Below are 72,089 nucleotides of genomic sequence, written 5' to 3'. Positions count from 1 at the left end.
AAACTGATGAAGTGCCTCTACCGTCTAATCTCAAGCCACCGAAGCCTGGCCTAAAACCTTTGCTTTCTGATTTGAAATATGCATATTTAGATCAAGATGAGACATACCCAGTGGTGATTTCTGCCCACCTTGAGAAAGAACAAGAGAGTATGCTCATATATACTCTCATTGAGTATAGAGGAGCCCTTGGATGGACGATTGAGGATCTCAAGGGAATTGACCCTTCGATTTGCTCTCACTGCATTTATCTTGAGGATAATGCGAAGACCTCTCGTCAATCACAACGTAGAGTAAATCCAAATATTAAGGAAGTGGTTAAGGCCGAGGTTCTTAAACTATTAGATGTGGGTATCATATACCCGATATCCGATAGTCAATGGGTGAGTCTAACTCAGGTGGTTCCTAAGAAGTCCGGAATCACCATCGTAGCCAATGCCAACAATGAACTCATACCATCTAGAGTTACTATTGGTTGGAGAATGTGCATTAACTATAGGAAGTTGAATACCATTATGAGGAAGGACCACTTTCCTTTGCCCTTGATTGATAAAACTTTGGAAAGGCTAGCTGGTCATTTATATTACTGTTTCCTTGATGGATATTCGGGCTACAATCAGATCGAGATAGCCCTTGAAGATCAAGAAAAGATCACATTTAGATGTCCTTACGACACCTTTGCTTCATTCGGGCTATGAAATACCCCTGCCACTTTTCAACGATGCATGTTGAGTATTTTTTTGACATGGTGGGGTAATATTTAGAGGTCTTCATGGATAATTTCTCGGTCTTTGGTCCATCTTTCAGCGAGTGCTTAGAAAGTCTTAAATGTGTACTGAAAAGATGTGAAGAAAAGAACTTGGTACTTAATTGGGAGAAGTGTCATTTCATGGTTCATAAGGGAATTGTCCTTGGACATATTATCTCGTCCAAAGGAATCGAGGTGGATAAGGTAAAAATCGATCTTATCTCTAGCCTACCTCAACCTAAAAACATACGGGATGTGTGATCCTTCTTAGGACATGTTAGGTTTTACAAAAGATTCATAAAGGACTTTAGTCTCATCTCTCATCCTCTATGTAGTCTACTTCAAAAGGATAAACCATACGAGTGGACTGAGCCATGTCAGGAACCTTTCATTGAACTTAAGGGCATGTTGACCAGTGCACCCATCATACAGCCACCTGACTGGAGCATTCCTTTTGAACTTATGTATGATGCGTTTGATTATGCTCTTGGGGCAGTTCTAGGTCAGAGAAAAGATAAGAAACCCTACGTTATTCATTATGCGAGTAAGACTCTAAATCTTGCCCAAGTGAACTACTCAACTACGGAAAAGGAATTCTTAGCCGTAGTGTTCACTTTGGATAAATTTAGGTCTTACTTGATCGGATCCAAGATCATTATTTATACAGATCATATGGCACTAAAGTATCTTCTTGCTAAGAATGATGTTAAGCCCCGCCTGATAAGATGGATTCTTCTACTCCAAGAATTCGATTTAGAAATTAAGGATAAAAAGGGAGTAGAGAACGTAGTGGCTGATCACCTTTCTCGCATTAATCCTTCTGATTCCCTTGAGACGACACATATTAATGACATGTTCCCTGACGAACAATTGTTCAGAGTCTCTCATTCACCTTGGTTTGCTGATATCGCTAATTATCTTGCCATAGGTTCCATACCGACACATTACACTACGCAAGATAAGAAGAAAATTTTCACCGAGGTGCGCAACTTTTTCTAGGATGATCCATACTTGTTTAAATATTACCCAGACCAAATCTTAAGGAGACGTATGCCAGACGATGAGCATCAGAGTGTCATCTCCTCCTGTCACTCTCAGGCTTGTGGTAGTCACTTTTCTACTAAAAAGACTACGGCCAAGATTTTGCAGTGTAACTTTTACTGGCCCACTATGTTCAAGGACACTCATGAGTTTTGCAAAGCTTGTGAGCATTGTCAAAAATTGGGAGCATTGTCCCGTCAAAATATGATGCCCTTGAATCTCATTCTTATCATAGAGGAATTTGATTGCTGTGGCATCGATTTCATGGGACTATTCCCCCAATCCTTTAGAAATCTATATATTTTACTCGCCATAGACTATGTCACTAAATGGGTCAAAGCGATTCCATGCTGGAACAATGACCATCACACGGTCATTAAATTCTTGAAAGAGAACATCCTTTCCCGATTCAGAACGCCTCCAGCCATCATTAGTGAATGGGGCTCACATTTTTGTAATAGGCCATTCACGAATTTAATGAAGAAATATGGCACATCTCATAAAGTGAGCACTCCATACCACCCACAAACAAGTGGGCAAGCTGAGATTTTCAACTCCGTACTGTTCTGTCGACTCCCGCGATCCTTCCAATTGAATTCCGGCAACCTGCGACTTATGATCGACGTTTGTGCACGACCCTAAGTTGTATCCTTTAGATTTAAGTCCACTTAATCTGATACATGTACCATTGCGACCACACCGCCGTCGTGGTTCCAACGCCGCGACTCGCACACCGACCCGATACCCAAGTCAAAAGATATGGGCGTGCCTTTATTTCAAGAAAAACACCACGCGTTTGCAATCCCAAGAGAATCTCTACAACATGTCCCATCACTCAATCAATCAATTACCTCATGTCAAGTACACACCCATGCTTTTTTTCTCCACAAGTTAAGCAAGCCCAAAAGTCAACCAATCTCTCACCTCACCCATCACTCACCTCACATCCATCACTCACATCTCTCTTACAACCGCCACACCTCTCTCTCTCTCTCATTTCTCATCACATTTTCCAAGCACCCAAATGAGCTCACTTCCAACATTTTCAAGGAGAGAAAGTGCATGTGTGTGGCCCACTTTCCCATCCCAAATCCTTCATCCTAGCCATTCAAACCTCGTCCTCTCCATCAAAGTGAAACACAAGGAGACTGGCGTTCCAACGGACCGAGAAGATCGAACGATGGGTGCTCATTAAGCTAGGTTTTTCATATTTTGATGATAGGCCAAGTGAGGCCTACCGATTGATGGTATGGATCTCACTTTGGACCTTAGGTGTGGCCGATGGCCCACCTTGATGCTCATGATCATTCCATGATAGGGCCATTCTCCATGGACCCCATCATGATTTTATGTTCCTTGCATGAAAAGAGGTCATCTAGACCATCCATTTTGGGTGGAGAAGGAATCTCCACCATTAATCTTTGATTTGGTGGGCCCACAAGTTTGGGACCCACTTGATGTATGATTGAATGCAAGGGAGGGCTCATAGTGGCAAAGCCCTCCATCACACGTGTCCCACTCCCTTTCTCCCTCTCTCTCTCCCTCTCTTTTTCATTTCTTCTCGTATGATAATGTGGCCGTGTGGCCCACCTGGATGGACCCCACCATGAAGCATGTATTTGGTCCAAGCCATCTATGTGTGGGGCCCACTTTACATATGTGTTGTGTTTACACCATCCATCATTTGGTGGCCCACCTGAGCAGGGCCCACCTTGTAAAGCCGTTTGCCCAAAATCGTCCAGCGTCCAGGGACGTTGGACGTTAGCTGAACAAAAAAAAAGGGATTTTCCTTGGGTTTTGGGGTGGACCGCTCATGCAAGCCCCACCTTGATGTATGAGTTCAATCAATGCCGTCCATCCTATTTACCAACTCATTTTAGGCATTGAGCCGAAAGATGAAGCTGATCCAATCTTTTGGCGAGCCATACTTTTGAAGATAGTGATTTTCACCGTTTAAAGTCACTTTAATTTTTCTACATGCCGAAAGATGCCCAATATTGGGCTTGATAGATTTTTTATGGGCTGTAGAAACCAGTGGGCGAGGTGGATTCTTCCGATGTGGGCCCCATGTGCGAAAAACCTCGGAAAAATGAGATTTAAAAAAAAAAAAATATATATATATATATATATATAAACAAATTTAGGTGCAGCGCCTGCTGCTGCTGTGCAGCAGGACACTGCTAGCATCACCGTGAATGGGCAGTGACACACGGTCCCAGCCGTGGGACCCACCATGATGTTTGGTTGTCATCCAACCCGTTCATTAGGTGGGCCACTTCCAATAGTGGGCCCCCTCCAAAGATCAGCCTCATCCAAAGCTCAGGTGGCCCACGTCATCAGAAATAGTGGGGTGAACCGTCTGCCCTTGAAACCCATTTTGGGTTGATAGAAGTTTTAGATCATTGCGAAATTTGTTTTTCCTCCGCCTCTAGGTCTGCGTGACCTTAGCAGCAGACTGGATGGAAAATTTACATTATGGTGGGCCCCACGTGGGACCCACCTTGAAGTAGATTGGCTGGTGCATCTCACACCAGCCATATATGGCTGGTGAATTGACGTCACCAAGTCCTGTGGCCTCCATGAGGTATGTGTTTCATTCACCACCGTCCACAGCTTGGGACGGTGGAAACCACCATGATTTATGTGTTTTATCCACACCGTCCACACCTGGACGGTGGGACCCACCATGAAGCATGTGTCGCATCCAAAGTGTCCAACCATTTTGAAAGCTCATTTTATGACATGAGCTAAAGAATGAGTCTAATCCATAGTTCAGTAGGCCCACGCTTGATGTTTGTGTTATATCCAAACCGTCCATTTAATTGGTGAGCCAATTGGTGTGGCCCATCTAATATACAAAAGGCCCATGTGATTAGGCCCATCTTGGTGTATTTGTGGCCCATTGTTGAGGCCCATGGTGATGTATTTAGAGCCCATGGGATGAAGCCCATTGTGATGTATTATGGCCCATGGGTTAAAGCCCATTGTGATGTATTTGGAGCCCATGGGTTAAAGCCCTTTGTGATGTATAGGGCCCATGGGTTGAGGCCCATTGTGATGTATTCAAAGCCCGTTGTTAAGGCCCATTGTGATGTATTCAAGGCCCGTTGTTGAGGCCCACCTTGATGTGTATAAGGCTCGTTGTTGAGGCCCATTTAATGTATTTGAGGCCCATGGGTCGAGGGCCAATGGGATCTATACAAGGTCTATTGCATTGTGTGATTCCATCATGGGTTATGTAATGACATTTATGGCGGGTCATACCTTGGGAGCAATGTTGGTTGAATGTCCACATTGATGGGCAATGATGGTTAGATGTCTACATTGTGACCTTCCCTTAGGCCTTGTTAGGCCCATTCCGATCCTGATTGTCGATTTTGATTGTCGAGGCCGAGTCCGATTGACGAGGGCGATTCCATTAGTCAAGGCTGATTCTGATTGACGTGACCGATTTGCCATTCTGATTATTGATTGATTCTGGTTGCCGATTCCGATTGTCGTGACCGATTTGCCGATTCTGATTATCGATTGATTCCGATTGTCGTGACCGATTGCCGATTTCGATTGACGTGACCGATTTGCCGATTCTGATTATCGATTGATTCCGATTGTCGTGACCGATTGCCGATTTCGATTGACGTGACCGATTTGCCGATTCTGATTATCGATTGATTCTGATTGTCGTGACTGATTGCCGATTCCGATTGACGTGACTGATTTTACCGATTCTGATTATTGACTGATTCTGATTGTCATGACCGATTGTAAATTCTGATTGACGTGACCGATTTGCCAATTTTAATTTTCGAGGCCAAGTATCGAGGCCGATTCTGATTTGTCGAGGCCGATTGTCGAGACCTACATGATGTAAATGCGACTCGTAGTTGAGGCTCATTGTGATGTGTATTCGGCCTGTATGATGTATATGCGGTCGTGTTTGAGGCCCAATGTGATGTATATGCGGCCCGTATTTGAGGCCCATTGTGATTTGTATTCAACTCGTATTTTAAGGGCATAATGTGATGAATATGAGCCCTATGTGATGAGGCTCATGGTGATGCATTTGAGGGCTAAGCGATGGAGCCCATTGTAATGTATGTTAGGCCCATGTGAAAGGCCCATCGTCATGTGTATTGAGCTTTTGAGTGAGGCCCATGTTGTTGTATTTTTGGCCCTCTTGTAGGGTTATGGGTCCACTATACGTTTGGCTCTATATGGGCCACTCCTTGGGGGCAATGTTAGTTAAATGTTCACATTGTCGAGGTCGATTATTGATGCCAGTTATTGATACTGACTATGAGTATGTGACTGCATAACATCATGATACATGCCCATACGCATCATCTGCATGTTTGTTATGAGAAGTGGTTGACTATTACATATGTCATTGAGCCGATTGTTATGAGACTTCCTGATAGGCGGAGGTTATCTCACATGAGCGCATAGTATGTGCAGGATTGATGCATGACTGGATTGTATGACTCATGCATCTTGCATTATGTGCCCTAGCGACATCAGGGCCGTAGCCTCCACAGGCATATCGTGGATGGCCAGACAAGACACCGAAAATCTGTTCTACATGGGATGTTATAGATCTCCTTGGGTGAAAGTCCCAGAACCCTCTTGATTCTAGAGATTGCTCCAACGTCTAGACCGTGTGGATACATGAGCGCATGAGGGCCGTATATCGTTAGGTCGTGCCTCCTACTGTGTCGTGGTCGGTTAGAAGGAGGTACGGCCTTGCCTGCCCGAGAGGATGGGGCAATGTTAGGCTGAGTTGACCAACTCGAGGAATGAGTCCGCTATCGACAAGTCGAGCCCGATATTTGCGGGCGGATAGTGACGTCTCTTCCACTCACCTTGTTGCACGCATGGGGCGGCAATCTAGTTTAGAGTGTAATAGATCCCGGTGATTTCCCAGAAACCGTCTTGATATGTGGACTTATTGAGCAGAATTGCATATTCATTCATTCATTCATTCACTATCCACTCTGGTGGTGCGTAACTATTTATTACGTGTACCTTCGCATGGCCACGATTTCGGTTGGGCACACGACTAACCTGAGATCGGGAGTTTACTACATTAAGTCGGACTATCCAAATTTAGGTATGCAATGGTTTGGATAGAAGTCGCTTGTGGTGGACCCTATAGCTGCGATACTACGTACTATCATCCCGACTTCACATTCCAACATGGTCATTTCATTTGTACCGCATATTACATTGTATCCGCAGGTACTTTGCATTTTGGGTTACTATGTTTTTACACTTATATGGCCTAGACGAACTTAACAGATTTACATATTACATTGCATCATCGGCATCTTGATATTTGGCTTCTACATTTGCATAGCCAATTCGCATTGTGTATTCTATTATTGTATGATTCATGAACTTACCAATATATTTTCGCTTACTCGATATCGTATGATTCATGATTTTGTCAATATTTCTGCTTATTCCGATGATGTATGATTTATGGGCTTTATGGTATACTTGACACTTATCTTGTGCACACACTTTCACCACCCTCTAAGCTTTTGAAAGCTTATGTACGATAGATGCGTGCAGGTGGCGTTAGGTTGCAGCAACGTTGAGCTTGGAGTGTGCAGCGGTCATTTGGAGATTTGATTTTTGACATATGTATTTCTCTTTTAGCATTATATTCAAATGTTTATATTGGTAGATATGTGATGATGATGTTGCCTTTATGATTTGGGTATACTTGTGGTTATGCTTCTTATGAGACAAATGTACATTGGAAAGTCCTCCTTGTAGGGTCCCATGATCGAAACCTGGTGTATGGACACTGAGAGCCGAGAATGGGGTACTACGGAGGCTGTCGGCATCGGATTCGGCAATTGAAAATTTTGTGAGCCCGATTTCCTAGTTTGGGGCATGACACAAGTGGGCAAGCTGAGATTTCTAATAGGGAGATCAAACACATTTTGGATAAAACGGTTAACCCTGACCATAAGGACTGGTCAATTCAATTGACTGATGCCTTATGGGCTTACCATACTGCTTTCAAAACCCCTATTAGAATGTCTCCCTTTAGACTTGTCTATGGAAAAGCTTGTCACTTGCCTGTAGAGTTGGAACATAGAGCCTACTGGGCGATCAAAAATCTGAATTTCAATCTAGATAATGTGGGCTCCCTGTGCAAACTTCAGCTGAATGAACTTGAAGAAATATGGAACGATGCGTACGAGAACTCGAGGATTTACAAGGACAGGATGAAGGCGTTCCATGACCAACATATTCTGTGAAAATCACTCACTCCAGGTCAGAAAGTCCTTTTATATAATTCTCGGTTACATCTCTTTCCGGGCAAGCTTCGATCTTGTTGGACCGGCCCTTTCACTGTTATCACTGCTTATCCTCATGGGGCCATCGAGATAAGAGATCCTGACAATGGCAAGGATTTTAAAGTAAATAGATATCGATTAAAGTCATTTATCAAGAAATATGATTTAGAGGACATGTCCATGCCTCTGACTGATCCTGTTTACCAGGATTGATCTCCCAGTCTGATGAAGATATAAGTAGGTTTATTGCTTTCATAGGACTATGGTAGTTTGGTTTATGCAATTATAACGCCCTGAAAATCGGGGGTCGAGCATAAACGCAACCCACGAGTTCCAACGCATCACTTATGCAACATAGATAATGATGATTAAATGTTGTCTGTGTTAGTGCATTAATCATGAGTGAGATTATACCAAAACAGTAATTCATACTCCAGATCAATTCATATAACGCAAGCGGAAGACTGGAAAATGTATATAGACGTGTATGAACCAAAAAGATCACGATCGGTCTTCAGAGTATGAATACATCACTGAGTCACCATATACATGTAATAGTTCAAAATAGTTCAACTACAATAATAGACCCTGTAGCCCCATCGATCCGGATGGCCTAAGCGAAACCACCGGAGAATTGCCTATATGAGAACTCATCCTGATCGTCATAGTAATCGGGCTCCGCCTCCTGAGTCGCATCGTCATCTGCAACTAAGACAGAGTCTGGTGGGTGTTCAGAACACCGTCCCAGAACGTGGGAGTGAGTGATCAACTCAGTGGAATCATAGAGCAAAGGTTAACATGTTATCAATTCAGTCAAGCAGTAATGATAAAGCAGACATATCAGACATTCCTAGATACTCTTATTAATGCAAGGATGAAATGTAAGCATGATGCATGCCCTCGCCTACACTCCCTCGTGCGACACCATCTTACGGTCGCGGCATGCTTTCTTCCCTCTGTGCTCTTCAACCCGGGGCACATGCAGTGCGATGGAATGAGCGTGATTACCGAGTTATTATTAGTCCCTTTCATACAGCAGGATTGGGAATCTAAGGTACCTCCCTTGTATCATTCCCAAACAAGGATCCATTCTAGGGTCGTCAGTCCTAGTTAATCTCATACGATGTTGCGGTTCTAGGTCGCTGCAAAGGGCTCGTCACCAGATCAGTGCAGGCCTAGTTATACTCTGATTACTACGGAAAGGCTCGTCGCCTCACCGCTAGTTCAGAGTATGCTCGAGGTCACTACCACTCACATCCTACCAACTGACAGTCTATTTTTGAAAGCTCGTCACCAACCCGACTGGGGACCACAGTCAGGCTGCACAAGGGTAGGCCGACAGCTCGAATATAGTGTCTCATACTACCGTATTCGGCTCACGAGTTTGGGTTGCTCACTGGTCACTACGGGGAGGCTTGTCACCCCAGCATAGGCCGACAGCTCGACCACGGTGTCCCATACCACCATGCCCGGCTCATGAGTCTTAGCGGATCGAGGTACCAAGGTTTAAAAGGGTTTTCACTGGTGAGTTTGGTACCTTAGATTCAAGCAGTAGCGTCCATACATGGTGAACATACATCGGGTCAATCGGGTTACTTGACGAGCTCGACTAGTACGAGCACACGTTGAGTTAATCGACATGAAGTGCGTAAGCACTCCGTGTGGCCTAACCACTGCCAACATCCCAAGTACGGCTCGGATTCATCGATCACGTCCTATGTGGCGAAATCAACCTCAGCCACCTATTCAATGCCTGTTACCGATTGCCTGGACTATTCCGTAGTCCCAAACACATTCAATTATAACAGATAATCATACAAGCTAATCAGAACAGTAATGGATCAACAATTCCAATCATACAAGCATGTGAGCATTTGATGGATTTCAACTTAAACATGAATTCACACATAAGCAGTGTCTAAGTAAAACAGACAAAGAATGTAAGTTACATGGAGAAAATCATACACATGACGTATGTTGGTGATAGCACGTATTAGGGCAAATCCTTTCGCCAAGGAGTTGTTACACATACAATTAGCATAAACATATGACAATTAATCATGGCAAACACACGATCAAATTCCTTATGTATACGATACTTTCTACATATAAATGGAATACACTGAACTCAATATAGTTCATATATATCAGAAACGTGATACAAACACGCATTTGGCACGTGAAATTGCACCCACATCAGTAATAAACTATTAACCGATATTGAAAGCATTGAAAACCATAACTTATACGTTTATAGTCCACACCTTTCGCCAGTAGACTCGTAACGAACTCAGTCTACGGCAGATTGACAACCTATAGCATAAATTAGGTTAGCTATTTCATAACTTACACTATCTGAAACCCTAAAACAGATTAGGGTTAGGTTTTCTTACCTAAGAACGGAATCGGAATCGCCTGTATAGCGATACAGGAGTGGCGGTTGAGTGCGTGGAGTAGCGGGATCGAATCCCAGGAAGAATCTCCAACTCTCACTCTCACTTTCTCTCTTTTCCCTTCTCTTTTCTCTTCTCTCTCTCCTAGGGTTTTATCAAATTCGTATGGGGTGAGAGGGAGAGGGTTTAAGGTCCTTATATAGGCCTAGGTTTGATGGGAATGGCCCCAGGGCCAAGGTATACTTAGGTTATATCCAAATACGGACCGTTCCGGTCCAACGGAGCACTTTTGGTGGCCCCTTTTCCACGTGCGGTCGAATTTAACTCCCCGACCATGGATCTAGGTTAGGCTGAGTTTTCACTCCGATCGGGTTTACAGATCGACCGTGGTGGACCAGTTTCAAGTTTAACGATCACGGGCACTCGATCAGGCCACAAGTGCATTGCCATGTATGGGACATTTTTCCGATCCGAGGGTGTATTTGGGTCGAATTCTAGGTCCGAATCCTTATATTTGGCCCGCAAGCGACACGACTCAGATTACTTAAATTCAGATTTTATTTCTAAATATTTTCACGTTTCTTACACACTTTGCTCTAGGCACAAGTTGTGCATTTCTAGACACAATTAAGACTTGATTTCTAAGGGGTTGTCAAGTCCAATAATGCGGTCATAACTGTATAGTTTCACGATCATCGGACCTTCGACGTGCAGTGTAGGTCCGATACGGAGTTTCGGTGTGCTCCCAAGAGCAACCGGGTTTAGGGATAGATTCTAGATTTCAGGTAATGTAGCGTCAATGATTCTGCACATTTTTGGTCTTGCAGATCATATTTAAAGTGATTAGTACTAATTTCATAAGCACTCTAGTTTAGCACTTGCTAACATTAACCTAATTTCTAAAGGTTTTGGTCCTGGGTGATTTCTGCCTGAGGTGGTACTTGAGCCTTTATAGTTTGTATAGAAAGTGATCCAAGCTATTAATACTTAACTAAATTACACCCTAATTATAATAGAATAAGGTCCTAGGGCAGTTCTACGTCTAAGGACGTCCATTGCCAAGTTGGAAAAAATCTGGGATGTTACACGTACTTAGACAGTTTTATACCATTAGGCTAGTTTGCTTCCTACATTGTTTTAAGATAGTTGGATTTTGTTAGTTTCACTCTCGTGCTGACCAGCTCTTCTGCTGATATCTCTTTGGAAAATCCTCTTGAGTCCTTCATCCAGGTACTATCTTTCCATCACCTCTCTTTTATTTTTGTTGGCTCATGTGTATTGCTTGCTTATATCTTTTACATTGAGGATAATGTAGATTTTAGGTTGGGGTTGGGAGATTAGGTTACCTAATCAGTGTTGTTGTTGGTCTTAAGCAAAAATTGGGGAAAATTTTAAAATTTTTCTAGACTTTCTTGTGAATTCGAAGTAATTTTGAAGGATAGTTGTGATTTGAGAAGTATAAGATACGGAATGTTGGGAATTTATGACTCTTGGATTTAGTCATCTGTTAGATTTCACAGTTACGTTTGAATTATTAATCCATGATTACAATTTTTAAACATTGATTGAATCATGATTTCACATGTCACGTCTCGCTTACACATTAAGGTTTCAGTTCGATATTGAAGGATTAACTTGGTAATCATTATGCATAAAAGGAACCAACCTGAGAAAATTGAAAGGGTTGGGCGAATGGTCTTTACCATAGGTTTGCTCCCTATAGGTGAATGTTCGATTCCTCAAGAGTGGGCAAATGGTCTTCACCATAGGTTTGCTCCCTATAGGTGAGGATTTGATTCCCCTCCTTGGCGTTATTTTTAATGAAAAAATCAAAAGTTGGTAGAATGAAAGGATGATCTGTGAGGCAAGTCTTGGTTTTAGTTTTGGTTGTCATCAATCTCTTATTGGTTACCAATGATATCACGAAATAGAGAAGCAAGATTACACTATACACCTATGGAACTCAATGTTTAGAAATTTTCTAATTGATGGATTAATGTTTTGAACTTGATTATGAAGTTTAGCGTGCGCTTGAGTCCATGAGAAAGTAATGACCAACATTCATGAATCTTAGAATTTTAGATCTGGATTGTTTCTCAAAAGATCACTTGAGTTTATAAAAAATTTATCCTATGATTCTCAACTTATTTTTAGCATAATTTGCTCAAGACTAGCCAAATGATGGTTGGGGGTTGTGTTGAGGGTTGAATATTGTATATTAGACCCTAGTTATTACCTGGAATAATAAACATGGTATTGTTTAACGGCCTAATTTAATTGTGTTTGTGATGCAAGGTGAATTGACGAGCATGGACTGGAAAAGGGTACTAAAAGCATGGAATTAACGCTCTGAAGTCACCAAGGCAAGGGACGGACTCCAGGGGACCGAGATCGAAGAATTTACATGCCCAGGATTTGAGAAAATCCAGTATTTCACAATAAAGAGGCCTGAAATTCATCCAGAATGCAAGATCGCAGGGTTCCCACCATCTGTTCGGCTCGAAACTTCATATATGGCCTGAGGACCATAATTAACTGTACACATCGAATTTTAACCCTTGGATCTCGATAGAAGTGCGCCAACGGTCAGATCAACCCATGAATTATCAAACTGGGGCCCACCTGATATCTGGATATGCTTCACTTTTGGTCTCAACCCATTAAATGAGCTAGAAAAACGAATGGATGGATGGCGTAGATTTCTCATATACATTACAGTGGACCCCACATATAAGGTGGGAGTGCACTGTGCGGTGCACTCCTGCGCCACACCGGACAGCTTAAACCGGTCAAACTCAGTTTGACCAAGTCTCTTCTTCAAAACAGGGAACTCTTCCTCTGGCGTGAAACAGAGCCGCGGTTGGATTCTTGTGGGCCACCAATGTGCATCGAAGGTCCAATCTGGACCATCCATTGGAATCCCACCGATCCTCTTATCACCGCTTATGTGACACAATTCCAAGGAATAGCGAGGATGGGTTCCCAACCGTTCAAACACAGATCAGACGGACATAAGATCAAGTAAGTGAGCCATCTCAAAAGCACTCCAAAACCATTCATTCCCACCCGAAATCTCGCAACTAAGCTAATGGACGGTGTGGATTTGTCATCCGACACTTATCATGGGCCCCACCATCATCCCAACGCAGGTCTTGCGCAGGCCGTGCGTCCAAGCAGAGCCTGGATGTTTCCATCTTCCGTGGACTTCTATGTGATCTCAATCACGATCGTATCAATGATCCAGACCGTTCAAATGATGGAGAAGGGGATCTTGAACTACACCATAAGTCAGATCCCAAAGATAGGCCATGCATCCGCCATAAACACCATCCAAACGCAAGTCAGTTGCGTTTTTAACTGCTCACGCTGTGTAAGGAGTTTCTCTAGCCTCTTACGCATGTATCCACAGCTCCAGCACCGACTCTTCTATGCCTATAAAAGAAAGAGATGAAGAAAGGAAAGGGCATTCAATTTCCAGGGGACGTGGAGCATTTTTTAGTTGCTGGTTTGATTAGTTTTTTTAATTATTATTATTTATGAATTGTTTGAGAATTAGCCCAATCATGGTTGGCTAAACCTCTTAGCTAGGGCTAAGAGGTGAAGCTTGTAGCGTGATGGGGCGATTTTACGTCTTGGATTCATGTTTATGAACTGATGTTTGATTCTAGTTGATTAATAGGAATGCTTTCGGTTTTTAATGGTTTGTTGTGACTTAAATTATAAAGGATCTGTGATGGCTTTGAGTATTTTCTTTCCCTTAATTTTTGTTGTGAAATTAGGAAGCCATGTTGTTCACCATTGCCCCTTACACATGGTTAGATGACAGAATCCTTCCTAACATTCATACATCTTCTGATTGGTTGTGGATTGGTTTAGTTCTATTGTTTACTTTGTCTCATGGGCATGGTTTTGTGATAGAATCGACTCTAATTCTCATACCTTTCATCTCTTTGAAAACTAGATCAAAAGAAGTTCAGATTGTGTTTTAGTGGTATATCTTCCAACTAGATGAAGATGGGACTCGAAGTCCTGTTGAGTTCATGAATCAAGCATAGATCTCCCTAATCTCTGTAAGTGGATCCTCTGAATCCCTAGTTTCTTGCCTTTGATTTCTACAAAATTTAGTTTCCTATTTCACCATTATTTACTCATATTCATCTAATTTAAATTTCATCTTTGTCTAGTTCTAGTTCTGGTTATTTTCAGACTACGTATAAGGTTCAGTCCCTGTGGATTTGACCTCGGTCTTACCAAGTTTATTACTACATCACAACCCTATACTTGGGGTGTGAACAACAATGTCGGTTTTAGGTTGGGGGTGTGGATTAGGTAAACTAATAAGTGTTTTCTTAGTTTTGAGCAAAAATTGTGAAAATTTTCAATTTTTCAAGCTAAAAACATGTTGAGAAAATGATAATTTGTTGAATTAAGAATGCTTTGAGTATGATGATAAGATAAGATATTAAATTTAAAATTGTTGGAGTTTGATCAACTGAGTAAGACTGTCGCTTAAGTTCTTTCATTTAATCGATTAAGAGGAAGTTTGAATATCATGTTAATCTAACAAGACACATTCCAATTGCTTTCTGTGAATTGTACTAGAATTTCTCATTGTTAGTATGTGTGTCATTGATAGATATTGAGAACCAATTAAAAAAATAGTAAGATCGACAAAAGGTCATGTATAATGAAAAAATAATCTAAAAAGAATGAAAATGAATGAAAGTCTAAAAAGAATGAATAAATAAAAAGGACCATCGATATAAAATTAAAAACTGGAAAAAGAAGGAAAGGGTGATAAGTTTGGAATCAGTACTCGATTATTCAATAAAACTTGAGGTGATGAGCACGGCTAACATTATGAATAGTAGTATGTTATGGAAAGTAAATAGAATTCACTAAGCACATTGGAAATTTTTTATATATGAACTTATGCTCTTAAATGATTGATAAAGAAACTTTTTAATTGATTACTCATGTGATTTGGCTTTAGGTTTTTAAATTGCACTCTCGCTTCTTTAGATTATACTCATTCATACTTGATTGCACAAAAGATTATTTTTCGAAAGTGATTTGAACATTAAAGATTGAACATCACTTCACGCATGTTTTGCTCAGGACTAGCAAAATGCTGGTTGAGAGGTGTGTTGAGTATGAAAATTGCATATTTTTTCCTATTTATACCTTGGTTTTAAAAACATGATAGTGCTTAATCGATCTAATTATGCATGTTTTCATGTGCAAGGTGATTTCGAGAGCTTAAGGTGAAATTAATGCCAAAAGAAAGATTTATACTTAAAAGATTACTAAATGAAGATTTGGAGATTTGAAAGTCATTAATGACAAATTCATATGCCAAAGATCTAAGAAAACCAAGTGAGGAATGAAGAGAATCGAAGAATTGAAATGAAGAAAAAGAAAAGGAATCCTGAAAATTGTCCTAAAAAAATACATTCCTGAAAATTGTTCTGAAAAAACATATTCTGAAACTCTGAGTCTAAAAAATAAAAGTTCTGGAAGTCTATTTTGGAAAACTACGCAGAGTGCATAAATTTGAGGTAATTTCTAGATTTTTCCAACTCGGTGCAAAAGTTGGAGTTCCACAACTATAAATAGGACTCCCTAAGATGCTCCAAAGCATCTTATAGGGTTTGGAAAGGTCTCAAGGAGCATAGCACAAGGGTGGAGCAGCTGCCAAAGAGTTTTTCTTCTTCCTTAGTTTATTTTTTATGCTTTGTTTAAGAGATTTTGTTTCAATCATGTCTATAGTTGTCCAAACCTCTTAGCTAAAGCTAAGAGGTGAAGCTTGCAGCATGTTTGGATGATTATCTTGCTTTGATTCTTATTCTTATTAAACCTCATCGATTTATAGTTTGATATTAAAAGAATATTTTCAGTTTTCTATGATTTATTATTACTCAAATTACAATAGATGTTGTCATAGCTTTGGATATCTTCTTTTCTTATTTTGAGATTGTGAGATTGATAAATCTTGTTGTTCAACAACGTCTCTTGGGCATGGTAAGGTGATGGAATCCCTTCCAATCATCATAATTCTCCTCTATTGAGAATTAGGTCAATGAAAAGTTCAGATTTGATTTAAATTGCTTTATCTTCCAATTGGATAGGATAGGACTCCAATTCCAATTGTATTCCTTAAATCAAGTAAGGTAACATCTTGATAGTTACAAGAGGATCCTTGGCACCCTAGTTCCCACCTTTAAATTCATAAGTTTTAATCAACATTATTCACCATTACTCTCAGTTATTCAGATTTCAATTTAGATCTTTTTATAGTTATAGGTTTAGTTATTTTCAAAAAATGTACAAGTTTAGTCCCTGTGGATTCGACCTCAGTCTGACCAAGTTATTACTACATCACGACCCTACATTTGGGGTCGTGAACAATGGCAGATCCATTACCATATATGTAAGAAACACCAAAGGGCTATACAGAAGAACTCCACCTATGGAAGAAGGTACGCACATCATTAAACTTTAAACTTGACTTAGGCATCGGAGGGTCCCCGGCTACGACTAGGGCCCTCGTTGTCGTTTGGATTTTGTAGGTACACATGGTCCAGTAGGGGACGATCGGATTTCTTCATAAAAAATTTGGCACCATCTGTGGGAAGCGACAGTCAAGCCATTCCAAACTCACTTGTCGGATCTCCATTCAATCTACAATGGTGAAAGGAAGGAAGAGAGCCTTGGCTGCCATTGCCGCACAAACCCCCACACCGAAAGAGCACTCCGTAGATCCTCAGTCGTAGAGGTTAGCTCAACTTTAATACGAGATGTTGGAGGCAAGCAACTTCCTGTCTACTATGTTAACAAGGCACTGGTCCATGCTGAGACCAAATACCCTAATACTGAGAAGCTTGCATTGGCCTTGATTGTATCATCGTGATATCTCTGCCCCAACTTTTAAGCCCACACCATTGCGGTCCTGATCAATCAACCCCTTCATCAAGTGCTTCAAAAACTTGAGGTATCAGGAATATTGATGAAGTGGGTGATTGAGTTTGGCGAGTTCAATATTGAGTACCGACCTCGAACTACTATTAAGGGTCAGGCAGTCATCGACTCTATTGCTAAATTTACCAATACCGAGCCCCTGGAAGAAGCCAAAAATGAGGAGGAAGCTGACCTACAAGAGTGTACCCTTAGAGTTGATGGGGCCTCCAATTTGAAGGGCAGTTGAGTAGGAATAATCTTTGTCGCACCCGACCAGACCTGCACACAGTACGCCTTGAGATTTGGGTTCCCGACATCCAACAATATGGTAGAGTGCGAAGCACTCCTTAGTGGTTCAGGCTAGCGAAAGTTATGGGAGCCCGAGCCTTGAGAATCCACAACGATTTCCAACTCATCGTCAATCAAATTACTGATGAGTACCAAGCAAAAGGAGAAAAGATGATTGCCTACCCCTAGAAAGTGAAAGAACTCATCAGCAAATTCAGTAAATGTTAAGTCACTTTAATCCCCCGAGTAGAAAATTCTTGAGATGATGCTCTAACAAAATTGGCTGCGGCGGCCGATGATGACATCGCCAAACTAATCTTGATTGAATTCTTGCCCGAACCTAGCATCGATTGGACTGAACTGGAGGAATCATTTCCTATCATGGATGGACCAGATCATAAATTACCTCCAATAGAATAAGCTACCCGACGACAAGCTTGAAGCATGAAGGATTCGAAACAAAGCAGCTCGGTACACCATGATAGGGGACGTCCTCTACAAAAGAGGATTCTCCTCACCAAACTTGAGGTGCCTTTGACTTGACGAAGATGAATATATTCTAAGGGAGATCCATGAAGGGGTCTATGGTAATCACTCGGGCGAAAGAGCACTCGCTTATAAATCGACACGACAAGGGTATTACTAGCCAACCATCCATGAGGATGCCAACAGTATGCAAGGAAGTGCGACAGATGTCAACAATTCACCATGGTACCTCAACAACCATCCGAGCAACTGACCACCATGACTGGCCCTTAGTCATTCGCCCAATGGGGAATTGACATCATAGGACCTCTATCGATGGGCAAAGATTAGACCAAGTTCGTTGTCGTAGCCATCGACTACTTCACCAAGTGGGCTGGGGCCGAGTTGTTAGCCAAAATCAACGAGCAGAAGACTTTGTTTAGAAGAGCATCATCTACAGATATGAAATTTTGCACACTATTGTCTCAAACAACAGCAAGCAGTTCGACAACACATGATTTCGAGGACTATGTGAAAGATTTGGCATTCGTAACACGTACTCATCACCTCGGCATCCCCAAGCCAATGGATAGGTAAAGGTAGTCAACAAGATCATAAAAAATCACCTCAAAACCAAGCCTGGGAAGTTTAAAGGGGCATAGGCTGAGGAGTTACCACATGTCCTCTGGGCATATCGAACAACTACTCAGGCATCGACTGGGGAGACTCCTTTTTCTTTGGCCTTCGACGCAAAGGTCGTGGTACCAGTCGAGGTGGGGCTGTCGACTGCACACATCGAACCGTTCGACAAAAGTCAAAATGCTGAGCAGATGGCCCTGAGTCTGGACCTACTTGAGGAAGAAAGAGGACGAGCACAATTAAAGATCACGACCTATCAACAACGGGTTGCCCGATACTACAACTCTCGAGTCAAGGTGAGAAGGTTTCGATTGAGAGACTTGGTCGTTCACGAAACATTTCCGAACATCAAGGAGCCCAACTCGGGGACATTGGGATCGACATGGGAAGGACCCCCTACAAGATAATAGGCATGATACAACCGGGTGCATACCGACTCGAATATAGAGACGGTGAACCCTTGCCTCACTCATGAAATGCAGAACACCTGAAGATTTACTATTCTTGAGGATTCGAGGAGTCCTCCAGGCACGTCGACAGTGACTGATCTACTCGATAAGAGTTAGACGACCAAGAGAAACCTCTCTTCTCAAAGTGAAAAAGGTGCTCGAGATAATGCTATGGTTTTCTTTTTAATGTTTTTGTAAACTCTACAATAAAAGAACTTCTCCAAGTCAGGGGAAGAGAATTTCTTTTAAAATGTTATAATCAACTACCCGAGCTATGCGACCAACCATAAGGGACTTCCCACAGTTTAAGGGAAGAAAGACCTACTACTATATAATCGACTGATCAATCCTACAATGCATGGCCTACTCCCTCTACTTTGGCTAACCTACTAAATCTGCACAACATCCAAGACTAATCACTGTAATTTTTTTTAATCATTTCATTAATGGAAAGAGGTCATTAAAACAAGAAACTAAAAATTTTTACAAGTATAGAAGGGGGAGGCTCAATCTATTCTCGAGAAGGGGGCAGCTCGGCGTCGACGTCGGCTTCAGCAGGGGCGGGGTCTTCAAGAGACTCCTCGACCAAGTAGTCCAGGTCAAGCTCCCGGTCCTTTTACTTGACAAGCTCTTAGCACTGCCTATAGCCGAGGCTGTAGTAAATTTCTTACTCATCCCTCTCCTCAGAGGCCTTGTATGCCTCCATCGCAGCCGCCTAAATTGTCGAGATGGAGGCCTCGACCTTAACCTTCGCCAACTTGGCCGTGGCCTCTTCCAACTAAGCCGCCACCTCAGCCAACTCGACCTCCACCCTCGCAAACTTGGCCTCCGCCTCTGCCCACTCTACCTCAGAGGTCGATAGGCACAACTTCAGCCCTTTCGACTTAGCCCACAGTGCGGCCTCCTTCTGTTGGGCTTCATCAAGCTGAATCCCAAGAGTTGTTCACTCCTTCCTAGCAACCTGCAGCGCCTTTTCAAGGGCCACAAAGTGGGCCACAGTTGCGTCCCTGGCAGCTATGGTGGCCTATAACTCGGTAGTCTTAGCCTGGAGCTCCACCTTCATCCTATCGTACCCATGGCCGACCTCTTGGAAAAATTAACGAGCAGCCAAGAGCTTAGGAGTGGTCTGAAAGAAGAAACAGAAACGAAGATCGAGTAAGGAAATGAGATATCAAAAGGACAACATATTAAATGTAAAAAAGAAGACCTACCTTAAAGAAGGTGGCCTACAGGTCGCCTAGGGGAGTTATTGGATGGACAATTAGTAGGACGGCGATGTCCTCCTCTGGCACATGCCGAGCTACCCACTAGAAGAGGAGACCCATATGGTAGCCCTTAGGTAAGGGGCCCGACCTATTGACCTTAGAAGCTAGATGCCTCGAGGCGCCACCCTCCTCAACTTGTCGGACTTAGGAAGCAGGGAGCCCCTCGACAGGACGAGCCTCTTCCCAAGCCGAGGACGACTCTAAATCAAAAACCTCCAGAGCTGTGGGTTGAGGAGGGACCTCGCCAAGGGAAGCCTCCTGAGCTACCGCACTTACAACCACCATAGTTAGCTGCTCAACTACAAGCCCTCCAACAGCGGGCTCATGTCTCTCCTCTGTGACATTAGAGGGCCCCCCCTCGATGGGTCGAAGGAGGGACATGGACCCTTTTAATCGTCTTCTTTAGACAGTCCAGGTCAGTCCTAGGAGGAAGCTTCATCCACTTCACAGGGTGAGAAAGATCGACCATATCTACAAAAGAGAATAACTGTCAAATATGAAGAAAAAATCCGAGCACGGGAACTTAAAAAGAATTCTACTAACTACTACGTGCCTGCCGACTTAACTAAGGACATGCCAGATTGGTATAGAGATTGAGGAAAGATCAGACTCCTCCAATTCCTTTCGATAGCACTCCGCTCTTTCGCGCGACCAATTTGCAAAAGCCTCTACGGAAAGAGCCTGGGCGGTAGCCGAGGAAGAGCTGCAAAGAAACACAGCTAAGGTTAACAGGTTAAGCTACAAAACGACAAAGGAAAATCTACAAGTCTGCAGCTCGACAACTTCCGACCTAGGAATGCAAAATTGGTAAGGACTTGAGAGCACAGCCTGCCCATCTCGGTCGCTAGGGCCTCCCACTCCCCCGACGTAAAAAAAACATTTGTCCTTCCATCCCTTGTTGGAGGAAGGGTTATCGGTGATGAGAGTTGGCCCTTTGTTTTCCCAAGCAGAGAAGTAATACCAGCCCCGATGACTAGGGCTGGCCTTCGCTCTATACAAATAGAGGAACTCATCTGTGGATAGCTCGGGGTACCCAAGCTGGCGCCACAAGATAAAGGTCCCAAATAGGGCCCTCCAAGTGTTCAGAATCAACTGACCTAGAGCCAGCCTTAAGCTGTAGGCGACCTCCCGAACAATCTGATAAAGAGGAAGCCAAAGGCCACACTAAAGGGTCATAACATATATGGCCACCTCGCTCTCACGAGGATGACCTGGGGTTTCCCCTAGTTCGGGAGCTCGGAGCACCATGGACTCAAGGATATGGTACTTCGACCTGATCTGAACTAGGCCAACATCTCGTAAACTCAACAAGAAGATGTCGACCTCCTAAGACTGCCTCATGGTAGTTTGAACTATGGCCTTGTCGGGGGAGCTTCTGGGGGCTTATGTTGCCACGACCTCTTGCCTTCCAGCACTGGAGGTGATATGTCTGAAGGAGTGCCCAATAGGGGAGTCCACACTTTTTGGTATGGAGTCCCCATGGAATGCCCCAGAGATGGAAAGTCTATTGAAGTCGTTCAACATCTCAACAAGGGAAAAAAAAAACAAGAAGAAGAAGCAAAGAATGCTGGAGAAGAGAAAAAATGACCAGAGAAGCCAGAGCGGGGAGGGTTTCTGACTTACCAAAAATCACCTACACCAATAGTCAGAGAGACCAGTAGAGGTAAAGAAAAGCAAATGAGGTGATTTTGGGGTATCCCCCCTATTTATAAACCTCCTCGGCTGCGACATTGATTGCCCTCATTCAATGCTGTAGCCCGAAGAGGCACTACAACTCATGCCTCCCTCCACGTGGCATCTGTTAATTTGTGAACTGACCCGACTACCGAAATAGAGACATGCCCACACGTTAGTTGCCGAGAGAGGAAGAGGCGCTGCTTCAGTGCACGTCTCCTTATATGACTTGTCCTAATCATTATTGAATCCTCCTTGATTCTTGCATTTGCCGCCTCTACCATAATGATGAGTGGTCCCAACCTCTCGACCTACGTGTGAAGCTTCGCACTCAGGCATCAGTCCAAATCCATTTACTTATTGAGCTTCTGAAAAGCACTCCGAAGTAGGGGGCCACTGTTGTGGAGAAAAATGTACTGACCAGACGACTAGAATTGTATGAAAGCTACACAATGCCAATAGCCTAAAAGAAGAGATTGGATAAGAGCTCAATCCTGATTACCGCGCACGACCTCCACACACCAACCATCAACAATGGCCTCATCCATTTATCTACCACTTCATTGTTGCATTAAAGAACGACTATGGATGCTATCCTCGGGAACGACCACTGAAGACCCATACCTCAAGACCCGATTTCGATATGTATCACGATCAATAGTGCAGCTCGGTTTGCAAGGCCTCGGCTAAACCGACTTGGGGGTCGGCATCAACTATCAACTAGGACCTCCCGGAAGTCGACCACTGGGAGATCTCCTTCGTATACGAACATGATTAATTTCCCGAGATCTTCATCGAGAATCGTGATAAAGATAGCGCCTTATATCTCGATGACAATCCCTCGCATGATACGCGACTGTATGGCAGATCCATTACCATATACGTATCAAACACCAAAGGACTACAAAGAAGAACCCTACCTATGGAAGAAGGTATGTACATCTACCTTAACTCAACTGGACCCATCAAGCTCTAAACTTGACTTACGCATCGGAGGGTCCCGACTACGACTAGGGCCCCCATTATCGTTTGGCTTTTGCAAGTACACTGGTCCAGTTGAGGATGACTAGATTTCAGCATCAACACTTGGTATCAATATAGTCAATTCATCTTTCAGAAAGGCATCTTACAATTACTTCTTGTAATCGACCGTAAATATTTCCTCTTTTTTTAAATAATAATAATAATAATAATAATAACTGTTTTTGTTTATAAAAGTTATTTCATATGGAAGGCAAGGTGCAACCCATCTTCGAAGGAAGAACCCACCATTTGATAATATCATGATTATCCTATAACTATTTTGTGAGTGGTTAAATAAGTGACTGATCTTATTAGGTCTTATTAGGTCTTTGTCATATACAATTGTACTGGATGAACCTCTTTGTCTTGACACTTGGGGTTAAATTAGTTTGGCTTGAATTTAGTGGTACAGTTGATTCCAGCAGGCCTACAAACACCACACCTAACTTAATCAAACCGAGTGCCAACAGTATCAAGTTAATAATTATGTATTTTCAGTTCAACCCGATAAAGAGACCTTACGGACGGTCTTAGACGGCACGTAAACATCACGGTGAACCCACTGAGGTTTCAATGTAAGCATTTCCTTACCCAATTTTTTTCCTGTCGTGCGGCCCACAAGAGTGCTGATCCACATCATTTTGAGCTAATGCCCTCATATGAACTTATGGTTTATGGGCGGTGTGGTTTTCTGTAGACTCTTAACTTCAAAAGAATCCGCCTAAATAATTCCTTGTTGGCAGAATAATAGGGACACGGATTCCGTACAACGGGTCTGAAGGGCCACTGTGATATATGGGTTTTATCCATTGCCATTCATCTCATATTATAACATACACCCAAAATTTGAGTCAGACCCAACACTTAAGTGGAATCAATGGATAACAGCTGGTCTGACTTATCATACACCTATGACCTGAGTAGACAATTGGACCTGACCTATCCTAGATGAATACAGATCTTATGTTTGCGTCAATCTGGTTGCTGTAGTGTAATTGGACCGTGTGACGGTGGAATGCATTGATTTTGCATCGCTGACTGAGACGGCCCAATGACTATACAGCAACGGAGGAAACAAGCAGGAAAGTCGTGGTTTTGGCAAACAGAGGATCCGGACTCATCATAGATTAGGTAGGATTGATGAGTAGGTTGAATCTCCTACGTGGATTGAAGCAACTCCCTTGGTTGCATTAAAATTGGCAAAGCATTAAATGTCAGTTGCGTTAAATGCAAGAGTCATCCGTGGTGTGGTCTAATTGATCGTTGGATCTGCCTCATTTTTGTTTTGATGCCTTAAAATAATCCGAGAAAAGGGATGGAGGGTTTTGACGTACAGATACGTTACGGTGGGCCCACCCCACAGAAGTGCCCGTTCGGAGCTATGGACGGTCGGGGGTAGTACGCAATCCGCGTCCGACTCATTATCACGCTACTTCATGTGGTGGGGTCACTGGAGCCAAGCTCCACCTCAGTTTTTGGCTTATACCCTAGCGTGGAAAAATGGAAACCATACGTTACGGTGGGCCCCTCGTAGTGACAGCCTGTGCCGGAAGCGGATTGGCTGGTGTACCACACACCAGCTGGTGTAGGTACGTGTCGTGCGGAGCCGAGCTCTGAGGCTCCTCGAGCTCCCAGTTGTACGAACGGTTCAAAGGAGATCATAGTTACATTGCCCCCACAATCATGTATTCATTATATCTACACCGTTGATACATTTTTTTTAGATCATCTTAGAGCATTATGAAAAAATTGATTCATGTCCAAATATCAAATGGACCACACCAATATACCAGCAGGGATAATGATTTTCGACCTAAAAAAAATTCATAGGGCCCACCGTAACCTAGTTGGAAAGAGGAAAATTAAATTTCATACTGATCCAATCCGCTTCCGCCCGTTTCTTGCTCTGGACAGCGGGGGCAATACCCAATCCACTTCCGAGTTATAGAGGAAAGTCACGCTCAGTTTTTCACTTCTCACCAAACTCTCGTTCGTTCTCGACATCTCTCTCTCATGGCGAACACGGACAGCGTTAATCCGAATCGTCCGTCTATCGACCCCACCACTGGCTTCTGTGCTGCAACCAAGACCTTTCACAGCATCCGTCCAACAATCCCTCTCCCTCCTCTCTCCCGCCCTCTCTCCTCCGCGTCCTACTCTCTCTCTCTACTCTCTTCATCTCCCCTCCCTTCATCTCCCGCCTTCGTCAACTCCACCTCAGGACAGACCCTCTCCTACGACGATTTCATCCTCCGCACCCAATCCCTGTCCTCCGTCCTCAAACCCCTCCTCTCCCGAGGACAGACCGCTCTCATCCTCGCCCCTCCGTCACTCCACATCCCTGTCCTCTACTTCTCTCTCATCTCCATCGGTGTCGTCGTCTCCCCTTGCAATCCAGCCTCCACCCCTCCCGAGATTTCCTGCCAAATCCACCTCAGCCGCCCTGTTATCGCCTTCGCCACGTCAGCGTCCGCGCCCAAGCTCCCTCCTTCCCTCCCCACCATCCTCCTCGACTCCCCCCTCTTCCTCTTCCTGATCGCGCCACGTGGCGCCTCCGGTGCCGTCAACTCCACCTCGGATGGGCTCAGCCAGTCGGATGCTGCGGCTATCCTATACTCGTCGGGGACGACCGGGAAAATCAAGGGGGTGGTGCTGACCCACCGGAATATCATATCACTAGTGACCGGGATCTACGCCGGGCGGCAGGAACGGGCGGCACCGGCGGTGTTGCTAGTGACGGCGCCGCTGTTCCACGTGATCGGATTCTTCTACTGCTTTAAGGCGGTGGCGATGGGGGAGACGATGGTGATTAAGGAGAGGTTTGAGATGGGGAAGATGGTGAGGGCGGTGGAGGAGTTCAAGGTCACGCACATGTCAACAGCGCCGCCGGTGTTGGTGGCAATGACGAAGGTGGGTGCGGTGGATCCGTACAGATTGAGGTCGCTCGAGTGGCTGTTCTCCGGCGGGGCGCCGCTCAGTAAAGAGTTGATCCAGCGGTTCAAGGCCAGGTTCCCGGCCATCCAACTGGGCCAGGTTAGTAAATGAGCGAAGCGCAGGGCCATTTTACACAAGGGTGGCAAATAGCCGGACTGGGTTTTGGCAAGCATGACTGCGTGAGTCATTTTAGCCAGAAATGGCCTGGCTTATTATATACATGCCTAATATCCAGCTAATATGCCATTTCAATCCTCGGGCAACACATGCTTCGTGAATATAACACCACTGGTTTCATTCTCCCATGCCTATATTTCTTAGTGCATGTGGAGCCCACGATATCAACACTTGAGTAATTTCAAGGTGGAAAAGAGTGGTTTTCCAAAGTTTCGATTCCGCACCAGTCAAATCAGGGACCAATCAATATTCCATCCTCGGGCCATGGACCTTTTACGTGTATAGTCGGGTAAGCCAAACCCAGCCCGGCGTCTTGCCATCATTAATTTGAACTTTTTGTCTTCTTTTGGTTTTCTTAGCACAACTTACCTGTAAATCCATTTTAGGAGATCATTTAAGGACACGTGACCAAAAATTAGGTGGATCCAAAACTCAAGTGAGCCACAAGAGAGGAAACAATGGAATTCGGTGAGCACCGTTGAAACATTCTTATGGACATGAAAGTTTTGTATCAGGATATTTTTTTTTGGTTCTTTCACTTTATCCTATTGATAGTGACCTTATAAACGGTTTGGATGGCCCATAGACATCAAAATGGAGCCCAAGAAGGTTTCAACGGTATAAATTTCTTTCCCCAATTTTCCCTCTTGTGTGACTCAATTGAGTTGTGGATCCAACTCATTTTTGATCATACGTACTACAATGAGCTATAAAAACGTATGGACGGGGTGGATTGATCAAAAACATCACGGTAGGCCCCACCCAGCATCCTTGCGCAGGAACTTGCTGCGAAAGGCTTTCGCAGGAAATCCGCGTCCTGCCCAGCCCGGCGTCTTGCCATCATTAATTTGAACTTTTTGTCTTCTTTTGGTTTTCTTAGCACAACTTACCTGTAAATCTGATTATACCGGATGCGGATTGCCTACTGAAAGTGTCATTACTGAGAAGATTACTGAAAGTGATCTGGCCCACCGTGATGTATACATCGTATGCACGCCTTCCATCCATTTTTTTCGGACTATTTTATATGATGAGCCAAAAATGAGTCATATCCAAATCTTAATGGAAAGAGTGGTGACCGAACATTCACTGTTTAAAACTTTTTAACTGTGGCAAAAGTTTTGGATTAAGTTAATATTTATATTCTCTTTTATCTCTGTGTCCGTGACTTAATCAACGGGTTGGATGATAAATAAACGTCATCACTGTTTTCTTATGGTGTGGTGACTCACGATTTGGATCTCCCTAACTTTTGAGCTCTCGCTCTGTGATCATCTAAAAAAAGGGATAGAGGGCTGCGATCAAACACATATATATCATGCGGAGGCCACATGTCACTGTCAGTAGCCAGAAGATGACTTATATGGTTTAATTTTCAACTGAGTCCATCCATTTATTAGCTTATCTTTTAAAATAACTTTCCTTTTTTACCCTTAATAATATATGTTTTAAATCATGGCTTTAACAGAAATGAATTGAATACTGCCCCCACCTTGACCTGAGAGCATATTAGCTGTTATCTGTAACAGCTTAGTTGGCGTTACCCTTACCATCTCGGGCCCACCTTGATGAATGTGCTTCATACCTTTACCATCTCGGGCCCACATTGATATGAATGTGTTTCATATTCACGCTACCTTTTTTTTTTCCAGATAATTTACGGATGTTATCCCAAAACTTAAACAAATTCAAATCTCAAGTGAGCCGTACCACTGAAAAAGTAGTGAATAACCCTTGAAAGCCTTTTGTAGGCTATAAATGTTTTGGATCAACTTAATATTTATATTTTACCTTCATCCAGTTCTTATTAATCTTATTAATGAGTTGGATGACAAATAAACATTAATTATAGATCTGCTGACATTGGGCCTTGGGAAGTTTTTAATGGTTAATGTTCAACCGTCGCTCTTTCTTGTGGTGTGGTCCACCTAAGACTTGGATGTGCTTTTTATTTATTTATTTATTTTTACTTTATTCTAAAACATGCTGGAAAAACGAATGAATAGAGTGGATATATTACATACAATAAGGGTTGGGCCCTACGATGAGAGTAACACCCATCCGCTCTCCCCTTGACACAGGGGAGGCGGAAGGTACAGACAGGCCACCACGATATATTTATTTTACTCATGCCATTCATCCATTTTGAGAGATTATTTTAAGGCATGAGCTCAAAGACAAGGCATATTAAAGGCTCAAGTGGACCATGCCTTAGAAGCAGTGAGGATTGAATACCTATTGGTGAAAATTTCTTGGTACCACACTAGTTTTAGATAGCTAATATTTATAGTTTTCCTTCATCCAGTATATGTGACCTTCTAAACAGGTTAGATGGCAAATAAACATCATGGTGAGTCTTAGAAAGGTTTAAATGGCAGGCTTCTTTGTAACCACTGCTTCATGTGGTTTGTTCCACTAGAGACTTTGATTTGCCTCTTTTTAGGCTCATGTCTTAAAATGAATGGAACATGTGGATAAAATATATACATCACAGTGAGCCCCACAGAATCCCTATCAGAACCATCCATCTCGGCGACATCCTGGCAAGGGTAGTACCCAATCCGCGTCATGGCACTGACCAGATGGTGAGGAATGTGTGACAATCGTATTTTGTTCAGACATTTGCCATACATGTCAGGGGCCATTAAATGGATGGACTGATTGGTAGAACAACATGCCTCATGCACCAGCCAAACTAATGGCTTTCCAATGTTAGGATTGTTCATATCCATCCTCGGATTTTTATTTTTATTTTTCTCGAGTAGGTTGCAAACGTACTGGAATCGGGATCTTTGTGGGGCCTACGATGCTGTTTGCTTGACATCCATTCCGTCCATTCGGTTTGCCCGTCTGGGCCAAACGCTAGAAAAAACAATTTGTACACCATCCAAAAGCCTACAAATTCACATGTGGCCCACAGACATATTAGATTCTCATAACCCTATGGGAAAGTAAGAAATAGACAAATTGAAATCATTTGTTAAATAAAATGCTTAATAAACAATCAAAACTATCGATTCATGTGGCCCCACCTGGGACTATCTATGATACTCAAGCATGATCACTTTTGATTAGCCAATCTTAACCTTGAGCGTGTAGCTTGTAAAATACATGGGTTTCCGAAGAGAAGGCGAAAGCTATATCTTATTACCTGGTTAGCTTGTTTCTTTTTATTTATGAAGAGTGGGGCATGCAGAATATATGGTCCAGATTGAATGAAATGAATGTTTAAAATTCTGATGATGGTGATGGTTAAATTGATTTTTGATGAAGGGGTATGGAATGACGGAGTCGACTGGACCAGTTTTCCGGACAAATTCACCTGAAGAAACTCGGCGTTATGGTTCGGTAGGGCGGCTTTCAGCCTACACGGAAGCGAAGATAATGGATCCCGTAACGGGCATTGCTTTGCCTCCATGCAAGCAAGGAGAGCTTTGGGTTAGAAGTCCTACAGTCACCAGAGGTTAGTATAAACTTTCACTGATTTGACTTTGATCACTTAGGGCGCATGTTTTGAACTAGTTGGGATGCGTCTCATCCAAAAAAATTGGCCAGATTATACCGATCCAGTTGTGCGGTGAATAGGCATCTAAGCCCTGGCCCTGGCCGCTTCTTTAAGGGGTCATTTGAATAATGGTGACATTTTAGATTGTAAACAAGTTAAGCCTGGAACTTGTTTACAGAATAAGTGAAATCATTTCTTTTTCTAGGATTTTAAATGCAATGGAAAAGATGTCACTTACATACTACGAGGCATGCTCCCCTGCACATGTGTGCACTCGCACACACATGTCATGGGCCTAAAATCCGAATAGTCCATGTGATGCGGTGCCCCATAAAACCCCCAAGAACTAATTTTCACCCTATCTAAAAATCTGGTAGGCCATAGTAAAGGGAGATGCAAATCAAGAGAGTTTTCTTTTGCCATGACCCACCAAAGTTTTGGGTCTGGGTAAAAGTTAGGCCTGGGTTTTCATGGGGTGCTGCATTACCGACCTTTCAGATTTTGGGATCACACGTATAATGAGTTCTCAAAAAGTTCTCATGAGATCTCGTGAGAACTATTGGCTGTTCGAACCAAATTTATCGGCTTTACAAAGCCTTAAAACAACTTAGAAAAACTGATTTTGTTGGAAGGAAGAAAGATATCAAAACAAATTGAAATTTAGAAATTCAAATGGTGTAAATATTTCACTGCTGCGCTCTTGCTGCACATTTGTTGTAATCGGATACACAATGTGCCTTTTTATAGGCTTTTGCACCTATGTGAAATACCTAATATGCCCTCATTCCATTAACTACATTTAATCAAGTTCTAACGGATGGAATTCCGCCAACCACAACACGTGGAAATTGTGGAAATTCCAAAAGCCATAACGTGTGGCTTTTCAATCACGTGAAAATTCCAGAGGTCGCTAGAGTATCTGAACCGTCCATTTGGTTTGGACGTTCCAACACTCCCCTTCAAACCAAAACCGGTTTTATTCCAAGCATTGACATTAGTCGTCTGAATGTATCAGTCGGTAATGCCTTGGTGAATATGTCCATGACCTGTTCAATGGTGTGACAGTACTCCAATTTCACCACTTTCTACTTCACTTGATCTTTGAGAAAATGGTATCAAGTATCGATGTGCTTGCTCCTTCCATGCTGCACTAGATTTTTTGAGAGCTCGATTGCCAACTTATTATCCACATATATAACTGTGGATCCTTCCTGCGGATGCTTCAGCTCCTTTAGTAAGTTTCTCAACCAAATCGCCTCACAGACCGTGGATGATACTGCCACATACTCTGCTTCACATGTGGACAAAGCAACAACAGTTTGCTTCTTTGAGTTCCATGTGAAAGCAGTCGATCCAAGATAGAATACATAGCCAGTGGTGCTCTTTTTTTCATCTTAGTCACCTCCCCAATCACTGTCTGAGTATCCATACAGCATTGCTTCATCATCGTATGGATAAAAAAGACCGAATTCCATTGTTCCTTTGACGTACCTGAGGATTTTTTTTGCGGCTAGCCAGTGTGATTCTTTTGGTGCTTCCATATACCTACTTAGAATGTAAGACCCGTATCCTGTACCGTACTGTTCCGTCGATGTCCGCGATCCTTCTCGACGAATTCCAGCAACTGCGACGTATAATCAACGTTTGCGCATAACCCTAAGTCGTATTTTGTAGATTTAAGTCGAATTAATCCAAGACTTATACTATTGCGACCGCTCCGTCGCTGCGGTTCCAACGCCGCGTCTTGTGCGTCAAACCGACGCTTAGATCATAAGTTGGGGACCATGCATTATAATGACCGTGGACAGCGTATTGCGAGGCCCACCTATTCCATGTGGCACCAATCTCTAGGAAATTATGAGAACGATGACATCACCCTACCCTAGCTATAGCCACCCTACCTTAGCTATAGCCACCCTACCTACCCCTATCCCTTCTTACAAGTACTTATGGCTAGCCACCCTACCCTTAGCCCTTCTTACAAGCATTTAATGCTAGCCACCCTCTCTTACAAGTCATCATTACCTACCTAAGCTACTCTCCCTCTCTCTTATCTCTCCCTCTCTCCTTTATTTTTCATTCCTTCATTTTTTCAAAGCAACAAAGAAAAAAAAAATCCCACGTCCATGGTTTTTCAAGTGTGAGAAAGAGTGTTGTGTGACCCACTTTCCCTCTCCCAAGATCCTCCATCTTAGCCATTCATCTCCCATCATCTACATCAAAGTGAAGCACAAGGACATTGGCGTTCCAACGGACCGAAGAGATCAACCGGTGGGTGCTCCTATAGGCTAGTTTTCATATTTTTATGATGGGCCAAGTGAGGCCTACCGATCAATGGTGTGGATCTCACTTGGGACCCAAAGATGTGGCCGATGGCCCACTTTGATTATTTTTGTGTATGATTGGATGCAAGGGAGGGCCCATAATGTCGGGGTCCCTCCATCACACGTGTGTCCCGCCCTTTTTTTTCTCCCTCTCTCTCTCTCACTCTCTCTTTTTCATTTTCTTTCATATGATAATGATGTGGCCATGTGGTCCACTTGGATGGACCCCACCATGAAGTATGTGGTTTATCCAAGCCATCGGTAAGAGGGGCCCACGTCATATGCGTTGAACCCACACCATTCATCCTTGGTGGTCCACCAGAGCAGGGCCCACCTTGTATAGTCACTGCCCAAAACAGGGACGCTGGACGTTGGCTGAACCAAAAAAAAAAAAAAAAAAAGGGAAATTTCTTTGGGTTTTGGGGCGGACCGCTCATGCAGGTCCCACCTTGATGTTTGTGCTTAATCCACGCCGTCCATCCCATTCAGGGGATCATTTTAGGCGTTGAGCCTAAGGATGGGACTAATCCAATTTTTTTGGTGGGCCAGAGCATACGAAAACAACTTCTTTACCGTAAAAAATCACCCTACCGTCTCTGTACTCCGAAAAAAATACCCAATGTTGAGCTCGTTGGGTTTGTTTTGAGACCCAGCAATTGATAGTTGGGACGGATCCACCTGATGTGGGCCCCGCACTCGAAAAACCCCAAGATCATGGATTTCAAATATATATATATATATATATATATATATATATATATATATATATATATATAAGGGCGGATTGTTTCAGGCAGCGCCTGCGGCTGGCGGGCGGGCGGCCAAGAGGCAGGGACCCACGGCTCCATCCGTGGGCCCCACCATGATGTATATTTTGTATCCACACCGCCCATTTGGTGGGCCACTATCTGACGTGGACCCCCTCTAAAAATTAGGCCAATCCAACGCTCAAGCGGCCCACATCACAAGAAACAGTGTGAATTGAACTCTACCATTGAAACCCTTTCTGGGTCCACAGAAGTTTCAGATCAAGCTGAAATTTGTTGTTCCCCTTCACCCTGGCCCGTGTGACCTTATGAACGGATCGGTTGGAAGATAAACGCTATGGTGGGCCTCACATGGGACCCACAGTGATGTATGTGTTACATGCCCACCGTCCAGACGGACGGTGGGGCCTACTTGATGTATGTGTTCGTCCGCACCGTCCTCCTGGACGGTGGGACCCCCTCCCTGCTGCACGTGAGTGTGCACGTGTGTATGCATGTGGGTGTGTGTGCACTTGTGTGAGTGTGTGTGGATATACATACATACATACATACATATATATATATATATATAATATTATATTATTATTATATATATATATGATGGTGGGCCTTTATGGGCCCCACCATGATGCATGTGTTGCATCCAAGTTGTTCAACCATATGGCCGTTATTGAGGCCCACTTAATGTGTACTTGTGGCTGTTGTTGAGGCCCACCTGGATGTGTATTTGTGGCCATTGTTGAGGCCCACCTTGGTATATACATAAGGCCCATGTGATTCGACCCATTTGAAGTATTTAAAGGCCCATGGGTTATGGCCCATTGCAATGTACATAAGGCCCACTAATGCGGCCCACTTGATTTATATAAGGCCCATATGAGATGGCCCATTTGATGTATCTGAGAACTATGGGTCGAGGCCTAATGAGATGTATATTGGTCCATTGCAATGTGTGATTTCCTATGGTTTGTGTAATGGTACTTTATGGCGGGCTATGCCTTGGGAACAATGTTGGTTTGACGTCCACATTGTAAGGATAATGTTGGTTAAATGTCCGCATTGTCACACTCCTTAAGGCCCACTGATAGGTCCATACTTATACTCTGCAGGCCGTCTGGCCCATTTCCGTGATACGCAGAGCCCATCCCTATATGCATGTTTAGTATAGATCCATGATTTATTATCATACGCATCATATGTATTTGATGAGGAGTGATTGATCATAGCATATGCCTTGGGCAGACCATTCACATAGGCGGAGTTGCCCTGCATGAGCGCATGGTTTACGCAGGACTATTGATTGGTAGTGTGACTCATGCACTTGCATTGTGTGATTGTAATTCTTGTATGCCCTAGCGACACCAGGGCCATAGCCTCCACGACACATCGTGGGTGGCTGGATTGACACTGGAAATGTTTGGTTTAAGCATACGGGCACCATAGATGTCCCGGGTGAAAACCCCTAAACCCGATGGTACCGGAGGATGACTCCAAAGTCGAGCCGAGTGGATGTACGAGCGCATGAGGGCCGAATACCGGGAAGCCGCGTCTCCCCGTGGTGGTTGGAAAGGGGTGTGACCTTACCCCCTGAGTGAGGGGGCGTTTGACCAGCTCGAGGAATCGGTCCGCTATCGACGAGCCGGCCCGATATTGGCGGGGTGGATAGTGAGGTCTCGTTCGCTCTTCCGGGCGTCCGGATAGGGACCAAGGGCAAGAGTGTCTGACCCCTGATTATCCAGGGATAATCGTATTGACATGAGGATTGGCATGCTTGAGCTGCATCTTGCATCGCATGGTCTTGATATGGCCGATAGCATTCATGCCTTGCATCACATAGCTTTATTATAGCTAATAGCATTCATGGACTTACCGCATATTTTCGCATTACTATGATATTGTATACTTGGCACTTGCCTTACACACACTTTCACCACCCTCTAAGCTTTGTAAGCTTATGCACGATAGATGCGTGCAGGTGGCGTTAGGTTGCAGCAGCGTTGAGCTCGGAGAGTGCAGCGGTCTTCTGGAGCTTTTGGAGTTTTGTCACTTTCAGTATATTGTATTTCCCCTTTTATTCGCCTTGTACTTAAAGTTTTTGTTCATAGTGGATTTTGTGATGGTGTTCTTGTGGTTATTGTTCGTGGGTTATGCTTGTGGTTATGCTCATTACGAATCAAATTGATGTTGAAAATCCTCCTTGTAGCATCCCAGGATCGGAACCTGGCGTATGGGCGCTGGGAGCCGAGAATGGGATTCTACGGAGGCTGTCGGCGCCGGATTCGGCGATCGGGAATTTTGTGAGCCCGGTTTCCGAGTTTGGGGCGTGACAGAAGTTGGTATCAGAGCATAACTTGGGAATAACCGAGAACAACATCACATGTTTGTTATGAGCTTAGGACAATTAGGTTCCGAGTGCGTAACATATCGATTGAGTTCATTAGCGCGCGATTCTCAAGATTGATTGGTGCCTTATCTTTTTCATAGGACATGCCGCCTAGAAGAGCGACCCGTTTGACCCCCGCTCTACCACCCGAGACTCCAGCTTTACCACCTGCGCCTCCCGTTCCACCCCCAGAGATCCCTGCTCTCCTGTCTGAGGATGACATTCCTTCACCTAATATCGGTGCGGATCCGACCGTGCCTGTTAGCGCCTCTCAGTTACATCAGATGTTACAGGCTGTGACAGCTGCCCTTCAGGGGCAGGGCAGACGCCCAGTTGTTTCACCAGAGCAGGCAGAGCAGGAGCGTGCGAGTGCTCTTCTTCGCGAGTTCAGACGGCTTGATCCTCCACGTTTCCAGGGCGAGCCAGATCCGACTGCAGCAGAGAGATGGCGCTCCGATGTGGAGAAGATCTTCGATACTATATCATGCATGACCCAGTATCGAGTCCGGTTGGCAGTATTCCTTTTCCAGGGCGAGGCCGAGCATTGGTGGACCTCCATTACCCGTGTTGCAGGACCTGATTACGTCTGGACATGGGATGACTTTATCGACCGATTCGAGGAGCAGTACTTCCCTGACCACATTCGACGTCAGAGGGCACTGGAGTTCGAGACTCTGGTGCAGGGGGACATGACCGTGGCGCAGTACGCGGCCCGTTTTGTGGCGCTATCGAGGTTTGCGCCATATATGGTTGATGATGAGGGGCGAAAGGCCCGCCGTTTCGAGAACGGCCTATGTTACGGTCTTCGAAGCCGTGTTATTGGACATGAGCTCCCGACCTTCCAGGCGGTAGTGCGGAGGGCTCAGATCTATGAGGCCAAGTGGGCCGGCGGATAGAGCGACCGAGATCAGAGGAGGGGTCAGAAGAGGCAGGCCCCCTCCAGTAGCTCACAGCAGCATCGACGACCGCAGAGGTTTAGGAGTCACCCATCTGCCGGAGCACCAGTAGCACCGACGGCACCCCCAGCAGCACCACCTCAGAGACAGCTTTCTGATACCTGCTATGGTTGTGGTGGGATAGGACACCGTAGGTGGGAGTGTCCCCGACCTCAGCAGCAGCAGCCAAGAGCACCTCAGCAGCCTCCACAGCAGCCGAGAGCACCACAGCAGCCGAGAGCACCGCAACAGCCTCCGCAGCAGCAGCGACAGCAGATTCCACCACCGAGGCCCCCTCAGCAGCTGCACCAGCCTCTAGGACCTCTCCCGCAGCAGCAGAGGCCTCAGAGGGGACCTGCACCTCCCCAGCAGGCCCAGGGCAGATTTTATGCCGTTCAGCAGGACCCTCAGTCATCAGGAGCAGTCGTCGATGATTCGTGTGACTTAGCCCCTACACCATCTTGCTAGATTGCTTATGGATGATGCGTCTTGAGAGTTAGAGCTTGAGATTCATGGGCGTCATCCCCGTCTTTTGATGTTTGATGTATGTTGTACTGTGTTTTGATCATACATGATGTTATGTTCCCTATCCTTTTACGAGTCACGTTTAGTTGCGATGGTAGTGTAAATTTCGAGGACGAAATTTTTATTAGGTGGGGAGAGCTGTAAGACCCGTATCCTGTACCGTACTGTTCCGTCGATGTCCGCGATCCTTCTCGACGAATTCCAGCAACTGCGACGTATAATCAACGTTTGCGCATAACCCTAAGTCGTATTTTGTAGATTTAAGTCGAATTAATCCAAGACTTATACTATTGTGACCGCTCCGTCGCTGCGGTTCCAATGCCGCGTCTTGTGCGTCAAACCGACGCTTAGATCATAAGTTGGGGACCATGCATTATAATGACCGTGGACCGCGTATTGCGGGGGCCACCTATTCCATGTGGCACCAATCTCTAGGAAATTATGAGAACGATGACATCACCCTACCCTAGCTATAGCCACCCTACCTTAGCTATAGCCACCCTACCTACCCCTATCCCTTCTTACAAGTACTTATGGCTAGCCACCCTACCCTTAGCCCTTCTTACAAGCATTTAATGCTAGCCACCCTCTCTTACAAGTCATCATTACCTACCTAAGCTACTCTCCCTCTCTCTTATCTCTCCCTCTCTCCTTTATTTTTCATTCCTTCATTTTTTCAAAGCAACAAAGAAAAAAAAAATCCCATGTCCATGGTTTTTCAAGTGTGAGAAAGAGTGTTGTGTGACTCACTTTCCCTCTCCCAAGATCCTCCATCTTAGCCATTCATCTCCCATCCTCTACATCAAAGTGAAGCACAAGGACATTGGCGTTCCAACGGACCGAAGAGATCAACCGGTGGGTGCTCCTATAGGCTAGTTTTCATATTTTTATGATGGGCCAAGTGAGGCCTACCGATCAATGGTGTGGATCTCACTTGGGACCCAAAGATGTGGCCGATGGCCCACTTTGATTATTTTTGTGTATGATTGGATGCAAGGGAGGGCCCATAATGTCGGGGTCCCTCCATCACACGTGTGTCCCGCTCTTTTTTTTCTCCCTCTCTCTCTCTCTCTCACTCTCTCTTTTTCATTTTCTTTCATATGATAATGATGTGGCCATGTGGTCCACTTGGATGGACCCCACATTAAGTATGTGGTTTATCCAAGCCATCGGTAAGAGGGGCCCACGTCATATGCGTTGAACCCACACCATTCATCCTTGGTGGTCCACCAGAGCAGGGCCCACCTTGTATAGTCACTGCCCAAAACCGTCCAGCGTCCAGGGACGCTGGACGTTGGCTGAACCAAAAAAAAAAAAAAAAAAAAGGGAAATTTCTTTGGGTTTTGGGGCGGACCGCTCATGCAGGTCCCACCTTGATGTTTGTGCTTAATCCACGCCGTCCATCCCATTCAGGGGATCATTTTAGGCGTTGAGCCTAAGGATGGGACTAATCCAATTTTTTTGGTGGGCCAGAGCATACGAAAACAACTTCTTTACCGTAAAAAATCACCCTACCGTCTCTGTACTCCGAAAAAAATACCCAATGTTGAGCTCGTTGGGTTTGTTTTGAGACCCAGCAATTGATAGTTGGGACGGATCCACCTGATGTGGGCCCCGCACTCGAAAAACCCCAAGATCATGGATTTCAAAAAAAATAAAAAATAAATAAATAAATATATATATATATATATATATATATATATATATATATATATATATATATATATATATATAAAGACGGCTAGTACGCCCACTGCCTTCTCAGTAAAACAACGGGCGGCCAAGAGGCAGGGACCCACGGCTCCATCCGTGGGCCCCACCATGATGTATATTTTGTATCCACACCGCCCATTTGGTGGGCCACTATCTGACGTGGACCCCCTCTAAAAATCAGGCCAATCCAACGCTCGGGCGGCCCACATCACAAGAAACAGTGTGAATTGAACTCTACCATTGAAACCCTTTCTGGGTCCACAGAAGTTTCAGATCAAGCTGAAATTTGTTGTTCCCCTTCACCCTGGCCCGTGTGACCTTATGAACGGATCGGTTGGAAGATAAACGCTATGGTGGGCCTCACATGGGACCCACAGTGATGCATGTGTTACATGCCCACCGTCCAGACGGACGGTGGGGCCTACTTGATGTATGTGTTCGTCCGCACCGTCCTCCTGGACGGTGGGACCCCCTCCCTGCTGCACGTGAGTGTGCACGTGTGTGCACGTGTGTATGCATGTGGGTGTGTGTGCACTTGTGTGAGTGTGTGTGGATATACATACATACATACATATATATATATATATATATATAATATTATATTATTATTATATATAATATTGTATATATTTACATATATTAATATTATATAATATATATATATATGATGGTGGGCCTTTATGGGCCCCACCATGATGCATGTGTTGCATCCAAGTTGTTCAACCATATGGCCGTTATTGAGGCCCACTTGATGTGTACTTGTGGCCGTTGTTGAGGCCCACCTGGATGTGTATTTGTGGCCATTGTTGAGGCCCACCTTGGTATATACATAAGGCCCATGTGATTCGACCCATTTGAAGTATTTAAAGGCCCATGGGTTATGGCCCATTGCAATGTACATAAGGCCCACTAATGCGGCCCACTTGATTTATATAAGGCCCATATGAGATGGCCCATTTGATGTATCTGAGAACTATGGGTCGAGGCCTAATGAGATGTATATTGGTCCATTGCAATGTGTGATTTCCTATGGTTTGTGTAATGGTACTTTATGGCGGGCTATGCCTTGGGAACAATGTTGGTTTGACGTCCACATTGTAAGGATAATGTTGGTTAAATGTCCGCATTGTCACACTCCTTAAGGCCCACTGATAGGTCCATACTTATACTCTGCAGGCCGTCTAGGCCCATCTCTGTGATACGCAGAGCCCATCCCTATATGCATGTTTAGTATAGATCCATGATTTATTATCATACGCATCATATGTATGACTGGTATGAGGAGTGATTGATCATAGCATATGCCTTCGGGCAGACTGTTACGAGCTCCCTGATAGGCGGAGTTGCCCTGCATGAGCGCATGGTTTACGCAGGACTATTGCATGACTGGTAGTGTGACTCATGCACTTGCATTGTGTGATTGTAGTTACTGTATGCCCTAGCGACACCAGGGCCATAGCCTCCACAGACACATCGTGGGTGGCTGGATTGGATACCGGAAATGTTTGGTTCTAGCATACGGGCGCCATAGATGTCCCTGGGTGAAAATCCCTAAACCCGATGGTACCAGAGGATGACTCCAACGTCGAGACCGAGTGGATGTACGAGCGCATGAGGGCCGAATACCAGGAAGCCGCGTCTCCCACTGTGTCGTGGTCGGTTGGAAAGGGGTGTGACCTTACCCGCCTGAGTGAGGGGGCAATTTCTAGGTTGAGTTTGACCAGCTTGAGGAATCGGTCCGCTATCGACGAGCCGGGCCCGATATTGGCAGGCGGATAGTGAGGTCTCGTTCGCTCTTCCAGTTGTGCGTCCGGATAGGGACGGCAAGCTGGCATAGAGTGTACTAGACCCCGGTGATTATCCAGACTGATAACTGTATTGACATGAGGATTGGCATGCTTGAGCTGCATCTTGCATCGCATGGTCTTGATATGGCCGATAGCATTCATGCCTTGCATCACATAGCTTTATTATAGCTAATAGCATTCATGGACTTACCGCATATTTTCGCATTACTATGATATTGTATACTTGGCACTTGCCTTACACACACTTTCACCACCCTCTAAGCTTTGTAAGCTTATGCACGATAGATGCGTGCAGGTGGCGTTAGGTTGCAGCAGCGTTGAGCTCGGAGCGTGCAGCAGTCTTCTGGAGCTTTTGGAGTTTTGTCATTTTCAGTATATTGTATTTCCCCTTTTATTCGCCTTGTACTTAAAGTTTTTGTTCATAGTGGATTTTGTGATGGTGTTCTTGTGGTTATTGTTCGTGGGTTATGCTTGTGGTTATGCTCATTACGAATCAAATTGATGTTGAAAATCCTCCTTGTAGCATCCCAGGATCGGAACCTGGCGTATGGGCGCTGGGAGCCGAGAATGGGATTCTACGGAGGCTGTCGGCGCCGGATTCGGCGATCGGGAATTTTGTGAGCCCGGTTTCCGAGTTTGGGGCGTGACATAGAAGTCCAACACTGTATACGATATCCAGCCTTGTGATTGTAAGGTACCTTAGGCTTTCAATCAGACTCTTGAACATAGTCGAGTCACCGCTTCTTCTTTCTCCGTCCTTTGTCAGTTTTAAGCCCGTTGCTACAGGCGTGTTTACGGCATTGCAATCGGCCATCTTGAACTTTTCAAGCAATTCCTTGGCATACTTCTTCTGAGATATATAGATGCCATCATGTTGTTACTTCACTTCAATGCCTAGAAAAAAGGACATCAGACCTTTGTCGGTCATCTCGAACTCCTTAAACATGGCCTTCTTGAATTCTTCAAACATCGGTCTGTTGTTTCTTATAAACAGCAAATCATCAACATACAGGCATGCTATAAGCATCTTGCCATGAGCATTCTTCTTGATGTAAATTGCATGCTCATATGGACATTGGGCGAAGCCGTTCTCTTAAAGATAGTTGTCAATACGTGCATTCCAAGCACGTGGAGCTTGCTTCAACCCATAAAGGGCTTTCTTCAGTCGATATACTTTGTATTCCTCCCCTTGAACAACAAAACCTTCAGGCTAGTCAACATAGACCTCTTCTTCCAGAATTCCATTCAGGAATTCAGATTTCACATTCAGTTGGTAGATCATCCAACTATGATGGGCTGTAAGGGAGATAATCATTCTCATAGTATCAAGGCGAGCAATAGGAGCGAAGACTTCTTCATAATCCACCCCGTATTTCTATTTGTAACCCTTTACTACAAGTCTTGCCTTGTAGCGATCAATCTCACCATTAGCATTTTGCTTGATCTTGTACACCCATTTGACGTTAATAGCTCTTTGGCCTTGAGGAAGTAAAGTTGGATCCCATGTATGGTTCTTCTCAATGGCCTGGATCTCCTCTTCCATAGCTGTCCTCCAGCATTCTTCTTCTACAGCCTCCTCAAATGTAAGAGGCTCGTGGTCTGCATATAAGCAGAACAAATTTACTTCCTCAGTTTCGGCGTATATATCGTTGAGGCTTCTCATTTTGATCGAAGCCATGGGTGAGGGAGAACTGGACGAAGACGTGCTGACTGAATTTTGATTTGATGAAGTACTTCCAGGGGAGATGGAACGTATTCCTGGACTTCTGCGATCCGAAAGGGGTGATGTGGGTGTCTTCTCCTGATTCACGTGCCTCTCTTCTCCATATTCTTCGACCTTGACATGATTTCCTTTGGCCGAATCTTCCTGGCTCCACTTCCAGGCTTCTTCCTCGCAGAACATCACATCTCTACTTACCACCACCTTGTTAGTTAGTGGGTTGTAGAGCTTTTACACCTTCGATGCTTCACTGTAGCCGATGAAGATGCGCTTCTCACCACGATCATCAAACTTCTTTCTTCTTACTTCTGGAACTTGAGCGTAGGCGACACACCCAAAGATCCTTAGGTGCGCTACGCTTGGCTTATATCCACTCCATGCTTCCTGCGGTGTCTTGAATCTGACACTCTTGGTCGGACACCTATTGAGCAGATAGGTAGTACATGCAACTGCCTCTGCCCAGAAATTCTTCGGTAGACTTTTCTCTTTCAGCATAGTCCTTATCATGTCGAAAATGGTACGGTTTTTCCATTCTGCAATTCCATTTTGCTGTGGCGTGTAGGCTGCAGTGTGCTATTGCTTGATTCCTTGATCCCTGCAATACTCTTGAAAGGCATTTGAGGTGTACTCTCTACCTCTGTCAGATCTAAGGGTTTTAATTTTAAGACCACTTTCTTTTTCAACAAAGGCCTTAAAATTTTTTTAAATAGTAAAAGCAGCAGACTTCTCTTTGATTACATACACCCACAATTTTCTACTGAAATCGTCAATAAAGGTAATAAAGTATTTATTACCTCTAAGAGAGATTGACTCTAATGGTCCACAGATGTCAGTGTGAACTAACTGTAACGGTTCTCTTGCTCTTTGGGATACTCCACTCGGAAAGGAGTTCCTTTGCTGTTTCCCAAGTGTGCACGCCTCACACACTTGTTCTGGAGCTTTAATGGTAGTCAAGCCATGCACCATGCTTGATGACGACAGAAGTTTCAGGTCATTGAAATTTAGATGGCCAAAGCAAAGATCTCATGTCCAAGAATCATTCTTTGCTTTTCCATAAAAACACTTCTCGAGCATTGTATTTATATGGAACGGAAACATATGATTCTTCGTCATCTGGACTTTCGTAATCAAATGTCCATGCATATCTCTTACAGAAAGAGAAGAATTCTCCATGTGTATAACATACCCTTTTTCGAGGAGTTGTCCGAAACTCAGTATATTACTTTTCATGTTGGGCACGTAGTACACATTGGAGATGTAGTTTGGAACACCATTCTTCTGAAAGATTTTGATTTTGTCTTTACCTTTCACCGGTGTCTTTGACAAGTTGTCGAATGTCACATCACCATGAACTCCTGTGAGTTCTTCAAATCGGTTTTTGTTCCCACACATGTAATTGCTCGCACCTATGTCGAGATACCATACATCTGGTCGATCACATGCTTTCGCTTGTGCAAGGAGCACTGTAGAGTCTTCCTGGTCATGACTCGATGCTTCAGCATAGTTGGATCGTTCATCGTGATCCACTGGCTTGCTCCAACAATTAGAGGGATAATGGCGAAATTCGTTGCAATTCTGGCACTGAATATTTCTCATATTTCTGCGACCGCGTACGGATCGGCCTCTACCATTCCCTCTTCCACGGAAATTGGTAAATTTCTGTTGATTTTGTGAATGGTTCAAATGATATCCACGTGCCCGTCCTCTTGCATTAGTGTTGGTGCCGCGACCTCCACGATTTGTATGACCACTACTTTGGTCATTTAGAGTCAGCTTAGATTCTAAGGCATGTTCCAATGTCGATGCGTTATTTTTCTGCATTCGTTGCTCATGCACTTGCAACGATCCCATCAACTCTTCGACGGACAAGTTTTCCAAGTCCTTTGATTCTTCAAAGGCCACAACTACATGTTCGAATTTGGTTGTGAGAGATCGGAGTATTTTTTCTACTACCCGAATATCTTCAAACTTTTCGCCATTTCTTTTTAAATTGTTAACTATCACTAGCAATTTTGAAAAATAGTCTGAAATGGACTCACCTTCCTTCATATGTGCAGCTTCGAACTCAGCTCTTAAGGGTTTGGAGTCGAACCCTCCTGACACGATCGACACCTTTGAATATGGTGCTGAGACTCTCCCATGCTTGCTTGCATGTTGTAGCTTCGGCGTTTCGTTCAAAAGTGGAGTCATCCAACCCTTGATATATAAAAAAAGCCTTATTGTCCTTTTTCCTTTGATCTTTGAGAGCTGTCTTTTGTTCGGCAGAATAAGAAGCTTCTTGCTCCGTTATAGGTTCTACATACCCGTCACTGATGATATCCCATAGATCCTGAGATCCTAACAAAGCCTTCATCTGGATGCACCAGTTTTCATAGTTATCCTTAGATAACTTTGGAATCTGCGGCTGGATCGAGGACGCCATCACTTCTTCACACCACGGATCAACAACGCCTTTTTTCTTGACGTACCAGTGGCAACACCTTGATCACACAATTTGAACCTTCAAACTATACCTGGTCCCACAAGATCGTTTTGCTCTGATACCAGTTTGTTGGCTGTACAAACCAAATTTATCGGCTTTACAAAGCCTTAAAACAACTTAGAAAAACTGATTTTGTAGGAAGGAAGAGAGATCAAAACAAATAGAAATTTAGAAATTCAAATGGTGTAAATATTTCACCGCTGCGCTCTTGCTGCACACTTGCTGTAATCGGATACACAATGTGCCTTTTATATGCTTTTGCACCTACTGTGAAATACCTAATATGCCCTCATTCCATTAACTACATTTAATCAAGTTCTAATGGATGGAATTCCACCGGCCACAACACGTGGAAATTGTGGAAATTCCAAAAGCCATAACGTGTGGCTTTTCAATCACGTGAAAATTCCAGAGGTTGCTGGAGTATCTGAACCGTCCTTTGGTTTGGACGTTCCAACGAGAACTTGTGCGCAGCTAGCATTGGGCTAAGTATTATATATTATATGCTCACATGTGAATTTTTAAAAAAATAATAAAAAAATAAAAAATAAAAAATCCAAACAACACTTGTGAGTTCCCTGCACTTCTTTACTGCTAATAAAATTTACAGGCTTTCAACAATTCCTAAATAATTTTTTTTTAATGATCAACGGTTTGAAAATAGATCAATCTAAGTTTTTTTTTTTTTTTTTTTTTTTATTTTTATTTTTTGTATCGTCCATTTACGAATCCCATTAGATGGATGGTTTGAATCATAGAAACATGATCCCTATCCGATGTTTTTCAACTACACGTACTGGTCACGAGTGTTTTTAATTCTTCCATTCTTTTTTTCTTTTTTTTTAATTATTATTATTAACGGTGGCCCACTTGAGGATTTGACTGGGCCAACGGCCCAGACCATTCATCACTGGCCTGTCTCCGGCCCTTCCCGGACAACAGGTGTAGATTGCAAACCTGAGCCACACCATCAGGACAAGTCTATGAGAGTCTTAAGCCCTGGTAGGGCTGCCTGGCCCATTGCTAGCTCCACTTGCAAACTTGAATTTTTTATTTTCCTAAACAAAATATTTATGCTTACACCACGTTGTGCACTCTTTCTTTCCCAAATATGTATCACTTGTGTTGAACATTGGAGTTGTGCAAAAGGTGTTGGGCCCAACCTTGAAGATCACCCGGGATGAAAGCAATGATGATCCCCTCATCAGCTGGGCTAAACCATTATCATTGGACAGCGGTTGGTCTAAGGGTGCGTTTGGTAAACGGAATTTAAAAAAAAAAAAAAAAGATTGAAATTGATTTAAGTATTGGATCCATTGTGTGCTGAATTTTTAAGTATTGATATGTGCTTAGAATGCCTCTTTGATAAACTGTCTGAAAAAAATTCTTAAACACTGAAATTTAGCACCGAATCAAAAATAAATAAATTTGTTTGGTAAAAAATGTCTGAAATTTAGCAATTCTAATGGACCCATGCCTTAACATGATATGTAAAAATGAATGGACCGGGTGGATTTCTCACAAACATCAAAGTAAGCCCACCTTGATGTATGTGTTCCACATCCATGCCATCCATCAGTTTTTAGAGCTCATTTTATGCCATTGACTTGAAAATGAAGAGATCAAAATCTCAAGTGCACCAAACAGTAGGGATTGAATGTCCTGATCTCTGTGACCTTATCAACGGGTTGTATGGCAAATAAACATTACACCAGGCCTCGGGAAGTTTTTAATAGCCAGTGTTCTTGACCACTATTTACTGTGGTGTGGTCCACTTAACATTTAGATCTACTTAATTTTTAGATCATAGTTTAAAATGAGTTGTAAAAAATAATGGACAATGTAGATATACAACATATATATCAAGGTGAGCCCTAATTTCAAGGATAACATCAGCTAATGTGTTAACAGGGTTACACCCCCTCAAGCACCGGTCTTGGCATACTTGGATGGAGGTAGCATAGAACAGAACATCAAGGTAGGTGCCATCCTGACGTAGCAAAGTTAAGTGAGCCCTATCATAATATGTGCTAAATCCATAGGCTCCATCCATTTTGTCAGATCATTTTAGGGCACAAACCGAAAAATGAGATAGATCCAAAGCTCAAGTGGAACACGCCACAAAAAACAGTGGAGATTGAATACCACCATTGAAAATTTATTGGGGGCCACAAGTTTTTGATCAAGCTGATATTTGTGTTTTTCCTTCATCCATGTTTATGTGACCTTATGAATAAGTCAGATGGAAAATAAACATCATGGTGGACCCTAGGAGGGTTTCAATGGTGGACGTCATTCTCCTCACTGCTTTCTATGGTGTGGTCCACTTGAATTTTGGATTTTCCTTATCTTTCGGATCATGCCTATGATAATCTGGAAAATTAGACGGATGATGTGGATATAACAAATACATCATAATGGGGCCACAAGACTTTGCCAAGTCAAAATGGAGCCGCTTCTAGAATCAAATCACACAGCGAATGGACAAAGTGTTTATTTTTAGAAAAAAAAAACACACAAAGCAACTTATTACCTCATTCCAAGTGCATCACTTATTGCTTTCAGCACATACACCACTCCTAAATTAATTTTAATTAAGGAATATTTTTACATTCAATCACCACTATTTCATGTGGTGTAATCCACCTGAGATTTGGATCTACCACATCTTTAGGCCCATCCCCTCGTGGATAAGATACATACATCATGGTGGGGCCCACAAAGCTTTTCCAGCACCAACTAGTATTGAGCTGGGTATTGGAGGGTCACCACTTTGTTTTTTTTTTTTTTTTTTGGAGGGTCACTACTGAAGCAGATCCCATCTGACTCAATGTAAGGATGTGGCTCACATATTATCCCGAGTGAACTTTATGATGTGGATCACCTTTTGCCTAGATCATATGTGCTAGGCAGTGACATGTCTGTTACAGGCGACTTTGTGGTGGCACCTTTGGTTTTTTTTTTTTTCTGTCGTGTAATGTGGGCCATCTTGCCAGAATCGATAAAGCGGCTCGATCAAAACCAATCAACTTCGACCCCAGTTGACAAAATAAGTAGATGTGTCTAATATGAACATATATGACTAGTTTCTGAGAAGGTCGGCCGCTTACTTAGCCACTTGCAGAATTTTGTAATGATCAGGCGATAATCGAAGAGTGAGGTTCTTCCTCCGAAGATGGGTTGCTTTGTGTCTTCAATAATAAAAGACTTTCAAAATATCAGTGCAATCAAATAAAAGAAAAAATCACAATCGGTCACTATGAGCAACTGCAAGAATGCGTCTCTTGAAAGAACTGCGTGATATTGGATAGTGATCAAATCTAGCATATGAGCGTAGACTGAATTACAACTAAGGACTATAACTAAGAATTACTGCTACTTGATTATTGCTACTCCTAGGATAAGTTGAGATAAAAGATAAATTTGTTTGATTAATTATTGTCATATTGGAGATTGGTTCGTAGAAGCTTTGTAGATTTCCTCTCCTATTTATAGAGTTCTGTTGCACGGCTTATTCTTCCAGATCTTTCTTCCATTATTATAACGGTTACAATAGTTGAAAAGCCTTTTTCCAGATCATTCTTTTTGTTACGTTTATCTTTTGTGGTTTGTTCCTCCTCTATTGCCCAAGCTTTGTTCCTTTCGGTCGCTTTTTGTATCTCAAATTGATCAATCACGTTTCTCTCTTCACTCATTCAACTTTTAGACCAACTCGATCACATCATTTCGTCGACCAGCCACTGACATGTAAATTTGGATTTACGCCAGCTATGGCTCCGCAAAAAGCGCACCAAGTATCTTGAAGATCTTTTCATCCACCTCTTATTTCTCATGCGATGCCACATGTCACCATTTTATTGGCTTTTTTCAAAATGGCTAGAAATAGGGTACAATACTTTGAATTTTATCTGTTCTGATTTTGGATGGCTGGAAATGGTCCAAATAGGGGTCCACCAATCCATAAGCTTGAAATTGGGACCCATCTCAAGGTAGTTTAACTATAGGGCATGATTCATTTCAGGTGTGGCCCCATGACCTTTACCAGATTGGGCCCATCCAACTTGTTGCTAACTTGACGTGCCAATGAGGATGGAGGCAGATTAGGTAGTACCCCCACCCCGACACAGTGTGAGATGAACATGACGTGGTAGAATTTGATTGGTTCACAAGCTTCTGCTAGATATGAGACCTGATCAGGTATGTACTTAGACTGAACAACTTTCCAACAGGCTTTATGTGGCCATATTAGACAAGCACCTGCTGGCCAATCAAATACAGCCATGTCACATCTGTCTCTTGCTATGTTTGGGTGAGGGATCCTTCTGAGGATGTACGTGTCTTTTGGCCGCTCGCTTTTGATAATGGTGTGTTGATCCAAACCATTGACCTAATGGGATCCACCATGGTTAGGGCATGCCCCGGAAATCTCTTGGATTGGAGTCCTAGCCATCAACATGGGATATTTTGGGGTAGGTCCACCATCCATCCATGGCAGGTCCCATTAGACGAATGGTTCGAATGATCAAATCATGGGTTAAGAGGACCGTATGGATAGAGTATGACCCGAGGATCATATTGGAGCAAGCACTCTATGGAAAAAATGAAGTTATTATTGTTTACACCTAGATTGGCACAGTCCACGTTGTCTATTGAGATGCCACCACGTGCCAGCACTGTCGTATGAATGACGGGAGGCAAATTTTACTCGTGCATCGAGAAATCTATGATCTACATCCTTCGACGGCATGTAGCCTACCAAAAGCAGCACAACCTAGAGTCGTACGTACATCTGTGGTCGAGAAAAAAAAGGGATATTGTTTAAAGGACATGTGATCGTCACACGAGCGGCGCATGTAACTTACAATGTCTGCAAAGAAGTTGCTTAAAGTCCTGCCAATGCTAAATATCTTGCAATCTAGGATACACATGGCAAGACTATCTCACACAATCATGCTGAAAAGGAAAACTTCTCTGACACAATTGGTGCTTTTTTGGAGACTACAAAAGGTTGGAAGATGAATCCATCTTGAATTAGGATGTCAGATCATGATGGCATAAAGAATTTGAATCCTACTAGGATACCGTCTGGTTACCTTCGAGGATCAATAAAGAAATCTAAACTCAACCACCACCCTTCCAAGTCCATTAGCATTCGATGAAGAGCTCCAGGCTCTCACCACACAACCAATCAATCTCTACGGTACAATGGTGCTTAGCCTAATTTTAGCTTCTCAACTTAGATATTCTACTTCTGTCCAGCCATAGTGCAGCAAGTTCAGAATCCTTAGTTTAACTTAGATCCACTACTGTCCAACATCATCGTTGTAGTATGCTTTAGAAGTAAATTAAATATCTACAACCTTTGTCGTTGGATCCATGGATCACTGAGTTCTTACTTGGTAGATCACTCCAGTTGCATTTTGCAGACTGCACACCTCAGTTGTTTTGTCCATGCAGGCAGTTACAGGTGATTATCTTTGTTTTCTCTGCTTAGTTTAATTTTCCTTCCTTGATTGTACTTGTCATCTTCTTTGATTAATGAAATTGATGATTTAACCATAATTTTTTAATCTTATTTATTCATCATTGCATTACTGAAGAACCTAAAACACTATCTTGATTAAATGAAAAGTCATTAGTACAAGGTAAAAAGTTCCTATTTTGAAAGACTAACCCTCCCCTTCTAAATCGCATGATCGTTGTAATGTCAGTGGCTAAATAGTCATATCAACCTTCACACGTCTAATCATAATTTAACTAGTTCAGTGCCTATGGTTACAAGCGTTCAATCTATATGAGTTGAGTATAACTTTGACATACCTAGCACAATTCCTAATCATACATGCTTGATCGAATTCAAGTTATTTATAACATGTATGGCCACACATCCGAATTGAAAAACAACAATTATAAATGAAATTTTTCCAAAAAAAAAAGACTACCTAATTAACCTAGAATTTACATTCTCGTACCTTCTTGAAAAAGGTTTTAAAAAAGCTACCTTTGATGTAATTATTATTCCACTACATTTGGTCAAAATTGGGTGGTGGCTTGGGCGGACCCACAATGAGGTTTATGTAAAATCGACCCTAACCACTAGGTGTCACCCCATATGAGGCCAAGGGCCCAAAACTAGGCTCCATTTGTGATTAAGGTAGATGATATGATTGGAAATAGTGTATAGGGTAACGCTCATCCTCCAAATTATTTCCATTATTATGGCATAGTGAACCACGAATGGGTATAGTTTTAGGACATAGGCCTAAATGTTTGAGTGGAATATAATGATTGGAGTGCATTTTATATAATTATCATAGTGGGCCCTCTAAAAATTAAGGGTGGACATATCTTCCAATTATTTCCTAATTTGGTGTGGCCCACTAGAATCATATGTTAGCCTATTATTTTTCTCTAGGCCTAATATAAAACTTAATATCTAATGGTTGGAGTGGATCTTTCATAAACATCATGGTGGGCCCATCAAAATCAATAGATACGTACATGTAGTTCCACATTTCAATTGTTAAGTTGGAGAGCCATGCACATAGTTGGATTTTTGGTGAGGCTCATTGTAATCTGTATGTGAAATCCATTATGATAGTTAGATGAATAATCCCAGTTTATGCTTGGAGAAAAACAATCAGGGTCACATATGACTCAAGCATTAGATGCCATACGAAAAGTTAGGCTTGATGCTTAAAAATAAGGTCCATCTATGATTTAGGTGGGTCATACCAAGGGAAATGGTTTGGAGAGTGATCCTTGCCCTATACACATTGTTTCCAATCATGTGGACAACTTGAATGACAGGTGGAGGGATTTTTGGCCACTTGGCCTAACATGAGATGATGTTATTGTACCCTAATTCTAGCAATTCTGAGAAAGCCAATAGGAGAATGATATGTGGCATTATATGATGAATATGAAGTGAATAAAGAAAAGATATTCAAAGATTTAGAGTGCTTTTGCAGATTACAATTGGCATAAGTTTACTTTCACACGTTAATGGATGGTTGACGGAGTGTTGCGGTCGATATACGAGAAGCGCGGTCGAGTTATTTAAGGACATGAAGGGTGGCCAAGGATAGCTAAAACAAAACCTTGGCCGACGAGATGCATTTGGAAGAAGAAAGGTTGTAGGGGAAAAACGTAATAGAAATAAGGATATAGAAAGAGTTTTTCAACTGACATAACCGTTGCAATAATGAAAGAAACATTTGGAAGAATAAGCTGCATAGCAAAAATCTATAAATAGCAAAAGAATTCAACAAAGCAAGCATCTCAAATAAAACACCCAATCACAATAATCTCTAAATCAATCAAATTTATCTTATTAATTTCCTTTATCTCAGCTTATCCTAGGAGTAGTAATAATCTTCTAGTAGTAATTCTTACCTAAAATCTTTAGTTGTAACTTAAGCCTATGTTCATACTCTGGATTTGTTTTCTATCCAATATCAAGCAGTTCTTTCAAGAGACGCATTATTGCAGTCATTCCTAGTGATTGATTATGAGTTTTTCTTTTTGTTTGATTTGTTGTGGTATTCTAAAACTCCTTTCTTGCAAAAGGCATAAAGTAACCCATCTTCAAATGAAGAACCTCACCCTCCGATTATTGCTTGATTGTTATCAAATTCCACTAGTGGCCGAGTAAGCGATCGATCTTTTCAGAATCTGGTCATATATGTTCATATTAGACGTATATGCTTATTTTGGCATTTGGGGTCAAAGTTGATCGGTTTGAATCGAGCCACTATATCGATTCTAGCACGCCCACATAATTAAAAACAAACCAAGCAACCAACGGATGCACATGGTGGTCGTCATGGTGGATTTTAATAAACATTACAGTGGAGTTTGGTCAAGCAGCATACTCATTTGCCTCACACACCCACCTTAAAAAATGTAACAGAAGGCAGTGGAATGATGTATAAAGTCTTTCAATGAGATAGCTTTTTAAAACCTCTTAGAAAAAGGCATCGGAATGTAAATTTTATAATACTTAGGTAGTTGTTTGTAAAATTCCCTATTATGAAACAAAAGTTTACTAATTCTACATATGCAGGCACATGCGCCGTTACAAACGTGTGTAAGATTTGAGTTCTCCGTCTGGTTGGAAATCATGCTAAGATCTTCTGCCTCAGTAATTGAGCATATTCACCGAGATGGGTCACAGTGTACAAAAGTAAACTGATAGTTAAAACATTTGTTTTCCTGTCCGTCCAATTATTGTTTTCTGTTCTATGACCCACTTAAGGTGGCTTGATTTTTAAGCCAGAAGATCTAAACAGTATATAGACCACCTGATGGAAAGATGTGATCACATACATGTGTCCCATATTGCTTCATGTGAATGCGTGTGGAATTATCAAATTCTAAATAAGATGACCTCCCTTATACAATGGGTGCTTTTCTGATAGGCTCTTTAACACGGGCCAACCAGGCGCATTTGTAGCATAAAAGTCTGTGGACCAGATGGGCCCTACACTGTAACTGCCTGTCCTGTGAATCAGGTTGGTCAATTCATCATGGGGGCTCGCAAACAAAAAAAAAAAAAAAAAAAAACCCTGCAAACCGTCCATCCTCAAGATACAAGTGTGGTGCGCCTGATAAGTAGACTGGCTTGGTTTTAGGCCCATGGCAGTGGGTCCCACATGATCAATGGCCCTGATGTCCCTCGCAGTTGTGATGCTGGTAGATGCCCTTCTGGACAAGTATTTGCTGGTGTAGCCTATTCGATAGTTCCTATATAGTGTTGCTCTCGCAGAGACACTGCTCCGTTGAACCAGATCACTCATCTGGTGGGGCTAACCATGGATGAACCACAACCTAAACTGACGGTCTAGATGATCTAATCGATGCCCCCGCTAAATGACATAAAAGAATGAATATCAATAACGGTTCAAAGATGACAAAAAAAAGGTCCACATATGGACCACTAGGATTATTTGACTGATGATGCCCACCAGGTATCTCCAGCTCATCCCAAGCAACGCCAGCTCGACCATCCAGCTGGGTATAGCCTCAGTAGTATCACTTGATTTATATTTAGATTTCCACCATTTTTAGTGCAGGTTATGTTGGTAATGAAGCGGCGACGGCTGCAGCTTTGGATCCGGAAGGGTGGTTGAAAACCGGCGATCTCTGTTACATTGACAATGACGGATTCCTGTTTGTCGTCGATAGGTTGAAAGACTTAATAAAGTACAAGGCCTACCAGGTAGTTACAGCACAAATAACCATACTTCAAAAAACTTGGTAACTCGACTCAGAACTCAGCTGAGTCAACTCAACCCAACTTGTTTGAGTTCTGAATTGAAGTTAACTCGGCTTAAGACTCGTCTCGTCTTTGGCTCAGTCGACTCAATGAGTCAGCAAACTTGACCGAGTCTTATATGTTTAGAGACTGTGGTGAGACCCAAAGGAAGTGCTAGCGAGATCTAGATCGGTTGTGGAAATCACAAAGAAGGTGGCCGAGTCTCTAAGGCTAAAGATGACGAAGAGGAAAACAAATTGGATTATTGGTAGAGCTGGACACGAGCTGAACTAGTTCAGTTAACTCGCTCAACTCGGCTTGGCTCGAAAGTTGGGTTCGAGTCAAGCTGAGCCGAACTGTTTAATTGAGTTTGAAAAAATTTTAAGCCGAGCTCGACTCAACTTGGCTTGAAGCTAGATCCTAACTCGACTAGGTTTGGCTCAGCTCGACTTGATTTAAAAATAAAAACAATTTCTACATGTTCTATTCCATAGGAACCCATCAGCAAAAAATTGATAAAGCCAATGAAAACGACCCAAATTCAACAAATTTCTACAATCTTATTGCACCATTCAAGATATACACTTGTTGGCGCTTGATTTGTTTTATGTCACGTGTGGTGTGTGCAGGCATGCCTAAATCGATATAGTGACTTGATTCAAACCAAATAACTTTGACCCAAACGCCAAAATAAGTAGATATGTCTAATATGAACGTATATAACCAAAATCTGAGAAGATTGGCCGCAATGGTGAGAGGGTGGGGTTCTTCCTCCAAAGATGGGTTGTACCTTACCTTTCACAAGAAATAACTTTTCAGTATATTGGTGCAATCAAACAAAAGAAAAGAAAATACTCACAATCAGTCACAGGGAGCGATTGCAAGAATGTATCTCTTGAAAGAACTGCTTGTATCAGATAAGGAACAAATCCAGCGTATAAGTGTAGATTTGGATTACAACTAACGACTACCGCTATTGGATTATCACCACTCTTAGTATAAATTGAGCTAAGGTAAATTAATAGATTTTATTTGTTTGGTGTGAGATAGATTGATGATATGCTAATTCTTCTACTATTTATAACTTTCTTTGTTGCAATTATTCTTCAGACATTTCTCTTCTTTAATATGATGATTATGACAGCTGAAACATTACCATGTTGTTCTTTCAGATCCTTCCTCTTTGATACTTGTCATCCCTGACTGTTCATCTTCTTGATCTCTCTCTGTTTCCGGGCTTCTTAGCACCTTGCCTTTCGGCCGCGTTCTGCTTCTTGATTCTCGGCCGCAATTGGCTTCCGGATGTCTTGGCTGCACTCCAAATCTCTCAGCCTCACTCCTCGTAAATATAATGCATGCTATATTTTTCCTGCAATGACACATTTTCTGTTCCTGATTGGCTTTTCCAAGAACGGTCAGAAATATGGTACAACAACACTAACTTCTGGTGTATCATCTCTTGCCAATTCTCTTCCTGCTGACTCTTGTACACCAAATCCTGATGTATGTATTTCCTTTCTCAAAAAAAACTCTAAAAACGCATTTGTACCACCCTCCATTAAACTCATCAGCCGCAGCACCTTCTTCTTCATGGATCAACGACAATACCGCTGCACATTGAATCCCCTTTCTCCACCCATCTTTCTGGCACGGACCATGTCTCTGACCCTCACCAGCAGCCACCTTCTGGTGCATTGAGTTGAATAGGGCAACCCCCTGTTGTTCAAACTTACGCATTGCAGCCACTCGTTGATTTCATCAGTGCTGGAATCCTTTTCTGGTGGCCGTTTCCAGCGCCAACATTGCATCATTTCACGCCCTAAACAAAGATTTCATACCTTTCTAACAAACTAGAAGAATCCGATCAAACGTAACAAAACCCAAAATCCTATTTCAACATTAAATAAACAAATTCACATCAATTTCTTTTTCTTTTTGTTTTTTAAAAAGCTAATCCAAGAAAGACTGAAAAATCCATTTTAGAAATACAAAAACCCAATCATTTAACAAAAGATTGAAATCAATACAAGTTCAAAACTTGCCCATTTCAGAAAATGGAAAATCAAGGTAACGCATCGAGACCCTATCGAAAGAAACCAACTTGAACTTGACTTGAACTGGCCCGAATTGCTCACCGAACCGAGCTGAGCCAAATTTGAGCTGAGGTAGGCTGCTGGCCGAACTGAGCCAAGTTGTGCCAAGCTCGACTTGATTCGGCTCAGTGTCCAGCTCTAATTATTGGTGCACCACAAGATGTTCTCAATTCGTGTTATGGTCTGATCATGGCCATACACTAAGATGGGTCACAAGATCTGGTGTGATCGTTTTACTGTACATCATGAGCTAGTGCTTGATCATTCTGAATCCTGAAAACTGTTTTATAGTTCTTCTCTCTTTTTAAATTTCTCCACTCCTGGCGATCAGGTTCCTCCAGCAGAATTGGAGCACTTGCTTCAATCACACCCAGATATCGCTGAAGTGGCCGTAATTCCGTGAGTATCTAATCAGTCTTCTTTCTTTTGCTAACTCAATGTGGTTGCAACCACATTCTTGTTAATAACTGAAAGGCTGCAATGCCTGATGGTCCAATCCAAGTAGGTCCACTCATCATATGATCAGACCACAGTCAATGGCTTATACACTGAGTGGCGTGTCCTTATACTAGGGCCATTTGCCTCATTATTATTATTATTATTATTTTTGTATTGCGCTGAAATTGTGGATTCGATGGTTGTGATGATACTTTGAAATGGCAGGTACCCAGATGAAGAAGCAGGCCAAGTGCCCATGGCATTTGTGGTGAGAAAACCTCAAAGCACCCTTGACGATAAGCAAGTCATGGATTTTGTTGCCAAACAGGCACGTCTCTTCTCTGTGACCAAATCACACCAAATGCTAAATTACAGGCAGACATGCATATATAAACTCATGCAAACATACGTATATATGTATTTAACTATGTAGCAGGTGCACGGAGAAAATGGGAGAAAATATCAACATCTTCTCTACAATAAACCTTTAATCCATAAGATATATATATATATAATAAGAAAATAAAATTGACGACAATAAATTAATACATAAGCAAAGATGTGAAAGACTCTGATTTGACCCGAAATTGTAGAACTTACAACTAATATTTAAGAAATCAAAATCAACTCAAACTTGTTAACCACTCCCAAAAACATTAAAAATAATAATAATAAATAATCAAATTCAAATTTTATTAAATTTTGAATTCAAATTGAATTTTAACTTTAAAAACAAAATTAACAAAACAGATGCACTGACAATTCACCAATAATTTTTCAACGATATCTTATATGTGTAATTCTAAGAGCCAGTTGTAAAGTTATAACTTATAACCACCATTAACTATAATATGCTTGAGACCATGTTACCCATTTAGCCCTTCCAACCAAACTTCTTTCAAACCAGGGTGTCCCGTATCCATTACGATACAGCCGTATCCGTCGATACGTAATGGTAACAGTTGACACCGTTACACGATACGGGATTGAAACGGCTGTTATGGAATTCTGTGACCGTTACGCCCGTTACGGGCCATAATGCCCATTAAGCTGTTACGGGCCAAAAAATGGGGGGAAAAAAAGCATACCTTTTTTTAATTTCTTTTCTCCTCCTCCTCCTCCTCCTTCTTCCTCTTCTCGCCCTGCTGCGGCTGCGGCTGCGGGCCTCTTCTTCTTCTTCTTCTTCTTCCCTCTCTCTCTCTCTCTCTCTCTCTCTCTCTCTCCCTCCTATCTTTTTCGTCTGATATCGGAAGCTAATTGACTGGTGTACCACACAACAGCTATAGCTATATAGCTACTGTAGGTGCATGTCATGCTAAAACGAGCAGTGACACTCCTCGAGCTCTGAGTTGTACGAACGGTTCAAAGGAGATCAAAGTTACGTGGGCTTCACAGTGATGTATTTGTTATATCTACACCGTTCATCTATTTTTAGATATTATTTTAGAGCATTAACCAAAAAATGAATCATATCCAAAGATCTTCTGGACCACACCAAAAATAGCAACGGAGATCATGATTTTCACTGTTAAACAATTTGTAGGCCCACCATAATGTTTATTTTCCATCCAATCTGTTCATAAGGTCAAAAAGACCTGAATGAAGGGGAATAACAAATTTCATATTGATCCAAAACTTCTGTGATCCCAAAATGGGTTTCAATGGTAGATGTTCAATCCCCCACTGCTTTTTGCAGTGTGGTCCACTTGATAATTAGATCCGTATTATTTTTAGTGTCAAGCCTTAAAACGAGCTCGTCAAATGAATGAACGGTTTAGATATAATACATACGCCATGATCAGACCCACAGGACTTATTGACGTTAATACAGGTACGTCATTGAGGATTGAGGTACACAGCGTAATCCGCTTTCAAATAAATTTGCGTGGTAGGCTTTTGTACATGTGTTGCGTGGCCCCACCATGATGTATATATTTTATCCATGCCGTCCATCCATTTTGGCACATCATTTTAAGTCATGATCCAAAAAATTAGTAAGATCCAAATCTCAGGTGGACCACACCATAGGAAACAGTGGTTATAGAATGCTCACCATTAAAAATTTCTTAGGGTCTACTGTAATGTTTACTTTTCATCTAACCTTTTAATAGGGTCACATTGACGTTGATGAAGGGAAAATGCACATGTCAACTTGATTTAAAACTTTTGTAGCCCCAATAAATTTTTAATGGTGGACGCTTAATTATTGTTGTTTCTTATGATGCAGTCCACCTGAGCTTTGGATCTGCCTCATTTTTGGGCTGATGCCCTAAAATTATTTGGCAAAATGGATGGACGGTGTGGATATAACACATTCATCACGGGTGGGGCCCAAAAAACTTTGACACTCGTGTGCTACACTTCACAATTCGGGTCCCGCCTAATTCGGGCCCTTAAAAAATTGTACACGAGACATGTATTAACTTAAAATTTACCAATTAAATTATAGACTATAATTTGTAATTCACCATGCCAAAATCAAATTGTTTGAATAGTTTGAATTGTTAATTTGTAGATGCTTATTTTTTTAAATAGGGCCTTTTGATTTTTATTTTTTTTTCATGATTTACCATCCAATAAATGTCCACCAATTCATAAGTAGGATAATGTCAATAAATTGCATTAATTTGAGACTGATTTGGGGCATGGATTGGTCCTCTAAGTCAACCCCAAATTGGCAACGCCATCTACCTGAATTTAATTTCATTTTTTTAAAGAACTATTGGGAGAAATGATATCAAATTGTTAAGTATATAAATTAGATATTTATAAAATTAAATATATGAAATTTGTATTCAAATTCAAGTTATCTGGTTCATAAATTCATCAGATAGTCCAATACAACTTCGCACCAAAGAGTGGACCGTTACACCACCATAAACATGTTCCAATTTATAAATGAATGCATATTTGAAATGCTTAGAATATTCTAGATTTTATCCATATCTTTTCATATTTTTTTGGCAAAAAAAAATAAAAAGTGCGCCGTTACGGGCTGTTACGTCCCCGTATTGTCGTTACGCCCCTGTATCCATATCAGTTTCGGAGGGCACCGTTACGCCAACCGATACCAATACGGGACACTTTGTTTCAAACATCCCTCTTTATAAATCTTTCCACAACTTGTTCTACATAACATAAGCATGTATTATTTGTGCATATACATACATGCATCAACCCTTCGTCGATCTTATGAGTCCACCATAGATGGGAACCTAAAATATTTCATTTTGTTGTTCTTGTTGTTGTTTTATTGTGGTTAAATTATCAATTTTACTAAAAAGAAAATATTTTCTTGACCTTCCTTGTTTACTCACCGAGTCGAGAGTTGAGTCCTCTACAAACTATGATCATACTTTGAAAAGAACAGGAAATGGATCTTGTGGATTAATGATATTGTGTATGGTATATATACCCTGAAAACTGAGTTTCCAGCAAACCACTTTGTGTACTCAATTCAACTCAGTTATAGTTGGGGTGACCCAACCGAGTCACTCACCCAGCCAGCTACTTATTTTTCAAAAGAAAAAATGAGACGGGCAAGAGTCGAACTGGCAACCTCCTCTGCTTGTACACATAGACACTATTGATGAACTGAAAACATAACACAAATTTGGGTATTTATTTACTTGTCAATATATAAAATTTTCCGGACTAAGTACTTTAAAAATGTAGTTATTAAAATATCAAGTCGAGTAAAGGCTCTTTGAAGTCATTGAGCTGACCTGACCCAGCTAGATATCGAGTCGAGTCAAATTTTTGAGTTCTTGAACTATTATCTCAACTGACTGACGAGAGGGTCAACTGACTCAGTCCAAATCATTAAGGTGAGGTTGGAATGATTTATAGGATTGATATTGTCATTGGTTGGTGTAGGTTGCACCATACAAGAAAATACGACGAGTTTCATTCATTGATTCCATACCCAAGACTGCAGCTGGCAAAATTCTAAGGAAGGATTTGGTAAAGCTTGCAACGTCAGTCTCTGCAGCCTCAAAGTTGTGAATAATTCTACAGTTTATGATATTTTCATTGTTGAATACTGCAATTAAACGGTAATTTTCGAATTGGATTTTAAGCTTAATTTTCAAATTTAGAAAAGTACATTTCTGGTCAGTGTTTGGTGTGAGTGTCCTATACTAATTGGGTATCTTATGTTGGCATTTAGAAAAAGAAGAACATTGCTATTTGTAGAGTTCGCTGGAATAGAAATTATACACTGTTTTTCATAGTTTGCATGAATTTATATATGCATGTCTGCCTGTAATAGAAGAAGAACATTGCTATTTGTAGAGTTCGCTTGAATAGAGAGCAGGGAAAGGAAAAAAAAGAAAACTTTGCATAGTGTTTTCTATATTATAATTTATTTTTTTAAAAAAAAAAAAAATCAGTTTACGGTGCATTTGGTTGTACCAAATATCACAAATATCAGTCTAATTTAGTGCAAAATTTCGTAAGTGTGAAATTTGGTGCACCTAAATTGTCACGCCCCAAACTTGGGAACTGGGCTCACAAAATTCCCACCCGCCAAATCTGGTGCCGACAACCTCTGTAGTAACCCATTCTCGGCTCCCAGCTCCCATACGGCAGGTTCTGATCCTAGGATTGTACAATTAGGATTTCAGGGTGATTTTTTTTCATATAAAGGAGCATAACCACAAGTGTAGTCAAGTCACAAAACAACATCATCACCATATATCCATTAATACAATCTTTGAGTACAATGCTGGAAAGGAAAATACAAGATATAATCAAAACTCAAAAGAACAGGCCCATGCTCTGGGCTCAGTATTGTCGATATGCCCTAGCATCACCTGCAGCGTAAACAAACGCTCGTAAGCCTTCAACAAAGCTCAGTAGAGTGCATGTGTGCATGCACAATGCATATGACAATAATATAGATATCAGAGTCTGTGGAAGATGATGGAGGGCTAAGCTGCCAAGTCCATGAATGTTGTTAGCCCTACCAAGGTGTAACACACCAAAAATCAGTATCCGAGTACATATACTCTGATCCCGAGTTCCCGGGTGTCAACTTAACAAAAATGCACAGTGTCCTCATTCGGATTCATATTCGTATCACACAAATAATCAGAGTAGCGCATTTCAACTTAGCGCAACCAAAGCGAGGTAGAGATAACGAGATCCAACAATATAGGGCTAACACCTAGAAGTTACAATTCTAAAAGTGCTGACCACCTATGTGAGAATTATACAAATCACAACAATTACAATAGGAACAAAAGAACAATTACCAAGCGGGAAGAAGTTAAGGATCTACTCGTCTCAAGCGCACCACCGACTAGTCCTATTCATGAGTTATCTGCATATGTCAAATAGGAGGCATCAAATGCCAACATAGTGAAGAAATATCTCCAAGATTGTTACTTGGGACATTTTAGTGATTAGCAGGTTCATAATAAATACATGTTAATACATATTATACACTCAAGCATGTTATCTTTAACGCACAATTACTAAACAAATTACACATGTTACCAACACAACAGAGCAGGAGTAATGATAGCATAACAAACAAACAGTTTCCTATCTATTTGGTAAGTATATTAATGCGATGATGAAATGATGCATGCTCCTCACAATCAAGCACTGTAATGACCCGGAAATTTTGTGCTAATCTTTCCCTAAGTAGTTGTTTTTGGGGTAATTAGCGCTATACTCGATTGCTTGTGAAATCTGCATCAATCACTTTAAATTGTATCTGTATAACTCAAAACTTGTAGATTAATTAGCGCTATGTTACTCTGAAATCTGGGATCCATTGCTAAATCCAGTTGTTCTGGAGAATTTTTGGAAGTTCTGGATCGGACCTGGACCGCGCGTCGAAAGTCCGATAGTGATGATCTTAGGCTGTTGCAGTCATCATGTTGGGCTTGACCATCACGTCGAAAATCAAGTCCATGTGATGTTCTGGGTCGATTTGTTTGAGTTCGGAGTGAAGAGTGTGAGAACGGTTGGATATTTAATGTGATTTTATGAAATCTGAGTCGTGTCGCTTGCGCGATGATATTAAGCAATCTGACCGTTGGATTCTGACCCAATTTCACCCTCTGATCAGGGTAGGTGGCCCAGGCATGTCCTTGTGCTTATGGACCTGATCGAGATTATGTGACCGTTGAATTGAGTGTGGTCCGCCACAACTGATCTGAAGAGCCGGTCGGTACGAAAACTTAGCTTAACCTAGATCCATGGTTAATGGGCTTAAATCCGACCTTTCGTGGTAATAGGCCCACCAGAAATGCTTCGTTGGATCGTGAGAGGCAGGTTTTGGTTATACCCTAAGTATACCTTGGCCCTGGGGTTATTTTCATCAATTTTAGGCTTATTTATAGTCCTTAAACCCTAGCTCTCTTTTCCATACGAATTTTCTAACCCTACCTAAGAAAGAGAGAGGAAAAGAGAGAGAAAGTGAGAGAGAAGTTGGTGAATCATCTTAGATTCTTTCCTATTCTTCTACATCCTTGAACCTTCACTTTGAATCGTTATTCTGACGATTCTGATTTCATCTTTGGATAAGTTAACCTAACCCTAATCTGTGTTAGAGCTTAGAATAGTCTTGGTGTTGTTGTATCTCATTTCTATTCTTGCTTTAGGGTATTCTATCGCCGTTGACGAAGACAACTCGTCTGAAATCAGTTCGATATTCTTTCTGGCTTAAGGTGCGGACTTTAAGTGTATATGTTATGGTTTTCAAGGCTTTCAATGTCAGTTAATGATTTATTCTTGTTATGGATGAGATTTCACATGCCAAATGTTATGTTTATGTTGCGTTCCTGATATGCATGTGTGATATTGAGATTTGTGTATTCTATGTGTATGTATAAAGTACCGTATGTGTATAAAATATGCACTTGTGTTTGTCATGATTATTTGTCGTGTATGTATGCTAGATGTATGTACGACAACTCCTTGGTAAAGGGAATTGTCCAAATGTGTGTATTTCAACATATGTCATATATGTTGTATTGTGTATTCTAAGTGTTCGTAGAAATGTCTGAATAATCTATAGTGTGATGTTTCAACCTAGTATGGGCGTTGAGAAGCGATTCTCGACTCTCCCACTAGTGTGCATGATTTCCTTCTTGCTAGTTACATTCCTTGTTATTTAAATTCAAGCATTACTTATGCTTACATTTATGTTAAATTGATATTCTTCAAATGCTTGAGTACCACCTGATTGAAGTTGTTGTTCCATTACTGTTCTACATTTAATACGAATATCTGTTGTAGTGTAATGTGTTTGGGACTATGCATTAGTCCAGGAAATCGGTAATCTGCCTTAAAGTTGTGGCTGAGATCGCTTTCGCCACAAAGGACGTGATTAGACGAACTCGAGTTGTATTAGAGTTGTCGGCAGTGGTTTGGCCACGCGGAGTGCTTACGCACTCTATGTCGTTCAACTCAACGTGCGCTCGTGCTAGTCGAGTTCGTCAAGTAACCCAATTGTCTGATGTATGTTCACCATGTATGGACGCTACTACTTGAATCTAGGGTACCGAACTTACTAATGAAATCCTATTAACCTTGATACCTTGATCCGCAAAGACTCATGAGCCGGACATGGCGGTATGGGACACCGTGGTCGAGCTGTTGGCCTACGCTGGGGTGATGGGCCTCCCCGTAGTGACCAGTGAGCAACCAAACTCGTGAGCCGATTATGGTGGTATGAGACACTATATTCGTGCTGTCGGCCTACATTGATTGGTGACGAGCCCTTTGTAGTGACCTCAAGCATACCTGGATACCGCATTGAGGTGACGAGCCTTAGTGTAGTAACGATGGTATGATAGGCGTGCATTGATTGGTGACGAGCCCTTTGCAACGACCTCAAACCATATGATCATATGAGATGTCTAAGACTGACGACCCTAGAATGGATCACTGTTTGGATAGTGATATGAGAAAGGTACTTTAGCTTCCCAATCCTGCTGTATGAAAAGGACTAATAATAACTTGGTAATCATATTCATGCACTGCATTTGCATGTGCTTTGTAGACATGGCGCACTTTGAGGTGGTGTCATGCGTAACGTAAGATGAAGACGCTGAGGGTGTACGCGTGAGGGCACGCATCATTCTGCATACATCCTTGCATTAACAAGAGTACTTAAGACATGTTTAATTGTTCTGCTTTATCATTACTGCTTGATTAAACTGATAACATGTTAACCTGTGCTTTATTGTTCCACTGAGTTGATCACTCACTCCCACATTCTGGGGCGGTGTTAAACACCCACCAGACTCTGTCTTAGCTGATGATGTTGCAGATGTTGAGGCGACCTCTGAGGCAGAACGAGAGATGGATGATGATGAGGCTGCTTTCTCTTATATGCAGTTTTCAGACAGGTTTTAGCGAGCCTTGTTCTGATGCGCGGCACTCTGGGATTATTTTTGGGAATTAAATGATTTAACTTGATACTTGTAATTTTGATAACAATACTTACATTACGACCTGGTATGTTTATGTACTTCAGGGATTTGCACTTGTACACGTATATTTCCATAAGTCTTCCGATTGCTTTCTTCACTTATCCCTGAATTATATTTGATATTTGGCTTAATCTATTCCATGTTTTATGCACTAATACAGATAACATACATCCATCATTAAATATGTTGCATAAGTGATGTTTTGGAACTCGGGAGCTGAGTTATGCTCGACCCCCGAATTTCAGGGCGTTACAAGTTGGTATCAGAGCATGATCTGGATTAAACCGGACCTGGGTTATGGTCACACACCGCACGTTGTCGCCACTTTAGTGTATTTGGGTGCGGGTCTATCGTAGATTTTGTGTTTGTGTTCTGTAGCTTCTATCGGCGAAAGTTTCCTGAAAACGCTCGCCGAGATCGAGTCTGTGCTCTCTCCTGATCACACACAGTGACCCGAAACCTTTCTTAGACCATCTATTAATGAGTCTAGATGGTCTATCATCCCATCTTAACCCTTAAATTTTCAAGAAATCTTTATTTGAATTAGATTTCTGCCCGAATGGCCCAATAGGCGTCAAATCATGTAAGGGGCCGATCGAGGCATTTCCTGTGGGGCTCAGTGGGGGAACCACATCTTTTTAAGCATGGGGGACCAGGAGGACCTCGCCCAAATGGCGAGGCATCGCCGGCCAATCCAGAGACCGGCGATGCCATCGCCGATCAGCGGGCCAAGCCGAGCGGGCCGGCACGGGCCGACACATTTTAGGCCTTGTGTGGCTCACCCCTCCATGGTTCGTTGGTTAAAACACCTCCTATACCTTACTTCCTTCATAAATTTTCCTCCCAAGCTCTCCCTTTCTTGAAAACCCTCTCTAAACTCTTCTAAATCTCTTCCAAATCTTCTTCTTCTTCCATTTTCGTGCAAACCCCATTACCCCATCTTAAAACCCTCACCCCATTGCTGTTTCCATTTCCTCTTCTTCTCATGTGGGCTCCCAAATCCATCTTTAGGATCCCAAGTGTGTGGAAGTTTCCCTTTCTTCCTATTTCTCCCATTTCTCTCATTTCTCATGGCCCTCTTTGAGTTCATCACGGTCATATTTTCCATTTCTACCCTTCTTTCTTTGGTGGGGAAGAAGAGAGCACCCGTGGATGAAGCCGGGCCTAGCCGCCCAACCCGTGCACGGAGGCGGAGAGGTGCCGTCGCGAGCACGTCCGCCACTCGTGAATTCCAGACTAAGTGGGACCTCGATCCTCGAGCTCCTATTGGTAGGACCTTGTTGGTGGAGCTATCGCATGGAGTCTATGAAGGCCGTAGAGTCCTTTTTGAGGCTCATGTTGATCCGCGGCTGTATGGCGAGTTTTTGTTGTTGGAGCGCCTGGAAGGGGCTGGTTGGTGTCCCTTGTTTGAAGGCGAGTATCGCATGAATGCAAGTACTGTTCGAGCCTTTTATGCCAATATTCGTGATCCTTCGCTAGAGCCTCTGCAGTTCATGATTCCTTGTGGTAGCGGTCGAGGGGGTATAGTCAGTGTCGCTTTGATATCCCAACTCTTGAATGTGCCACTTGGTAAGGTGCACGCTAGCGAGAAGAATGTGAACAGTATGCGCGAGAGAGATCGTCGCACCCGATCCTTGTGAGGTCGTCTGGTCGAATGGCAGCCTAATAGGAGTCTTCTGGCTACCTACATGATGGACGACTTCCGTTTGCTTCACCACATGTGTACTTTCAATGTATACCTAAGGTGGAGCAACCGCAGTGAGTGTACGCGCCTGATGGTAGATTTCCTGTATCAGGTTGGGCAAGAAGCGAAGTTGTGTGTGCCGACGTACATTCTGCGCCAGATTATTCTCATCGCTCGTTCGACTAGGAGGACCGAGTCGCTTCCATTTGGTCGCCTCATTTTGCAAGCTTGCGTATGAGTTTGGCTATAGGCTTGGAGCAGAGAAGTCGGTTCCTGTTCGTCATATTAATCTGAGGACTCTTAAGCAGATGGAAATCGGTTCTGGTTGACATGCCTCAGAGAGTGAGGATGAGCAAAGAGCGATGATGAAGAGAGTTATGCTGAAGGTGATGCTGAGATTGAGGAAGAAACAGAGTAGGACGAGGAAGAGGTTGAGGCACAGGATACGAATGATAGCTCTCCTCCTGTGGCGCCAGAGCAGAGCGCAGAGCAGACTGCCAGAGATGCCCGTCTCGCACGGCTTGAAGAATGGTAGGCTGTTTTACGCCAGGATATTGTTGATCTTCGAGGCCTTTTTAAGCATAAGTTTAAGAAGGTGACTCGAACTCTGAAGTCTATCCTGTGTTGCTTGCAGGATAAGGGTGCCCCGCCTCCACTCCTGATTCCGACGAGTAGTATCGTTGTGGCCGTTCTTTGCTTTATTTATTGTTTTCTTTCTGTGTGTAGCCGTTGTTAGCTTTGTAGTTGGAGTTGTTTGTAGTTATTTGTTGTTGCTTGAAGTGTTAGATGTTGTAGTTCACATGCTTTCCTAGTCGTGATTCATGTAATGCTGCACTACTTGTATTGCGACAATTTTGTTTAATGGAATGCATGTTGCTTATCTTTGGAGTTGTGCTGTGAATGCTGTATGGATGGATTATGTGACGTAGAATCTTACAGGTTGCATCATCTTTTGAATGTAGGGATGCCTCCTAAGGGTTCGAAGTCTTCGGCCCGTCTCTCCTTGATTGAGTCGCTTGCTGGGGTTCCTCCCTTGAGCAATAGCCAGTCGGATCCACAGGCGGGTCCGTCTCATGCCGGTGTTGGGCCGACACCTATGGCTCCTCTAGTCACGCCCTCGGTTCCTGAGCCGAGCCGTGCACCTTCGTCTGCTTCGCCTACTGATAGGTTTGAGCAGATGATGCTGTTGATGCAGCAGCAGTAGATTCAGCAGGAGCAGTAGATTCAGCAGCAGCAACAGCAGCAGGAGTTCCTCTCTTCCATGGCTGGCATCTTTGCTCAGTCAATGGGGGCGACTCCACCTGCTTCACCTATGCCTCCATCTGGGAGCGCCAGTGCCAGTGGCACTTTTGAGCGATTCCAGCGCTAGCGACCTCCTACATTTGCGGGTTCTCATAGACCCGAGGAGGCTGAGTATTGGATCGACTGCATCTCTAAGATACTGAGACTGCTGCATTGTTCAGAGGTTGAGCAGGTTGAGCTTGCCTCCTTCATGTTTGAGAAGGAGGCCAGTTTGTGGTGGGACAGTGTTCTTCGCACTGTCGAGGAAGATTTTGTATGGTCGTGGCAGGCGTTTGATGCACGCTTCCACGAGAAGTATTTTCCGGTTACGTACCGACATGAGAAGGAGAGTGAGTTCCTTCGCCTCCGCCAGGGAGGGCTGTCGGTGACGGAGTATGAGAACCGGTTCACTGAGCTGGGTCGGTATGTTCCTTTGATCCTGGGCCATCAGCCGATGAGGATGCGGCGTTTCTCTGAGGGATTGAGACCTGAGATCCGATCGAAGATTTATTGTGCTAGCATTTCTTCTTATGTGGAGCTGGTGATCATGTCCTTGCGATCAGAGTATGACGGGGATAGGTCGTCCCGCATGCGAGCACTGATGGTTCCTAGGCCGCGACCGGACTTTCAGGGTGCACCTTTTCTCGGTAAGAGGCTGCGAGCAGATTCTCCTCCTAGGCGTTCAGCGCCGCCCGCTTAGCAGTTGAGAGCTGATCTTCGCTGTTCGTATTGTGGGAAGACAGGGCATTTGGACCGTTTTAGCTTCTCTCATATGCGGGCCAGTGGTTTTACTCCACCGCAGAGGATTAGCCATCTGATGCCTCATGTGATTTCTCCTCCAACTTTTCGTTCAGCGTCAACTCATCCATCCTTCAGACCTGCAGTTCCTAGCTTCAGGCCACCTCAGCGGCCCATGGTTCTTCCGCCGAATCGTCAGCAGCAGGCTCGAGTTCATGCGCTTTCAGCTGAAGCGCCTATGTCTGACTTGGTGTCAAGGTCCTTCGAGGTGACAGCGCACATTGAAGGTATTCCCGTTTCTATGTTGGTGGATACAGGGTCCACTACTTCTCTTATATCATATGCGGCAATTAGGCGTTTGGGTTTGAGATCTGTTCCTATGCAAGGAGTGACGCTTACTACTGCTACGGGGATGTACTCTGCTTTGGGCAAGCGTTGTATGGATTGTCTAATCAATCTTTGAAGTGGATTGATCCATGTTGATTTCTTAGTTGCACCTCTTTATCATTACGATGTTATTATGGGTATGGATTGGCTCACGAGGATGCGAGCTGAGATTGATTGTGAAGCTAGATCAGTGGCGATCCATGGACCTGAGGGCGAGACTGTTACTTTCCCAGTTCAGGTCAGTTACCCTCTTCGTATTGATTATTATTCTTCTCTGTTGGAGAGTATGGCTGAATCGGCGTTAGTTAGCACGCTGGTAGTTCGGGAGTTTGAAAATGTGTTTGAGTCGATTCCTGGATTACCTCTTCAGCGTGAGATTGATTTTGCTATCGACCTCATGCCTGGTGCGGCGCCCATTTCTTTACCCACCTATCGTATGCCTCCGAGTGAAATGGAGGAGTTGAGGAAGCAGATAGATGGTTTGCTGAACTTGGGTTTTATTCGGCCTAGTGTGTCTCCTTGGGGAGCACCTGTTCTGTTTGTGAAGAAGAAGGATGGTTCCTTGCGATTGTGTATTGATTATCGCAGGCTGAATTTGGTCAGGGTATCATCAGTTGCGCGTCAAGGATGGGGACGTGCAGAAGACCGCTTTTAGGACCAGCTTCGGTCATTATGAGTTCCTTGTGATGTCGTTCGGTCTTACGAACGCACCGGCCTTGTTCATGGATCTGATGAACAGGGTGTTTCGGTCATTCTTGTTCCGATTCGTCATTGTCTTTATCGATGACATCTTGATTTATTCGGCGAGTCGGGAAGAACACGAGGAGCACTTAAGAGCGGTTTTGGATACTCTTAGGAAGAATCAGCTTTTCGCGTAGTTCAAGAAGTGTGATTTCTGAAAAGAGGAAGTCAAGTTCCTGGGACATGTGGTGTCCAAGGAAGGGATGGCTGTCGATCTTGCCAAGGTAGCTGCAGTGCAGGACTAGAAGCAGCCTGGTTCAGTTATTGAGGTAAGGAGTTTTTTCGGGTCTTGCAGGCTATTATCGACGCTTCATTCAAGACTTCTCGAAGATTGCCAGACCGCTGTCGCAGTTGACACGGAAGGATTTGAATTTTGCTTGGAATGAGAAGGCGGAGTTAGCTTTTCAGGAGCTAAAGGATAAGTTGACGTCCGCCCCTATGCTAGTATTACCAGAGCAAGGGGTTAAGTATATTATATATACCGACGCCTCTCGCGTTGACCTGGGTTGTGTCCTTATGCAAAAAGACAGGGTGATTGCTTATGCTTCTCGTCAGTTGAGGAAACACGAAGAGAATTACCCTACGCATGACCTGGAGTTAGCAGCTATCATATTCGCATTAAAGCTCTGGAGACATTACCTCTATGGTAAGGAGTTCGAGCTCTTTTGCGACCACAAGAGCCTTAAGTATATTTTCACGCAGCGTGATTTGAATATGAGGCAGCGCCGATGGATGGAAACATTGAAAGACTTTAAGTTCGATGTTTCTTACCATCCGGGCAAGGCGAACCTTGTGGCAGATGCGTTGAGTCGCAAGAAGGCTATTGAGTTTGCGGCTCCGCTGATGATAGCAGAGTGGGATATGTTGGAGTTCGTGCGAGATTTTGAGCAGAAGCTTACGGTGGTTGAGCCATATGAGGTTATCGCACACATTCGTGTACAACCCCTTATCGACGAGAGGATCGTTGCAGCTCAGGTAGATGATGAGCTTTTGGTGAAGATGAGGAAGCGGGTTGGTACAGATGAGAACTCCGACTGGAGTGTTAGTTCTGATGGGGGCCTACGTTTTCGTGGCCGGTTATGTGTTCCTGACATCCCTGACTTGAGACGGGAGGTTCTCGAGTTAGTCCATAGTTCTAAGCTTGCGATGCATCTAGGTAGCACGAAGATGTATCAGGATATGAGGAGATCTTATTGGTGGGACAATATGAAGGTCCAGATTGTTGAGTTTGTTTCTCGTTGTCTCACGTGCCAGCAGGTCAAGGCAGAGCATCGCCGACCTCCTGGGTTGTTGCAGCCCATGCCCATAGCAGAATGGAAGTGGGACTTCATCTCTATGGATTTTATCTCTGGGTTGCCGAGAATGAGGAAGGGATATGACTTTATTTAGTGATCGTCGACCGATTAACGAAGTCGGCGCATTTCTTACCGATCAGAGTCACAAACTCTACAGACGAGTTGGCTAGGTTGTATATCAAGGAGATAGTACGTCTGCATGGAGTTCCCCTGGAAATTGTGTCTGATAGAGACACGCGTTTCACATCTATCTTCTGGACTCGTATTCAGGAAGCGATGGGTGTGAAACTGAAATTCAGCACCGCATTTCATCCATAAACAGATGGGCAGACGGAGCGCATGAATCAGGTCCTGGAAGACATGTTGCGAGCTTGTGTTTTGGATTTCAAGGACAGTTGGGATGATTGTCTTTAGTATGCAGAGTTTGCGTATAATAACAGTTTCCAGGCGATTATCGGCATGGCTCCCTATGAGGCGCTGTATGGTCGCCCGTGCAGAGCACCACATTGCTGGGCAGAAGTTGGCGAGCGTAGTTTGCTTGGCCCGGAGTTGGTGCAAGTGACTTCAGACAAAGTTGACATCATTCGACGTCGACTTCTGACAGCCCAGAGGAGGCAGAAGAGTTATGCTGATACAAGGCGTCGACCGCTTGAGTTTGAGGTTGGAGACCATATTTTTCTGAAGGTCTCTCCTATGAAGGGAGTTCTGCGGTTCGGTAAGAAGGGGAAGTTGACGCCGAGATTTATTGGTCTATTTCAAGTTCTAGATCGAGTGGGAGCGGTAGCATACCACCTTGCTTTGCCACACCTCTTGCGGGCGTGCATAACGTATTTCATGTTTCTATGCTGAAGGAGTACGTTCCTGATCCTTCGCATATTATCAGTTGGGAGCAAGTGCAGTTGAGTGAGGATGCCACTTATGTACTGCGACCGACGCGTATTCTCGACAGGAAGGAACAAGTATTGCGTAGCAAGGTTATCCCTCTTGTGAAGGTGCTATGGACGCATCATGGTGTAAAAGAGGCTACTTGGGAATCTGAAGCTGAGGTTAGGAAAAGCTACCCTCAGATCCTTGAAGAATATGAGAAGGTATGAATTTCGAGGACGAAATTTTCTTTAAGGGGGGTAGATTGTAAGGACCCGAAAATTTTGTGCTAATCTTTCTCTAAGTAGTTGTTTTGGGGGAAATTAGCGCTATACTCGATTG

The 72,089-nt window shown here is 43.0% G+C and overlaps 1 protein-coding gene across 1 annotated transcript; it reads left to right on the top strand.

Moving 5' to 3' along the window:
• Nucleotides 1-25,146: 25,146 nt before the first annotated feature.
• Nucleotides 25,147-60,667, top strand: LOC131239990 (4-coumarate--CoA ligase-like 9). The gene is made up of 6 exons (XM_058237963.1): nt 25,147-26,280; nt 29,632-29,821; nt 53,595-53,740; nt 56,201-56,268; nt 56,533-56,635; nt 60,184-60,667. Exons 1-6 carry the CDS (start codon nt 25,261-25,263, stop codon nt 60,310-60,312), a joined length of 1,656 nt encoding a protein of 551 aa, XP_058093946.1. The 5' UTR covers nt 25,147-25,260; the 3' UTR covers nt 60,313-60,667.
• Nucleotides 60,668-72,089: the final 11,422 nt, after the last annotated feature.

Source organism: Magnolia sinica, chromosome 3 (genome assembly GCF_029962835.1).
Source record: "Magnolia sinica isolate HGM2019 chromosome 3, MsV1, whole genome shotgun sequence".
Classification (NCBI taxonomy): domain Eukaryota; kingdom Viridiplantae; phylum Streptophyta; class Magnoliopsida; order Magnoliales; family Magnoliaceae; genus Magnolia; species Magnolia sinica.
The sequence above is the reverse complement of the archived record's forward strand: the minus strand, read 5'-3'. Positions and strand labels throughout refer to the sequence as shown.

Coding starts and splice junctions, on each gene's coding strand:
- LOC131239990 (XM_058237963.1), top strand. CDS start 25,261: ATGGCGAACACGGACAGCGTTAATCCGAATCGTCCGTCTATCGACCCC. Junction 26,281..29,631: donor CGGCCATCCAACTGGGCCAG/GTTAGTAAATGA, acceptor TTTTTGATGAAG/GGGTATGGAATGACGGAGTC. Junction 29,822..53,594: donor AAGTCCTACAGTCACCAGAG/GTTAGTATAAAC, acceptor TTTTTAGTGCAG/GTTATGTTGGTAATGAAGCG.